Source organism: Diabrotica virgifera, chromosome 5 (assembly GCF_917563875.1).
Source record: "Diabrotica virgifera virgifera chromosome 5, PGI_DIABVI_V3a".
NCBI lineage: Eukaryota > Metazoa > Arthropoda > Insecta > Coleoptera > Chrysomelidae > Diabrotica > Diabrotica virgifera.
The window spans coordinates 222,508,098-222,580,186 of record NC_065447.1 but is presented as its reverse complement, the minus strand read 5'-3'; the positions used below and the strand labels follow the sequence as shown (position 1 = coordinate 222,580,186).

Below are 72,089 nucleotides of genomic sequence, written 5' to 3'. Positions count from 1 at the left end.
ACTTGCAAGACTCTTGCTGCAAGACCAAGACCAAGACCAAGACCGGGAGTGCAACACCAAGACCAAGACCAGGTGTATTGGTGCAAGACCAAGACCAAGACTCTCTAAGTCTCGTCTTGGTCTTGCATTTGGGCAACACTACTTATAACACGAATAACAAGACGACGGTAGCCGCAGTGGCCTCCCACTACCATCTAACCATCCAGTGGTTCGCCAGGCGTCTATCCACCCAAATTAGTCGTGTTTGATATTCCATCCGGGTAGCCTGGCTATGGAGGAAAGCGTAATAAGTGCTGTGTATAAAAGAAGGGGTCCCAATTTGTGACCCAACAGATCCACTATTTGACGCAACACGGCTTAAAATATCTGTTTTATTTATTCTTTGCAGTTGCATTAAAAAAATCCAATATTCAAGTCAGGTGAATTTAAAAAACAATTTGTGCCTTTATTAACGACGTTCTACACCTTCGTTGCGGGGTATGCCTCTCAGAGGAAAGGGGGGAAATTTATATGCAAGCGAAAGTTGGTAACAATGCATTTATAGCAGAATACTCAAATCATGTTTTAGTATTGAATACTTTATATAAATAAATTATAATAAATTACGGAAATTACGGAATTAATTATAATAAATAAATTAAAAATAAATGGTACGGTAAACAATCCTCATTTTTTAATATGTTATTCCTTACAAAAAAACCTTTAATTTAAGCACAAATAATTAAAAATCGTAAATTTGGGTCAAAAGTTATTAACTTTTTAAGAATTCCCATAAGAGCCCATGTTAAAACTTAACTTTGACCCTTAATAGTAATTAAACGGCACGCTAAAACAATTTTTAAAAAATCAAGTCTTAGTTTTTTGAAGTAAACTATAACATACTAAAATTTCATGCAAATCCTTAATTCTTTGCCGAAGGTGTAGAACGCACTCCAGCGAGCTACAAGTACTCAGACAAACCGAGTACATAGCAGCTGGATTCAACGACAAGCAGTACACTGGAGCAGCGTTCCTGGACGTAAGCAAAGCGTTCGACAGAGTATGGCATAAGGGGTTTTATGCAAAATGCGGGGTTACGGGTACAGCGGAGCGATGACGAGGCTAATCTCATCGTACTTGGGCGGCCGGAGTTTCAGGGTTCGGATAGGACAACTCCTGTCCGAGCTCGGGAACCCGGAGGCTGGAGTACCCCAGGGAGCGGTCCTGTCACCTCTGCTGTACACGATATACACCGCTGATGTACCTAGAACACCAGGTACCCTTATGAGCCTCTACGCCGACGACACAGCGATAGCGGCCAAACATAGAAACGTAGATATAGCAGGTGACCAACCTGCAAACAGCGCTATAAGAAATAGAGGAATGGAGTATAAAATGGAAGATAGCCATCAACTCGGAAAAGACACAAGCGGTTCTATACAAGAAAGGAAGACAACAGCCAGAGGAACAGCTGACGGTACAGAACAGCCCCATCGAGTGGAAAAACGAAGCTAAATACCTAGGAGTCATCATGGACAAAGGAATAACCTTCCAAAAACATGTAGAAGCCACAGTCCAGAAGGCCAACATAGCGAAAGTAACACTAAGAGGACTTACAGGCAGAAAAAGCAAATTAAGACTAAAAACAAGGTTAAGATTGATAAACAGCATTATACTACCGGTATTAACATACGCATCTCTCGCATGGGGACAAGTATGTAACACCCACAAAAAGAAGATACAAGCGGTCCACAACAGCAGCTTGAGAGAAGCCGCCAGAGTCCCAAGATACGTAGCAGAAAGATTCCTGTTCAGAGAACTCCAACAGGTGAGAGTCACCGAAATTATGACAGACAAGGCAAGGGTCAAATTCGCGGAACTGGAGCACCATCCAAGTCACATACTGCGAGAGATGCTAAGGTATGATGAGTTCCACCGATGGAAGCACAAACGTCCGAAACAGCAGATAGTGGAATAAAGTGAACAAAAATAAAAGTGATAGTAGTCAGTTCGTAGCTCGAAAACAAGTGCCGAAGACAGCGTTACACACGAAGATCCAACACCACGATCACCTTCAAGGTAAGACAATTATAGAAAATTATAGAAGAGCGCAAGCCCCCAAAAAAATATATAAAATATAAAAAAGGCGTAAGCCCCCAAAAAAATATAATAAAACCAAAAAAAAAACACATAAAAACTCGAGCAACAAGTCATTGGGTAGAGCCCAATAGGGCTCAGCACAATGACTTGGGGCCCAAGCAAGCAATTTTAGTTACCGCGGATAAGTAAGTAAGATGATAAAGGCATAGAGCGCCTCACGCTGGCCTAGTTTTTTGCATTCGATTAGGGTACCACATGGAATCTTATTACCCAGGATTCCATTTTGAAGAGCATTTGGCTACGATAGTTGTGCCCTCATCGCGCACCAGCGTGCTATGGGGGGGGGGGGAAAGGGATGGCCTAGGGCATTGGAGCGAGGTGGGGTGATCCCTGTTTATACTCGGGTCAAAACACCTCGCCCCAATGAATTGTTACACCCGAATGTACTCTTTCGAGAGGGTGGACATTCCCACAGGTCGGGTTGAATCAAATTGCTTGCTTGCTTGCAAGGTGTAGAAAGTCGTTAAGTCGATTTTTCTCCACTTTCTGAAAAGTATAGTTAGTGAGTTTTAACTCTAATAGGACGATATGCTAAAAACAAACCCAATGTAACGTAACAAATTAAACAAACGATTCCTCAGCAGTCAGTCGGATACTGACTTCTGACTTCATTTCACTCTTTCACTGCGTCCAGGATGCAGCGCCCCTCCACAATCCATGATTAAAATCCACCCTCCAACCGACCATCTAGCATCCTGCAGTGCGGCATCGGCTTATAAGGGATGCGACGGTGGATGAAATAGCTGTTGATGATGATGATTTCTTCAGTTGGTAGATGATTTTACCCCATGGGATTAAATGTGACGTTTCAGCACCTGACAAGAGGTGGCAAAGTATTCCTTTACCATTGCTTCGCCCATTGCTTCGTCCACTTCATCTCTGAAAGATCTATAGCGATACGATTCATTTATTATTTTTTTAATTGCTAATTTTAAATATTAACTTTTTTTTCTAAACGAAAATAATATGGGTCGTTTAAAATTCACATGTGTTTCGTTCCTAAAATACAAAACCAGATTGTATAAAATTAATGTCGTTTTCAGAGAAACACAAATTGCCAGATTGGCCATGCTATTTATGTCAACTTGAAAGGAGCTTTTAAAACGCTAGATTTAGTAATTTATCGCCTTTTCTAGCCATATTGTAAAACCGCATACATGATGACATATGACAATAGCTTTGTGATCTCGATCAGTATAGTCACATCGGGCACCCGGGGTAGTTCATTCACACCCTCGCAAAAATAACAAACCCTTACGAGATATAAACGAAGCACGCTTGTTTACCCAAAATAAATAAATATATTACTGTTCATTGTTTTTACACTTATTTTAATTTAAGTTAATTGATTCTGTCAACACACCAACGGAACATTGGTGACCCCGACGTGATTTGAACACGCAACCTTCTGATGAAAATACTTTTTTCTTTTGGACGGTAAAAATACGGGTTTGAAAAATGTTTTCTTTGAGATCTGCCTCTTTTCCTTCTATCTATCGGGCTCCACTCTGTTATGACGTTTATCCAACGTTTTTGTCTTCTCTTCTGAGCGTACCAGGTTAATCTCTTCTGTCGGATGCAGTATATTATACCTGATTTCGCCCATTCTGTTATTAATCTCTATGTTATTTATTCTATCTCTACTTGTTACTCTGCAGCATCTCAGGAATACCATCTCTGTTGCTCTTATTTTGTTTTTGTTTTCGGTTTCATTATTATTCTAATAAAAAATGATTTAAAGGATATCAACACAACAGAAGAAATCCCGTAAGTTATAAAGAAACCTTAATCAAAACCAATAATACTCTCACATTTTGTAGGAAATATCAAAGTCAAACACCAACGATGTCCGTCGAACAAAAGCGACAAACACGTACATCCAAATCAAGGTTAACAAAAAATGCATTCTAGATTAAATTATATGGAATAATTACATCACTTTTGCTGTGAATTCTACAAACGTAATCTTTAACTTTTGTTGGCGTTTTACGCAAAGAATACAAAATACTAACACAAAAAATAGACGAAGCATGTAAAGCAGTTGTAAACAATGGATGTTTTTGCAATTTCGCGTGAAAAACAGAAGCGGACTCGGCCGATATTTTTTAGGATTGTAATCACGACCATATAATTCACACAATTATTCAAATCTATTACTTTAATTTTTTCTTTTATTGCTAATATTATACTTTTTATAAAAATCTACTGATTTCCTTAGTTTTTGCAACTTTAATGCAGTAATGTGAGTTAAAATATACGACTCTTATCAAACTACATAAGTTTAATAATTTCTGGGGCTGATTTTTTAGTATTTACATTTTAGATAATATATCTTTGTCCACAGATCATTACCATCAGCGGTAAAATATTCGAAATAAGCAAAAAAGCTTTCTTTTCGTGACTGTGATTAATCCAGGTATCTGAAATTTTTTTCAGATAGGATAGATTTTTTTCAGATAGATAGATAATAGGCTTTTTTAAAGAAAACCTATACGTTTTCTGCACAGCCTATACAGCCTCTATATTTAATGATTAACAATTAAGTGCAAGAAATGCCATTTTTTCGATTTTTGCGCTTACCAATAAAAAGCCTGATATTTCATGTAAGAACACAAAACTGTATCTTTTAAAACAAAAACAAAAATTAAAATAATAAAATTAATTTTTTGCTTCGAAAATTATTGCAAAATAAGGTTAAATCGTTAATTTGTTATAGCTATAGTAAAAATCAACCTAGATATTTGTTATTGGGTATTGTGATCCTTCAAACTCTTAAAATTTTAGATCGACTCATCAATTAATTTAATAGTTATTTTATTTGTTTATCCCAGAGACATTCTATTTGAAATAACCTTAGGAAGTAATGAACATGTGGTAATTCTATCTATGTGGTATCGAAAAATGTTAAAAAAAAATAATTTTGTTATTTTGTAAATCATCGCAAAATCATCGCATTGCAAATTTGCAAAATTATTTTTATTTTTAACGTCTAAACATTTTAGAATAGCTTTAAGGTGATACAGTAGCGATCAACAGGTAGCCAAAACGCGTTCCAAGATTGCGGCTGTAATTTGGAATATTTTTTCGAGATATTTAGCACACGTATCCGTAATATAATAAAGAATGGCGGTACAGAGCCCAATTTAAAAAGTATAATAATATGTGGAAATTACTCTGTAATTAAATACAATATTAAAAAAACGAGCCTGTACCGCCATTAAGAAAAGCAAAAAATACACTTTCTTCAAATAAACTTTTTTATCCGATGCCTAGATTTTGTGTCATTTTGGAACTACTAATGAAATAAAAAATTTTAGTAGTCCCAAAATGACACAAAATCTAGGCATCGGATAAAAAAGTTTATTTGAAGAAAGTGTATTTTTTTGTTCTTCTTAATGGCGGTACAGGCTCGTTTTTTTAATATTATATTTAATTACAGAATAATTTCCACAGATTAATACATTTTTCAAATTGGGCTCTGTACCGCCATTCTTTATGATATTTCGAATACGCGTGCCAAATATCTCGAAAAAATATTCAAAATTACAGCCGCAATCTTGGAACGCGTTTTCGCTACCTGTTGATCGCTACTGTTTCCTCTTAAGCTATTATTCGTAGACGAAATATTTTCTCATATTTAAAAAGCTGACAGTTTTACACGACCTTAAACAGATAACAAAGATATTCTTAAACAATTAGGTAAAAAGAAGAGATAAGGGAAAAGGGACTGCTAAAAATGAGGCTGAATTGAAAATTAGTCTGACGATGTTAAGGGGGAACTAAAAATTCAATCGTTAAGAAAGGTTAACGGAGCTACAAAATAGGCAGGTATTATGATATTCACTTATACATACTTACAACCATAACTTGTCTTAGACCATATGCATCACTAACAGGGTGACCATATTCGGTCACCATGTTTATAAGTCGTTGCAACTATTTTTCTTTGGAAGCAATCAGTACCTTATCCGACTTTATTGATATTAATTTCGTTGCTTTTATTACCTTGACGTAAAAACCAACCGGTTCTTAAAGGAAAAAAACACAAGACAGGGCGAAAAAATTTATAAAAAAAATCAACAAATAAGTCCTTCTACTAGAGCCATGAAATCTGGCATAGTGAAATAATACGCTACAAGTAACCATATATTATTCTGTCGCCACTCATTTTTGTCCGTCGTGTCGTCTTCATTTAAACGTTTCTCTCTGAAATCCTGTGCGACACAATCCTTCCATCTTCTCCTCTGTTTTTCTCTATCTCTCTCTACCTCCATTTCTAAAAGCTCTTACATAGTGGTTATTTCTACATCTGACATGACCAACCTATTACATTCTTCGTTCTTGAACATTTTTGAGAATGTAGTCATCCCTACTGTTTCATCATTGAGGGCAGACCAGGGTTGGTTGTTGCAGAGGCAGGTTGTTACAGACGCTTTTATTACTTACGAATAGTCGTTGACTCCATAACAAGTCTGAAGAATTTCGCGCATGTATGTTACCTATAATATATCCAAACGACACAGCGTCAGTCCATCGTATAATCCCGTAGAGTGTGGTTATGTGTTTTCATGCCCCCGAAAAAAATGTAATGTGCCGAAGTAAGTATTAATATCTTTGGTAATACATAATGATATTAAATATTCTTGTGACGTGTAAATGCATCAGTATATTATATTATGTTTCTTTTTATTATATAGTTGCTCAATAAATATAGTTTTGTTAAAGTTTTTTCAGCATTTCTTACAAACCATGCTTTTGGGCTTGGTTGTAACAACCAGCCCCATAACGGGGTTGGTTGTTACGTTTGTCGTCAGCATATATTTTACACTTTTTGTCTAACTCAATAGTGTTTAAGTTTTATCTCAGTTCTTTAATAAGTAAAAGAAGTGTTAAACTTTTGTTTGATTTATTTAAAATACATTTTTAAAAAATAATTTTTGTTATATTATTCCTTTAGCCAAATCTTTAACAACCAACCCCGGTCTCCCCTACTCTCATTTCAACTACTTCCATCTTCTTTTCCTAAATCTCCTTTTCTAGTCATATTTCACCATCTTACACCAAGGCAGGCCTCACCACACTCTTGTATATCTTTCAATTTAGACCTTCCCCAATTTTTAAGTCAGTGTTCCATTTTCCAAAAAAAAAGTTACTGAAGAAATAATAGGATCAAGTGGCGTTGGGCAGGTCATGTAGCGAGACACAACAAAGTTGAACTGAGAAAATCACAGAATGGAGACCAATAACGACGAAGAGAAGTGTCAAGCGCTTTCTAAAGAGATGGATAAACGATATGAGACAAGTACCAGGTACATAACGGATGCTCTTTGGCATATTTGGCTCTAAAGGGACATTCATGTACAAAAATCAAATACATAGGAATATTTAAGCAAATTTTACCTCAGACCATTGTAAATCCAACACAAAATTTGACGTTTGGAAAGATCTTAAACGCTGAAAACAGATATTACCTCCTTCCATAACCGATTTACTTAGAGTTCAAGTGATAAATAAAAGTAAGTATTTGCAGAAAAATAAGAGTTTTTGTTAGTCCAACACTGGTTTGAATGAAATAAAGATCGAAAGTACCACTTGACCTTTAAAACGGCCTTGTTTTAATTATTTTATCAATGTGGATCATCTTCTCTACCGCGAAACAATCGCATGTTTGGAACGGATGAAAGGGAAGTGGCATCTTTAGTAGTTTGTTATTGTTTCCGCTAGCTACGATAAATTAGTGTTGAGTGCTTTTGTTTGTTTATCTAATTGTTTAAGCAACAATTTTGCTTCTAGCGGATCTAGATCTAGTGGAGGCGAAGTTTATTTGGAGCAAATTTGTCGGTATACACCACCTAGAAGGACAAATATATCTTTTAATTTATTAAAAGGAAGTTTACATTATAATAGGTATTCTTATTATTTGATAACAATATAAACAAATTTGTAACGTCATTTTCGACAGAAAATTAATAATGCGTGACTCCTCCTTGATTTTCTATACACTCAGTTACTCTGGGGCACTGATCGAATGAAGTGGTCTATATCATATTGCGGAATAGTCATCTATATTTTTCTTATGGCATGCAACAGGTCTTCTACGTTTGCTGGAGGACGTGATAATAGTTTCTCTAGGTATTCTATCCACGTTCTTATTTTAATCTGTTTATCCAAGATGATGTTACCGTCAGAATCAGTGAAGTGAGATTTCTTTTCTGTCTCCGTCTAAGTCCATCTGTGACTATCGTACTTTGACTGTAGAGTCAATTTCTGAGCATCTCTCTATTGCTTCTTTTTCTTTCGCTTCTCTGACTTTTCCTTCATATTGATATATTTATATTTGTCAGAGTCCTTTTTGGGCTTTTCTTCTTTCGTCCATTCGTTTTATGATCTCATCTGTAATCCATGATTTCTTATTGGTTCATTTATCTGCCTCTAAGTATTTATCCTTTACATTTTGAACTATTTCTATAATCTGTTTGATTGATTGTTCTTCGTTCGATTCGTCTTAATTTGCAGCCACTTTTGAGTTTGATTCGGAATACTCCCACCAGTGGAAGGCGGTGGATATCTAAGTCTATTCCAGGATAAGTCTTGACAAATGTAGAGCCGTTTTGGAATCTTTTGTTTACTAAAATATAATCTATTTGATTTTTAATAATTCTCTTGGGTTTGTCTTGACGGAATTTCCATGTATAAAGATTTCGTGGTGGTAATTGAAAAAATGTGTTGGTGACAACTAGTTCTGAATCTTTTGCGAATTTTTCTAGGAGGTGTCCTCTCTCGTTTCTGACTCCAATTCCATTATATGCCTATGATTATATGGGTGTGGGTAAGTCAGGTATGTCCTAGATGGAGTCGAGTAACATCGACGACCAGGGTTTTACAGATGTATTGACTTACTTCGCGGAGTATTGGTTGGACGGTCCTACCCCAAACTTTCGACCTTAACTTTAATAAATGACTTTAAATCATTTAGCTCTACATTTATCACTTCACCAGCTGTTTCACTGCTCCTTGCTATTCGACCAGGGCGCATCTGTAAAAATATTAGTACATTTGGATGTTGAGAGGTGACTCATATTTTTTTGCAGAAATTTCTTGAAAATAACTCATATAATAATATTTGAGTTATCCTCCCACTCAAAAAGGTCCGGAATATTGTTTAAAATCAAAATGTTAAAAAATTAAGAAAAAATTCGATTTTTTTCTTGATTTTTTCATTATAACTTTAAAAGTATTCATTTTCGAGAAAAGTTGCATAAACGTAAAAGTCGCGTAATTAAATTTACTATAATATAGGATTAACTTAAAATTTTAAAAATTGTCACCCTTGTTGGAAAATAGCAATAATTTCGAAAAAACCATAAAAAAACAAGTATTCGCATTTTACGTTTTTCAACAGTTTGTGCTAGGCTTAGGACCTTCATATTTCACTCTGAAAAACTATATGATATGATAAAACAATACTGTAAATTTCATTAAGATCGGTTTAATAGATTTTGAAAAATAAATTTTGCAATCCAGCTTTCGCAAAAAAAATTCATTTTTTCAAAATGTTGCAGCAGTGAAAATAAAGCAGACAGCAAGTTGAATTTTTTTGCATATAAAAAAATACTGTACCTTTTATTTTCAATTTGCAAAATTAAAATCGGTTAACCACCACGGCGTCAGGAATGTTTTTAAATAAACATTAATTTTTAGTGCTACGCGCAGAACAACGGATACGTTCGCTCTGATTGGGCATTCCAATGACCTTTGATAATGATTGATAAATTTTAATTTATAGTACATTTCGAAATAAATAAATAAATTTGTTTATTGCAAAATAAAAACACATACTCTGTCCTTTGAAATAACACTTTTTTTAGCAAAATATTTCTTTGTTCATATATTTTAACTTAGAAAATAAAAGTGTATTATTTTTAAACATATACAACTGTTTAAACAACAATTTTTCACAAACAATAATCAAATTATTTTGATTTTTGTGGAATTAAAATATGAACATACAACAAAATATAGAGTAATAGTAGGGTATAGTTAGACCCAAACCCAGACATCCAAAGTGAAAGTTATCCTCCAACACCTAATTGTTCTATATGGTCCACATAATGTTCATAAAAAAGTCACACCATTTTGAGCGTCGGGTTTGGGGGGGAGAGGGGGGAGAAATCTGCAAATTCGTAGTTTTTTGTGTTTTTCGTCAATATTTCTAAAACTAAGCGGTTTAGCATAAACAACCCCCTACACAAAATTGTTCTACATTAAAGTTGAAATAAAAAAGGCCCTATGCATAACCCTTCTAAAATGAACGGTTCCAAAGTTACGGAGGTAGTATAATATAATTGGTCCAAAAAAAGGCCTAACCCAGACATCCAAAGTAAAAGTTTTCCTTCAACACCAAATTGTTCTATATCGTCCACATATTGTTCAGTAAAAAGTTACACCATTTTGAGCGTCCGGTTTGGGGGGGGGGGGATGGGGGAGAATTCGGTAAATTAGTAGTTTTTTACGTTTTTCGTCAATATTTCTAAAACTATGCTTTAGCGTAAAGAATGTTCTATAGAAAAATATTCTACATAAAATTCAAACCAAAAAAGGTTCGATACATAATTGTTATAAAATCAACGGTTACAGAGTTACGGAGGGTGAAATGTGGAGGTTTTCGATACTTTTTATATTTACCGATTTCTCCCCGCTCTCCCCCCAAACCCGACGCTCAAAATGGTGTGACTTTTTTCTGAACATTATTTGGACCATATAGAACAATTTGGTGTTGGAGGATAACTTTCACTTTGGATGTCTGGGTTTTTGGTATAGTTATATCATAAATATTGCCCAAAAAATATCGAAAACCTCGACTTTCACCCTCCGTAACTCTGGAACCGTTGCTTTTATAACAATTATGTATAGAACATTTTTTGTTTTAAATTTCATGTAGAACATTTTTGTATATAACATTGTTTACTCTAAATCATAGTTTTAGAAATATCGACGAAAAACTTAAAAAAAAACTACTAATTTACCGGCTTCTCTCCCATTTCCCTCCCAAACCGGACGCTCAAAATTGTGTAACTTTTTACTGAACAATATGTGGACTATATAGAACATTTTGGTGTTGAAGGAAAACTTTTACGTTGGATGTTTGGGTTAGGCCTTTTTTTGGACCAGTTATACTATACTAACTACCTCCGTAACTTTGGAACCATTCATTTTAGAAAGATTATGCATAGGGCCTTTTTTATTTCAAATTTAATGTAGAACAATTTTGTATAGAGTGTTATTCATGCTAAACCGCATAATTTTAGAAATATTGGCGAAAAACTTAAAAAACTACGAATTTACCGATTTCTCCCCCTCACCCCCCAAACCCGACGCTCAAAATGGTGTGACTTTTTTGTGGACATTATGTGGACCATATTGAACAATTTGGTGTTGAAGGATAACTTTCACTTTGGATGTCTGGGTTATGCCATCTTTTGGATCAACTATACTTAGTGTGACCAACTAGCCCGAAAAATCCGGGACATGGCCCGAATTACGAAGTCGTGTCCCGGCGTCCCGGACAAGGCTTCCGGGCCATCCGAATTTTCAACGTTTTGGTAAAATGCTATTTTGAAATTTTGAATACGTTATTCACATCAAATTGAATTGGTGGGACGAAAAAAAGTCGACAATTTCTAGAGTGTAATACTAGTACCACATCAAAAACGCATGCATTTTATTTCGTGGTATTATAGTTCTACATGGTCGTCTCAAAACAAGAACGACGGCGATCAAGGCAAAACATTACTATGAACGATCATAACTTCGAAGTGGTTAAAGAATTTAAATATCTAGGAACAACAATCACAAATAACAACAAAATAGAGCGAGAAGTTGAAACAAAAATAATGACAGGAAACAGATCTTTATTTTCAATGCAACATCTAATGAAGTCAAAACTTCTTTCACGAGATACAAACATTGCTGGTGTGGGAACGTAAAATACTTCGAATGATATATGGCCCTTGCAGAGACAGCGTGACAAACGAATGGAGGCGCAGATACAATAATGAGTTAGAGTCTCTATTCGGAAAGGAAAATCTAGTCAGATATATAAAGGCCAATAGACTCAGATGGGCAGGGCATGTGATATGCAGTAACGACAATCGCCTTATAAACAATCTGTTCTGGGGAAGGCCAGATGGAAGAAGGTCTCTAGGACGGCCTAGAAAAATGTGGAAATATGCAGTCAAAGAAGATCTAGAGAAAATGGGAATGAGACAATGAAAATTAGTGGCACAGGATTGACAAACATGGAAGGTAATAGTAAACGAGGCAAAGACTCATGAAAAGTTGTAACGCCATTGATGATGATGATGATGATGATTATAGTTCTACAAAAACTAAAATGGTAGACTTTTTTCGTTTCTGTATTTTAATTATCTTCTTCTGAAAAAAAAAATGGCCCTATTTTCATTGAAAAGTCCCGGATTTCAGGTATTGTTTTTCAGCCTTGTCCCGGATTCAACTGAATTGGAGTTGGTCACACTAACTATACTATACTATAAGAAAATAATATATTAGATAAAGATTGAAAGAAATTTTGGTGGAAATCAACTTGTGTGAATCGAACACCGCTGTGCTGCGCGTAGCACCATGTTAATTTAAAAAAATTCCTGACACCGTGGTAGTTAACCGATTTTAATTTTGCAAATTGCTAATGAAAGGTACATTTGATGTCTTCTATTTGCAAAAAAATTTTAATTTGCTATCTGCTTTATTTTCAGTCCTGCAGCATTTTGAAAAAATGAATTTTTTTGCGAAAGCTGGATTGCAAAATTTATTTTGCAGAATCTATTGAACCGATCTTAACTAAATTTACAGTGTTGTTTTATTACTTATATCATAAAGGTTTTCTGGGTGAAATATGAAGGTACTAAGTGTAGCAGAAATGGTTGAAAAACTAAAATGCGAATACTTGTTTTTTATGTTTTTTTCGCAATTATTGCTATTTTGCAACAAGGGTAACAATTTTTAAAAATTTTAACTAATCTTATATTATAAGAAATTTAATTGCGCAACTTTTATTTTTGTGCAACTTTTCTCGGAAGTGAATACTTTTAAAGTTACAATAAAAAAAACCAAGAAAAAAATCGAATTTTTCCTTCATTTTTGACATTTTATTATTTAAACAATGTTCCGGACCTTTTTGAGTGGGAGGATACTTGTCGTGGGAGGATATGAGTTATTTTCAAGCAATTTCTGCAAAAAAATTAGAGTCACCTCTCAACGTCCATCTCAAAACAGATCCGCCCTGGACTATATGCAGTCCGCTTCTCTATTCCCTTGAAGGCCAATAATTGAAGGTACCCATAAAAATTGTACAGTATGGATGCTTTTTGATATGGTAGCTTGTTCTGTTTTAATTAGGATAGCAATTGGACCTGTTGCGTAAAGTTCGTTAATGATATTGATGGAACTGAGGGAAACAGAGTTATAAGAGTAGGCTTACCATAATTACGAAGAGCCAAACCGGGACGCAGAAGATGAAGAGGCTCATTTTCGTTTTGCTTTTCGTTTAGTTTGTGTAAAAAATGTGAATATATTTTTTATGAGAAAAAGAGATAAAGTACAATACAAACAACACTAAAAATTTGACCAGTTATATTATTTATTTATTTATTTTTATAAAATTATATTTGCCATAAAATTCAGTACATGACATGTTCAAGTTGAGTTTGCACGTAAACAAGCCATATTCTTCCTCCCGATCGTCAGACCACATTTTTTTCATCTGTGAAAAAATTCTCTCCAGTGGCGCTGAAGTACCGGGTAGACACATAGCAAACTCCATAATTTTTTTAATTCAGCACCTCAATACGCTACTTGTGAAAATGGGTGAATAGCTGGACCCATTTCTCGGAATAACTAGTTTCATTAGAATTTTGGAAGAAGCCTTTTACCACAGTATAAAGAGGGGCAGTAGAACCACTCTCCGAAAAATTGGAAGTAAAATCTGTAGTCGCGCATGGCGACCCCGCAATGTTCTTAGTCGCTTTTGCCCCACTCTCGCATTGCTAGTCGCATAGAAACGTACGGGTTTTAACAGGGAAAACCCGCATCCACCACTGGTGAATTATCAAGTGCGTACTGCCGGTATTACTTCTTGAGATCAAAGTGCCGACAGAGAAGTGGTTTTACTGTCCCTTTTTATACTGTTCCTTTTACCATTAACACCTCATCAAATAACTCATCAATCTTTATTTGGGTTTTCGATTGAGGTTTTTGCATTTTATTTATATTTTTTGCTGCTTTTTCGATGTCACTCCAGTTAAGCTCATTTTTTCAAGCAGAACTACTCAAAATCTTCGGCTCCGCCGAAGATCTTTTCCCACAATTCTAAATAAGAAATGCAGCGCTCAAAGAAAGCGTGAACGTCACTAATGAAGTTTTCGACATTTATCAACATTTATCGACATTTCAACATTATCATTCAATTTATTTAAGAGTTTTAAAAAAATTTGTTTTTCATCCTGTTTTGAAGATTGTTTTTTAACTTTTGTGAACTCCATACCTACATCTGTCACAGTTGAGTTAGTCTTTTCCATAGACTAAACGGTTTTGTTGAATACATTTAACTGTCCGAGCACAAACCAAAAGTAAAGTGCTCCCAGTTCTGTTGTGAAGAAATTTAGCAATGCGAGAGGGTAGTTTACTTGAGCAAGAAAATAAGATTTCAAGCATTAGTGTAGCGGCAATATCCTTTCCACAGCTGGTAATAAAGACAGCAATCTTGTATTTCCATGTTTCACTAATTTTTTGAACTCGATGACAGCTGTCTCACAAAACTCTTTTAAGTTTGTAATGCGTACTATACGGTATATATACAAAAATATTTGTATATTTTTACAATGATTGCTTGTATTTCGACAGGAAGACCATTAACTGCATGTTGAATTATTTTGTGAACGATGTGTGCGCTGGAACAAATGCCTTTTATGGTAACGCCGATAACTTCCTTGAACCTGGAATAGACGTTGTTGGTGTCTCGCCAGTTTTCTCTCCGAAATTCGTATTACAGTTATCACCACAGAAAGCTGCCATCTTGTTTTCTATTTAGTGTTTTTTTATTATCGACATTATGTGATTTGCCAAGATTTCAGACGTTTCTCCGGCGACAAATTAAAAATCGAGTAACTTGACAGACAGATATTCTGTCTCAGGTACCAAGTACCTAACAACTTTTGGTGCCTGTAAATTGAACATCATGTATGTTTGATGTATCTGTTGAAATGCCCGAAAATTTGCATTCTTTTAGCTCGTTGTGTAGTTCATCTCTTGCCATCGGTGCAAGGTGCAATCACTCCCGTGATGATCGCTTAGCACTTGGTGCGTGTAGACCCCAATTTGGGCTCAAACAGCTTCGATATTTATTTTGAGGAGCAATCAGATGTTTTAAATTTATGTATTATTGTGGACTGATATATGGAATGCAAAAGTAGCTTCTTTAGCAGCAATGGAAAGTTCATTTTCTACGGGTTCAGCATTTTTGAAAAACGATGTTATGGTAGATGAGCTTGCAATGGTACTTGCGCTGGACTTGTGTTTTGAGCACTTTGGACGATCCTTGATCAATGGCTTGGGTGTCGGTGTTGTTCAAGTTTGACCGGGACACTAATGCAAACCGGCCGGGACGCCGGGACAGGGATCTCAAACCGGGACCGTCCCGGTCAAACCGGGACGTATGGTAAGCCTATATAAGAGTATTGGATATACTTATTACTGGAATTAGTATGAATGAGAACTTGATAGATGGCATATATCGTCAGTATTTATACAGTTTAAGGATGGTAGTTTATATTCAAGTGTAATATTTGGAATAACGACAGCTGCCCCAACTCAGTCGATGTTTCAGAGGCGTCTGTGTAAACTGTGTATACGTAACAGAAGTTAGAATATGCTGTAAGTTTTTTGATTAAGGAGTATTTTTTATTAAGGAGTAGAGAGTATCGTTATTTCTAAAGACATTTGAAGATATGTCGCAGTTAGAAATGTTTATTGTCCAAGGAGGAGGGATTCTTTTGAAGTCGGAATAGTTACAAAACTAGTAGTAAACAGCTGAAATAGACTATTTAAGAGAGAACAAGAACAAGACAGGATATGTAATGTATATTGGCAAAAAAGAATATTTCAACAAATAATAGTGGAATTATGGTAAAGAACAAATCACGCAAGTACTATCATAGTAATTTTTTCACGTTAGAAATACATAAACCAAATTAACACATTAAGACAATGTTGTCTTTAATGTTTTAAACACGAAACAAGGATTTACTTTATCGAATAAACCTTTAAAAGCCATCGATAGGTACCAATTTAATAGCAAATTACTATTTAATTATAGCTTTTATTTCTGTAGCATGAAATAGCAATCAAGGCACTTTTATATAGGTATAGAGAATATTATTTATGTATTTATAAAATGATATTAATTGCGGCAATTTTTATTCAGTTATGCATTCATGTAGATCCCATATCCCGGATTCGTTTTTTACAACGTATTAAGTAATTTGATTATAAATATATGTAAAGCCACAATAATTGCACCGTCTTTAGTTCGTACGATATGACAGGACAAACCTATAGAAGTAGAAATAAAATCTAACAGAATTAATAAAACGATAATACTACTAAAAATGAGATCATTCGGTAGTTCTTTTATAATATCCTGTAACTTATCTACGAGTATCATCGACATAAAATATACAAGGATAAAAAACCCCTAAACACGGTAAAAATTAGTGGCGCATACAACATTCCAGCTACAAAAGAGGTATTCAAAAATAATATTAGACTCTTAATATAGAGTATTTTCATTTTGATGGAAAATAAAAGTATAAATTTATTTTGAAAGATTTTTTCACATTTGCTAAATTTGAAGTTAAACACGCCACAAAAGGGTACCTTTAATAAAGTTTGCAGTTTGAGGCCCCTTTGTGGCACGTTTTACTTCAGATTTAGTAAATATGTAAAAACCTTTCAGAATAAACTTATAATTTTATTTTCCATAACTTTATTTTCCGTCAAAATTAATTTTTACGCAACCTAATATTCATAACAGCTATTTTATAGAAGATGTATTATTGTCTGCGCCACTTATTTTTACCGCGTTTAGCGGTTTTTTTAATCTTGTATCAGGAGTTTTAATCTTGTAATCTTTTTCAAAGTTTTTTATAATTTAAATGTATGAACTTGAGTGTAATGTATCTCGATTATCTTACCTATATCTTACGACGCTAAACTTATGATCTAGCTATGCAACATTTTTTTGTGTCCATCGAATGGACACCATATTTTTTTCTATTCGGAATAGATTGAAAAAAATATATTGAGATGGCTGGCAAATGAACTCAGATTGCTCGGTTACAAGTTCAGCGTCGTAACCACAAGACCATCTCGGCGATAATGGTTAAGTGGATTATAATGTTGGAGCTCGATAACTTCTAAACGGTTTAACAAATTTTTAATCTCTAAACACGCGTTTGAGAGGTATTGACTAGTAGAAGTGTCTGATGCACCTAAAGTCAACTATACTCTCTGGAGGTATTATAGGATTTATTGAGCTCTAAAAACTGTTTTCCCCTAGGAAATGTGAATCACTTATGCGGCCCATAAGTAATGTACGTGTAAGTGATCACACTTATGAGGCCTAGAACTTAAAAATTTGAAATGAAGTAAAAAAACACAGACTTACTCACAATCAATCATTTAATTTACTTCGAAGACCGGTTTCGATTTCTACAATATACAGATCATCTTCAGGTCTGCGTTACAAGTGATTAAATGCTACAATTAAAGAAAGCCAGAGTTCGAACATTCATGTTTGGTTGTATCAAAATGCAAATATAAAGCCAAAATTTTGAAAGGTATGTAAATGTTAACATTTCAGAACAACAAACTGATACATATACGTATGCACACATATGAGCAAACAGGTGCTCATAAGCACGCATACGTACATAGATGTATGCGGTTTATGACTATTTGTTAAATTAACTTAAATTTTAAAAATTTAAATTTTTTTTAATTTTGATCTACTTACATGCCGTTACAAGGGATGCTTTGTAAGTTCAACAATAACATGTTTAAACGTCCAGATTATGCTAGTAGGATAGCTAGGTGAAGGACTGGGTAAGTGCACATGCTTCGTAGGTCAAAACACAGTGAATTGGAATGGATCCTGAAGGCAGATGATGTGAAACAGAGATAGACGTATTAGTTATGAGAAAGACAACGTTCGGATGGGAATGTTCGTCAATGCAGCTAAGGTGTAAATTGACTTTGTTTAAGCACTTGTACGATTGTATACCTTTACAAAGGCGCAGCATAGGTAGGAGAAAAATGTCCTGGCTGAGAAATCTCAGAGAATGGTTTGGATGCAGCTCAACTGAACTCTTTCGGGCTGTAGTGTCATAACTTAGAATAGCAATGATGATTGTCAACCTTCGTCGCAGAGATGGCATGTAAAGAAGAAGAATATCGACTTATCGTCGCAATTTTATTAAATTTAAATGACTTAATTATGTCATTTTCCGGTAATATGACCAATAATTTCTGTGGCTAGTTTCAACTAATATGACTTAGACGTTTACACTGATGATAGTCTGTGTACAATAAATATATTATACACGGCTCACTAAAATAATTAGTTACGCCCCTGTACTACTGATTACTTAAAATTCAAGTAGTATTTATGTAACCTTTCTGGAAACTCCAGGTTATTGTTGAGACTCGCATTTGAACCCCTCGCCGGGGCAGATCGTCAAAAGCTTCCTAACGAGAATCATCTCTAATCTATCGACGCTCCCGCTATTCGTAAAAAGGCCGCATTTTACCGGCTTTTTTTGCTATCGTTTTATACCGCTCAGATAATTCAATCTGCTCAGTATTATCGACGATGATTTATTTAGCGTATTAGTGAGTGCCTTACAAATGAACCAAATGGATTATGGAATTCAATCAGAGCTCTGATGTGACACGTCATCAAGGAATAAAACTGTAAGTACTCTACATGTATGTGAACATAACTTATTAGTCGTGATACTGTATGCATTTTGAACCATATACCTCTCGTAGCAAATATTCTTTGTGCCATTTATGCAGATAATACTTTAAATTACATATGAAAAATCGTTATCTACTCTTAACCAGCTTACCTATGGGAATATACTCTATAACCGTACAATAAGTATAGGTTACTATTGTTAAGGATACTTTACGTATTGCCTAAACATTTCTGTTCCATCGAGCCGTATCATATTAATTATTTATTAATTAAATCCTCAAGGTCCTTCGTATTTGCATATTTTGATAATCTCTATTCTGAGAATAACGGTTTTTCATTTATAGTGTCTTTCTGTTGCATTTGGAAATTTCCAAGCCACGCCGCCCCGGCACAAAAATAAAATATTCCTCTCTTTCTGCACTCAAATTCTCAGTATTTAACCCAGCACGTCTCTACAATAGCTGGTAGGTTGTTAAGCCCGGTCTACACGTGCAATTTCAGAAACTACTTGCTTTGTTCAAATAAAGGAGTCGTTTTGTTTGTATGAAAAAATATTTGCATATATTACATTATTTTATTTTCGTAAATATATTTTTCTGTTTATAGTATACAAAAAGTGTACTCATTTCTTGGCTGATAGTACGGGTGTTATAATTTTAACATTGTTTGTTCAACCTTTTGATTTAAATTAAATTTATAATTTTGAATCCGATTAAGCCTGGTTCACAGGTTACAAAAATTATTAAAAATAATTTTGTTTTCTTGCATAAATTGTAAGTTTTTGCTACATTTAGCTTCGCTTAAGCTCATTTTACACTTCTAGAAAACTATAGAAAATAAATAATTGTTTTTTCCTTCAATTTAATTAATTTAAATACTTGTTAAGGGTGTCTCACACTTGCTGAAAAATACCCATTTTGGAAAATTGCATATATTTTGAAATTTTATAGTTTTGCATTTCATATACTAATCTGCGCTCATACAGGGTGATACTATTAAGCCAATCTCACACTATTAAACGTGTAATATATAATATATTGTACATATTCTCTCATTTTCGCATCGATTTATAGGTTTAGACATTTGCAAATAATCTATCTAATCTCACATTCTCGCAACATGGCTGACCGATCAAAATATAACCGACAGAGGCTCACCGCAAAACTTGATATAACCAAGTTGGCTGATTCGGTTCCCACAACTCTTAATTCTCTAAACAAATATAAAATTCGTGAAATAATTTCACAACTCAAACATTCTTACGGACTTTTCCGCGATGCTCAAAATGTGCTGGAGACGATCCCCGAGGAACCTACCCCCTCTACTGATTCCTCTGTGGTTTTTGATAAATATTTGGATACAATTTCTCTATTGGAAGAAAGGTTAGAGGTCATTGAAAGTTCTAATGTGACTGCTACCCCCTCCCTCCAATTTGACCCTAATTCTTCTCTAACCTCACAGTCTATGGCTAGGCAACGAACAGTAAACCTCCCTCGTATTCAGTTAAAACCATTTAGTGGCTTAGTTACTGAATACAATTCATTCATTGAGACCTTTGATACAATAATAGGATCTGATACTACATTAAGTGATCTGGAAAAACTCATTTACCTCAAAAGTTTTCTAACTTCCGAGCCTTTGACGCTTCTCGAGCATATCCCACTCACAGGTGACAATTACAAAATAGCCCGGGATAACCTGACACAAAGGTACGCCAACTCTAAATCGCTTATCAAAACTCTCATCTCTCAAATTCTTGATGCGCCTCCTATTTCTGGAAACGCAAATCACTCACAATTAAGAAATTTTCATACGGTCATGTCAAATAATTTCAAGGCCCTATTGAACTTGAATAGGCCCCCTTCAGATCTCTTGCATTTACTTCTCATACATATCGCTACTCAGAAACTCGACGCACCTACCATTAGGGCTCTTGAGTTCCAATCCGGTGGTAGCCAAGCTACCCCTGATTTTGTCCATTTTCTAGGGGAAATCGAGACACGCGTTGTTCATCTTGAGAATATTCAATCTCAATCAAAACCAAAATCGACTACTACTTCCAGACACTCTTTACACCTAGCCTCAGACACTTCTACCAGTAACCTTTCGCCTCGCTTAGGTCCTAAGAAATGTTCCTATTGCAACGACTCTCACTCGATCTACTCTTGTCCTCAGTTCAAGCAGTTGAATTCTAAAGAACGTTTTAGTTTTGTCAAACAAAATAAATTTTGTATTAATTGTCTTGGGTCTCACATGCTCGATCAGTGTAAATCCAAATTCTCTTGCATAGTTTGTAAATCTCGTCATCACACGTTGCTCCATTTCGACAAAACGGGTCATAGTAACCCTTCCGCGGCTGTTGGCCAACACAACTCAAATAATCATAATAAAACCGCTATCTCAAATAACTCCCATACACAGGGTAATTCACAACAGGGGCCCTCACATGTTAGAGCTCCTGAAACGGAAGTTAATCTTCAAAATTCGACTCCACATTCAATGGCTCTATCTGCAGCCTCGCTTGATAATCATTTGGTGTTATTAAGCACACTCCAGGTCTATCTTGTCGCTCCTAGCGGCAAGAGGGTCTTCGCAAAGGCACTCTTAGACTCGGCCTCACAGGTTTCATTTATTAGTGCTGACCTCGTAAAGGAACTGTCACTCACCACTAGAGATGGAAAATTACGGATCAATGGAATTAACTCCACCTCATCCTCGTCTCAATCTATTGTAGATACAACAATTTTCGCTGTCGCTAACGACGTTCCTTTTGACATCTCGTGCTCTGTACTCCCAAAGATAACAAATCCGCTTCCTCAAATTTCTATTTCGGCGAGCAAACTAAACATACCCTCAGAGATACCATTAGGTGATCCGATGTTCCATGTAACATCCCCAATTGGTATCCTGCTCGGTGCAGACCTGTATAACGATATCATTCAACCTGAAATAATTCGTTTGGGAAAAGGTCTTCCCGTTCTTCAACGCACTCTACTCGGGTACACGATATCAGGGTCAGTTCCAGACTTTGCTCTTAAGTCGAAAAATACTAAAAAGGCTTTGGAATTTTATTCAAACTCTCTCGTTACTTGTTGTTCTCATAACACTCCTTCCGCCGTAAATGAGCCGGTAGTGTCCAACGAGGAACTATCCGATCATTTACAAAAATTCTGGGAGCTGGAAGAAGCCGCTCCTCAGAACACCGATCTCATTAATGATCACCCCGCTGAAATTAATTTTGTAAAACATGTTAATGTTCTCCCCAATGGACGATATGAGTCCACACTCAATCTCAAACTCCCTATCGAAGATATAGACATGGGAAATTCGTTTCTCTCGGCAAAAAGACGTTTTCTCAGTCTCGAGAAACGTTTTCAACTCAACCCTGATTTATTGGAAAAATATCAGGACATTATATCGGAATATCTCAATAACGGACAAATAATTCAAGTGCCGTTAAAAATGCTAAATGACTCAGGTAAACCTAATTACTTTCTCCCTCACTTTCCCGTTTTCAAATCCAACTCTACTACTTCCACTCGTATAGTTTTCGATCCAAACAATAAATCGTCTACGGGAATCTCCCTCAGTGACGTCATAGACAAAGGTTATGTCGTCCAACATGAACTTTTTGACATTCTCGCTAAGTTTCGTCAGTTTAAATTCGCACTAGTAGGCGACATCAAGGCTATGTTCCTACAAATCGCCATTTGTCCCACTGAAACATTTCTGTTAAATTTTCTCTTTAGGGACAATATTCAGCAGCCTTTACGGTGCTATCAATTTCAAAGATTACCCTTCGGGCTCCCAAGTAGCCCATTTATCGCTCAAAGAGTTATCAAGCACATCGCTGACAACAACAAACATACCCACGAACTTGCTACTAGTGTTCTGCAAGAATCTATCTATATGGATGACCTGATCAGCGGTGCTGACAGTCTTCATGAATTAAGTTGTCTTTTCGAACAATTAACTTCTTTGCTAGAAACCCATGGTTTCCTCCTCCACAAGTGGAACTGCAGTTCTTCAGAATTTCTGTCTCAACACAATTTAAATCCCGTCTCTGAAGTCAGTCTTAACTTCACGGGATCTGATAAAGTCTTAGGCATATTCTGGGATTCAGAACGCGACCACTTTTCGTTTAAAACTCCTATCTTCAAATTGGCTAATGTTGTTACTAAACGTACTATTCTCTCCTACATTGCTACTTTGTATGACCCGCTAGGATGGTTATCCCCTGTCCTTGTGAACGCTAAGCTCTTGATACAGGAAATATGGTCCCAGAAATTGGACTGGGATCAACCCATTGACTCACCCATCATTATGAAAAATTGGCAAAACCTCTTATCGACATTCAAAACTATAGAAGAGGTCAAGGTACCTCGATGCTTACTTTTACAAAAGAAAGTTGTTGATGTTCAATTAATTATTTTCACCGACGCATCGGAAAAAATATACAGCACTTGTGTGTATCTCAAAGCGACATACTCAGACTTTTCTGTATCGTCGCGGCTTATCGCTTCTAAAAACAAAATTTCTCCGCTAAAAAATAAACTCACCATCCCCAAATTGGAACTTTGTGGAATAGTGTTGGGAGTCACTCTGGCTCATAGACTTTTTCACATCTTCAAGAAAAATTTGAGTATATCTTCATCTCATCTCTTTGCTGACTCTACAATTGCCTTGTCTTGGATACTTTCTAAAAAACACATTTGGAACATTTTTGTACAAAACAGAATTCAAAAGGTCAATTCCTTGTTGGAAACTTTTCCTTGTGATTTCCATTTCGTCAGAAGTCACGAAAACATCGCTGACCCCGCTTCCAGAGGGATAAATGTCTTTGATAATCCCCAGACCACCGAAGACTGGTTATGCGGACCTAGCTTTATTAGAGACAATCCCATCGATTTTTCTCTTCATCAAATTCCTCATTTTCAGGATGATCTTCCTGAATTAAGGAAGTTAGTTGTCTCAAACATAGCAACAAATCACGAACTCAACGACACCTTTGAAAATCTATTCGCTAAATCTTCTTCTTTTCGTAAAATTCAAAGAATTGTCGCTTATCTTTTTAGATTCATCAGTAATATTAAAAAGAAAATAAATAACTCTCCACGAGATACGGATATATTGACGCCACCCGAAATGGAGATCGCTGATCACGCGATCATCAGGTATATCCAAAGTATCTACTTTAAAAAAGAGATTCTTGAATTGAAAAATGCTAAACTCGTGACCAATAAAGCCATTCGTAAACTCAACCCCTTCCTACAACATAATGATGGGCTGATTCGTGTGGGAGGACGTCTCCGACACGCCCCCATATCGTATAATCAAAAACACCCCATTCTACTTCCTTCTAAATGTCGAGTTGTAGAACTAATCTTGACTCAAGCTCATCATAAGTTATTACATTCAGGCGCGCAAACAGTACTTTCGTATGTCAAAATGAAGTACTGGCCAATTGACGGATTAAGACAGATTAAACGCTTAATTCGTAAGTGTGTAAACTGTTTCCGATTCATGACACCCAATTCTGTTCAACAGATGGCAGATATGCATCCCGATCGTGTACTCCCCACTAGACCCTTCCAAGTCGTCTCAGTGGACTATGGGGGGTTCTTCTTAATTAAGTCCTCACATTTGAGGAAGGCACCGCTTTACAAAGCATACGTAGCCTATTTCATTTGCATGAGCACTAAATGTGTTCATATCGAACTCGTCACAGGATTAAGCGCAGAAGCCTATATTCTTACTCTGAAAAGGTTTATTGCCAGAAGATCCACGCCCAGTATTATTTGGAGCGACAATGCCACAAATTTCCATGGGGCAAAAAATGAAATGCGCGAATTCTATGATTTTTTCTTAAATCAAAATAATTCGGAACAGATTAAGGAATTCTGTACTCAAAACTCCATAACTTTCAAGATGGGTGTTCCCCGCAACCCCCATCAATTCGGCCTCCATGAGGTAGGAATAAAGAGTGTGAAGTATCACCTCTATCGAATTATAGGAAATTCCCACTTCACCTTTGAAGTGTTTAACACAGTATTATGCCAAATCGAGGCTATTCTAAATTCGAGACCCATCACTAGGATGTCGTCTGACGCCAATGACTTCGCTTTCCTATCTCCAGCTCACTTCTTAGTTCAAAGAAGTTTAACCGCGCCCCCTGAACCAAGTGTTTCAGAGATACCTGAAAATAGGTTGAATCTTTTTCAGCGTATTAGTAAAATTCAACAGCAATTTTGGAAATTGTGGAAAAAAGACTATCTTTGCCTCCTGCAGCAAAGAAATAAATGGACCGACCCTACTGACCCTGTCAAGATCGGGGATTTGGTTCTGTTGAAGGAGGATGGTACTCCTCCACTCTTATGGCCAACTGCCAGGGTAATAGATGTATTGCCTGGTAAGGATGGTCTAGTTCGTACTGTCAAGATTCACACTACTCACGGTGATTTTCTTCGTGGTATTACGAAAATCGCTGTGATTCCCCTGGAAGATTAAAATCTATCCCTAGGGGGAAAACTTATCGTTTTCCTCCATTTTATCGTTGTTACCCCTTGTGTATATAAACTCTAATTTCTTCAAACATTTCTTATCGTTGTGCACATCTTTGCCAATCCCCTCTCTTCGAGGTGATATAGGCCATCTCTCTCGCCTGTCGCCCCCGGCAATATGTACAATAAATATATTATACACGGCTCACTAAAATAATTAGTTACGCCCCTGTACTACTGATTACTTAAAATTCAAGTAGTATTTATGTAACCTTTCTGGAAACTCCAGGTTATTGTTGAGACTCGCATTTGAACCCCTCGCCGGGGCAGATCGTCAAAAGCTTCCTAACGAGAATCATCTCTAATCTATCGACGCTCCCGCTATTCGTAAAAAGGCCGCATTTTACCGGCTTTTTTTGCTATCGTTTTATACCGCTCAGATAATTCAATCTGCTCAGTATTATCGACGATGATTTATTTAGCGTATTAGTGAGTGCCTTACAAATGAACCAAATGGATTATGGAATTCAATCAGAGCTCTGATGTGACACGTCATCAAGGAATAAAACTGTAAGTACTCTACATGTATGTGAACATAACTTATTAGTCGTGATACTGTATGCATTTTGAACCATATACCTCTCGTAGCAAATATTCTTTGTGCCATTTATGCAGATAATACTTTAAATTACATATGAAAAATCGTTATCTACTCTTAACCAGCTTACCTATGGGAATATACTCTATAACCGTACAATAAGTATAGGTTACTATTGTTAAGGATACTTTACGTATTGCCTAAACAGTCTGATACGGCCAAAAATGTTCTGTGACGTTCTTACTAAAAAAATTTGGATATTTTGTAAAAAAAATTAATAAAATTTCTATACCATTTACACTGGAAAGAGATATTGAGCAGACTGCATCTTTCAAGTATTTGGGACATGAAATTCAGTTGGGCAGAGATATATAACCAGACGTGTAAGCTTCCACGTGAACTCTGAACTGATGCCAGAAATAACTCTTAGTGAAATTAGACAAGCGATGAATAAAATGAAATCGAATAAATCACCAGGAGACGATGGAATAGTGATCGAGGCTGTTAAGAATGGCGGTGAACCTCTAATGAGAAAAATAAAATATCTCTTTAATCTATGTTTGACAAAGAAATCCATTCCATCTGGACGAAAAGTATTATTTATTATTGGATAGACAGTTCCGCCCTTGCTCAATGACGGGAAAAAACAAGCATCAAAAATACACAACATATATTTGTCAGATTGTCATTAAAATTATTAGATTGATTGTCATAATATAAAATCACATTTTTTAACAATTTGTAATTAATTTTTTAGCTGAATACAAGAAGTTTTTAATATAATATATTACAGTCCATTCTATCAGAAGTTTGTCCATAACATTTGGTACCTTCGAGCCCGAGAAGCATAAAATTGTGTCCGATCGAACCCGATGATTGAGACAATGGTCTAATAGATCCAGATGGGTATGAAGATTATTGGTTTTTGAAGAATTTATGATTCAGCCAGATTGGATCCGCTCTGCCGATTGAATTAAATGTGAGGTTTTTCCATTTATTATCTTGATTGTTCTTTGTTTATCCTTCATATTTATTTCCTTTCAACAAAGTGCCAATAAATTATTAGATTTTTGAGGATTTTGGGGTTCAATTAAAAAATTTGATTTTGCGCATTGAATAGTTGATTTATAACCTATAATTTTATTTAGCTAAAAAATAATTACTTATTAGATTGATTTGTACACCTTTGTGTGTATGCAAATATGTATTTGAGTTGATTTGGAGTATTAGTTTGTGGAATGCTATACGATTTCTGATTATTATTAGTAGATATTGCTATTATTATTGGATTTATTTAAATATAAATGATTATAGGACCATAGCCAATATTCGGCTAAGTTTGATTATTAGATAAAAGACAGATTTAGATTTGACTTTTATTAGTTGATTGATTAGCGTTGATTTTTGAGTTCGTACAATTAAATAATATTATTTGCTACGTATTTTGATTAATATAAAGCTAAAAATGCCTATGAAAGCTTCTGATTTTCGTCAATTATATCGCAAAAGAGATATAATTGAACAAAGATTAAACAATTTTATTAAATTTATAGAGTCGATGACAAATATCGCGATTAATGATTTAAGCGAAGACCATTTTTCGCAAATAGAATGGAATACTGAAAGAACTGAAAGTTTAGTTACGGAATTTGATGAAATCCAAATGTCAATTGAATTAAATTGTCAGGATCAAGATATTCAGCAAGAGTATGCGAAAAGACAACGATTAGATACTATATTTTCAAAAACTTTGTCTAAAGCAAGAACGATTTTAAAAAGAAAATGTTCCGATTCATCCAGTTCAGAGTCGAAAAGGTTAGATATAAATCATGAATATAGTGGATTAGAAGGTGTCAAATTACCTCCTATTCAGTTACCTGTCTTTCATGGAGACTATTTGACGTGGATTGAGTTTAAAGATACTTTTGAAGGGTTAATTCATAATAATAAAGTATTGGCAGATATTCAAAAATATCATTATTTACGTGCGAGTTTAAAAGGTGATGCATTGAAAATTATACAAAGTTTAGATTTTTCTGCACAAAATTACAATTCTGCATGGCAGACTCTATGCAACAGATTTGACAACTCTCGGATGTTAGTAAACAATCATTTAAAAGCTCTTTTTGAGATTGAAAATTTAAATAAAGAATCTGCATTAGGTCTTAGAAGCATGATAGATTCAGTTAAAAAGCATTTATTCGCTTTAAAATCACTTCAACTACCGACTGAACATTGGGATGCTATTATGGTGTATTTGGTAAGTGGTAAATTGGATAAATTTAGTTCTAGGGAATGGGAAAAAAGAAAAATAGATAATTCTTTGCCAAGTTTAAACGAATTTCTTGAATTCTTGAAGAATCGTGCTGATTTTTTGGAAACTATAGAGTTAAGCAATGTGACAAAACCGGATTATAAATCTAATTACCAAGATAAACGCTCTAGATCTCTGCTAACTAGTAAAAGCAGAAGTTGTAATTTTTGTAAACAAAATCATTTGATTTACCTATGTGAAGAATTTCTTAAACTTTCAGTAGCCCAAAGATGGGATAAAATAAAACAATTAAATTTATGCCGAAATTGTTTATGTACCGGACATTCCTACAAACAATGTAAATCGTTCGGTTGTAAGATATGTAAAGCCAAACACAGTTCTCTTTTACATGAAAATAAACCATCTGATATTCATGTTAAAGAAAACAGTTCAATTAATTTCAACCCGAACAATGATTCCGAGAATGAACCAAATAAAGTTAAGTTGTCAACTAATACTTCAGAAAATAATGTTAATAGAAATGAGATTGTTTTAAAAAATAATTGTTCAAATAATGATTATGTACTGTTGAGTACTGCTAAAGTTAGAGTATATGATAGATACGGAAATACTCATATAGCACGAGTAATCCTAGATTCAGGGAGCCAATCATGTTTTATTACAGAGGATTTTCTAAGTAAACTCGATTTAGACACAAATAGAGCAAATATTTGTGTTTCAGGAATTAATAATTCCGTTTCATCTTTAAATAAAAAATGTCAATTAAAAATTGGTTCTATATTAAACAATTTTAAGTCAAATTTACATTGCATAGTGGTGCAACAGATTACTGAGAATTTGCCAACTTATACTTTTAATGTCTCAAATTTCTCAATACCCCCTAATATAACTTTGGCAGATGATTCATTTAATGTAAGCAGTAAGGTAGATATGTTACTTGATGCTAGTTTGTTTTGGGATATAATGTTAGATGGTCGCATAGATCTTGGAAAGAATTTACCCTCCCTCCAAAATACTGTTTTTGGTTATATTGTGGTTGGTAAAGTTCCATATCCAACAAAAAATCATATTAGATGTCAATTTTCACAAATATTTAGTAGTGATGATTTACAATTAGAGAAATTTTGGTCTGTTGAAGAGCCAAAGTCTCATATTTCTTATTCAAAGGATGATGTTTATGTTGAAAATCATTTTAAAAATTCATTTTCTCGATCAGAAACTGGTCAATTTATTGTTAAAATTCCCTGGAAGGAACATCCTTCTGTCCTAGGCGATTCTAAACAATTAGCTGTTAAAAGATTATTGTATTTAGAGGATAGATTTAAGAAATGTCCCGAACTTAAAAATGGTTATTTAAATTTCATGAAAGAATATTTAGATTTAGATCACATGTCAATTGATTATAATTTAGATGCGGAAGGCACGACAGAACCTAATTATTTTTTACCACATCATGGTGTTATCAAAAATGAAAGCCTGACAACCAAACTCCGTGTTGTTTTTAATGGTTCTGCCCCATCGACTAATGGGAAGTCATTGAATGATATCCAATATTCAGGACCAGCAATTCAAAATAATATTTTGAGTATTTTGATTAGATTTAGACAACATGCAGTTGTTGTTGTTTCCGACATCAGCAAAATGTATAGGATGATACTTGTTCATCCCGATGACAGAAGAATGCAAAAAATTGTCTGGAGGAATAGTCCTTCTCAGCCAATTTCAATTTATAATTTAAAAACCGTAACATATGGCACTACCAGTGCGCCATATCTAGCCATTAGGTGTATCCAGCAATTGTCATTTGATAATAAAATCAAGTTTCCTGAAGCAAGTGAAATTATTCTGAGAGATTTTTATGTTGACGATCTCATTACTGGATTTTCAAGTGAGGCTGAAGCTATTAAAAGATGTGATGAAGTGGTCAAAATATTGAAGTCAGCTTGATTTAATTTAAGGAAATGGTCTTCAAACAGCCAATTGGTATTAGATCACTTTAAAGATTATTCCGATCCTTTAAAAGTACTTAATTTAGGAGATCACGAGTGTATTAAAACTCTTGGTATTCAATGGTGTAGTAAGTTAGATATTTTCAGTTTTCATGTTGAAAACCCTGATCTTTTATCAAAAATAACGAAGCGCACAATGCTTTCTGCAATCGCAAAAATTTATGATCCCTTAGGTTTAGCCAGTTGTTGTATAATCCTAGTAAAAATTATGATTCAATCTCTTTGGTCGTTAAAACTTGATTGGGATTCCGAAGTCCCCTCTGATTTGTGTGATAAATGGAAAAAGTTCCAGTCTAAGTTATGTCACTTAAATGATTTAAGAATTCCACGGTGCGTTCTGAGTAATAAACCTAAAATAATAGAATTACATGGATTTAGTGATGCTTCACAATACGCATATTGTGCAACAATTTATACTCGATGCATTGATTCACAAGGTTCTATAAATGTTCATTTGTTATGTGCTAAGACTAAGGTCGCCCCAGTCAAAATATTGACTATTCCTCGATTAGAATTGTGTGGTAGCTTATTATTGGTCCAACTTATGAAATCTGTTTCAGATTCTGTTACTTTTCAGTACACTCCATATTATTGGTGTGATTCACAAATTGTTTTGCATTGGCTCAATAATGACCCAGCAAACCTTCAAGTTTTTGTTGGAAACCGTGTTGCAGAAATTCAAAGATGTACTACAATTGAAAATTGGAATTATGTTAGCTCGTCTGAGAATCCTGCAGATATTGGTAGTAGAGGAATTTTGCCAGACCAATTAGCTCACTGTAAGCTCTGGTTTAATGGCCCTCAATTTTTATCAACAGATTTTGATAAAACTAAGTTCTATGATTTACTTGATATATCAAACCTTCCTGAAATGAGAAAGAAATCTAAGGCATTAGTTTCTATAAAAAATGATTTTAATTCACTTTTTTATAAATACTCGAATCTGAACAAATTAATTAGAATTATGGCTTATTGTAGAAGATTTGTTAATAATTCAAAGTCAAAGTCTAATAGTAGAAGGTATGGCCCGATTTCAGCAATCGAATTTACTGATTCAGAGGTTTTTCTTGTTAGATTAGCTCAGACAGAAAGTTTTGTTGAAGAAATTTCATTATTAAATAACGGTAAAGACCTTTCGTCAAAGAGTAGATTATTACCTTTAACGCCTTTTCTAGATGAAACTGGATTATTGAGAGTAGGAGGACGTCTTAGAAAATCTTCTAGGAATTATGATGGGAAACATCCCTTACTATTAGATAAGATTCATGTTTTAAGCAAACTAATATTGAGACATGAGCATGTGCAACTTCAACATGCAGGTCCACAACTCTTGTTAGCGACAGTTCGTCAAAAATTTTGGATAATTGCGGGAATGTCCCTAGCTAAAACAGTTGTAAGGAATTGCATTAGATGCTATCGGTTTAAACCCAAACCTGGTTCTACGATTATGGCTGATTTGCCAGAACATCGTGTTAATATATCACAACCTTTTTTCATAACTGGATTAGATTACGCAGGGCCAGTTACATTAAAGGATAGAAAAGGTCGCGGATGTAAAACGTATAAAGCGTACATATGTTTATTTATTTGCTTCGCCACGAAAGCAGTACATTTAGAATTAATTAGTTCTTTGACATCTGAAGCTTTCATGGCAGGCCTTAGAAGATTTGTTTTTAGACGCGGTAAACCCGGGCATCTGTATTCAGATAACGGTACAAGTTTTGTAGGTGCCAGAAATGAACTAAAAATTTTGTATGATTTCATTAGAAAATCAGAGGATGAAATTGTCACCTCTTGCGCAGCTCAGAATATTATATGGCATTTCATTCCTCCTAGTACTCCAAATTTCGGGGGATTATGGGAAAGTAATATAAAAGGGGTAAAATATCATTTATCTCGTATTATTGGTCAAACCCTTCTAACTTATGAAGAATTCTGTACATTTTTAATTCAGATTGAAGGCACTTTGAATTCACGTCCTTTATATGCTCTATCATCTGATCCTAACGATTACACTCCTTTAACTCCCTCACATTTTTTAATCGGAAGACCGATGACCGCTGTCCCTGATCATACGTTTCAAGGAGAGATAAAAATAAACCAATTGTCCAGATTCCAACTGATTCAGAAATTGTTGCAAGACTTTTGGAAGCAATGGTCAAAGATTTACCTGAATGATCTCCAACAACGTCATAAATGGAGAAGTAGTACTTCCACCATTCAAGTCGGATCTTTAGTGCTCTTAAAATCTGACAATTTGCCCACTTGTCAGTGGCAGTTAGGAAGAATAGTGTCTGTTCACCCTGGTGATGATGGTGAAATTCGAGTGGTAACTGTTAAAACCGCTCATGGACTTTATAAACGAGGAATAACTAAAATTTGTCCATTACCATTAGCTGAGACTTGTTTCTAGTGTTCCTCATTAACTTAGGTGATTTGTGTTTGAACGGTCTTGGAGCTGTTCAAGGCGGGGAGTATGGACGAAAAGTATTATTTATTATTGGATAGACAGTTCCGCCCTTGCTCAATGACGGGAAAAAACAAGCATCAAAAATACACAACATATATTTGTCAGATTGTCATTAAAATTATTAGATTGATTGTCATAATATAAAATCACATTTTTTAACAATTTGTAATTAATTTTTTAGCTGAATACAAGAAGTTTTTAATATAATATATTACAGTCCATTCTATCAGAAGTTTGTCCATAACACCATCTGAATGAAATAGAGCCAAAACAATTCTTCTGCACAAAAAAGAAGAAAAAACTGATCTGAAAAATTACCGACCAATCAGTCTGTTAAACCATCTTTATAAACTTTTCACGAGAGTAATCACCACAAGATTAGACAAGAAATTAGACCTATATCAAAGTAGAGAACAAGCTGGATTCAGAGCCAACTTTTGAGCCAACGACCACCTCCAAACAATAAAACAACTCATAAAGATAATCGAAAAATCCATAGAATATAACAAGCCCTTAGTTTTAGCATTCGTAGATTTCCACAAAGCATTCGACTCAGTAGAACTCGACAGTGTTACAGAAGCACTAGTACAGCTACAGCATACAACTTAGTACAGCATGTCATAAAATAAGTTTAAAAATGAATATAACAAAAACAAAATACATGACGAACTTAGTACCAAGTAAACACCTTGAAATACAAAATGAAAAAATAGAACTGGTAGACAAATATATATATTTGGGTCACGAAATTAAGATGGGTAAGGACAATCAAACAACCGAAGTATTCAGAAGAATAATACAAGGATGGGCAGCATACGGAGCTCTTAGGAACATTTTTAATAGTGACATTCCAACTAACATGAAGAAAAAAGTTTTCGACCAATGCGTGCTACCCATTGATTACCTATGGTGCAGAAACATTATCGCTCACAAAGAAAAACGCACAAAAACTAAGAGTAGCGCAGAGAAGAATGGAGCGATCAATGATAGGGGCCACTCTGCGAGACAGGATTAGAAACGAAGATCTACGAGCTAAGACCAAAGTCATAGACGTCGTTGAAAGAAGCTGTAACTTAAAGTGGAAATGGGCTGGACACGTTGCCAGAATGAAGGACACGTTGCCAGAATGAAGGACAGAAGATGGACTCGCAAAATAGTTGAATGGAGACCAAGAACTGATAAACGTAGCAGAGGAAGACCACCAACACGATGGCAAGACGACTTACCAAAGACAACAAAAAACTGGATGCAGAAAGCACAAGATAGAACACTCTGGAGACAAACAGGGGGGGCCTATGTCCAGCAGTGGATTGAGAGAGGCTGATGATGAACCTTCCAAGTCGCATAGGATTAGCCTGTGCAGCGTTTGGTAAATTGAACTATGTATTTAAATCGGACCTAAATTTAAACCCATCTGAAAAGGAAAACCTTTGACCAGTGTGTGTTGCCTGTACTCACTTATGGAGCGGAAACATTCACAAATGAACACTCACAACATAGGTAGTGAACAAGATTTATATTGAGAAATTCTTAATCTGTTTTTTATTTTAGGTAGTAGAAGTATAAAAAATTTAACTTTTGTATCAATATTTTACCTAAGAACTGGGCTAGAGTACCATAGGAAAAATATGTATTAAAAGAAAATAACTAAAAAAAGACATTTTCATTCAAAATAATACAGTTTTCTCACAATAAAACACTGAAAACTTTTGTTTTCTATACTTCCACAAAATTTATTATTCACAAAAAATAACTTCGAGATAGAACTAAACATCATTAAAATAGCAGTAAACAACAGCTATAACGAACAAACAGTTAACAAAATTTTAAATCAAAAACTCCATAAGAAAGCCCTGAAATTAGTGTATCCACCACCACAGAAAGAACCCAGTACCTTCTGCTCTCTCACATATACTGGCAAGATAACAACAAAAATAGCCAGATACATAAAAAAGAAAGGAATAATACCAGCTTTCAGAACTAACAACAACTTAAGCAAATATATTAAGAACAATAAAAGCCGAAAGAGAAAGCAACTACAGAGTGGTGTGTACAAACTAACTTGTGGTGACTGTCCGAAAACGTACATCGGTCAAACTGGCAGAACTTTTGACAAACGGATAGCAGAACACAAAAGGGCTTTCAACAATAGAAAAACAGACACATCCAAAATAAAGGCCTTAAGTTATCTTTTTTAGAATCTATGGAAATTAATAAACTGAAAAATACAGATATAATTCTGAATGACCAACTCGAGACAAACAGCTCCCCACTCCTCAACCTCTTCAGTTAGAGACTTAAAAAGGCAAACACATTGTAAATTATATCACTTGAGAAAGGCACTCTGCCGAAACAGCTGTAGTCACATAGTTGTAAATAATAAATTTTGTGGAAGTATAGAAAACAAAAGTTTTCAGTGTTTTATTGTGAGATAAAATGAACTTCCATCAAGTAACGGTCGAATCCATCAATTAATACAGTTTTCCTCCAAAAATTTTGATATGACATATTGGTGTTATATGGTCGCTTTTTGAATTAATACTTTTTAATACGTTCCACTGGAAATTAGCGCACATTCTTTTCACAATACAAGTTCGAATGATACTGTTTACACCGGAAGCTTTGATTTTTAATTGTGAGATATAGTTTAACTATATCTACTGAAATATTTTTGAGATTGCGATACTTATTACAGTTTTCTGAGGAAAATGAAGATGAAAAATGCATTTTGTTGGTGAGATAAACACAAAAATGAAATTTTTTTGAGTTAATACAGTTTCTCAAAACCAGGATTAAGACATTTTTTTTTAATTATCTTTTTGATTGATAATAATAGGATTTTGCTTCATCTTTCTCTATTTGCATTTCATTTTCAATGCTCTAGGCGCGTATTATCTTGTATGCTGTAATTTACAACAATTTTATGCAAAATAGATACGCAACAATGCCGAATCTATTCTATATATAATTTATGAATATCTTTTTTTCCGAGAAAAATCGTATTTTATCATCTTGGGAAAATCCGGGTCTCAAACTAGTTTTGATCATTGCAGGTAACCACAAACGTTTGTAAACTTTACAAAATACTCGTCTGTATGATTTCAGGACTAATTACTACAGAAATTATTTATTAGCGGTCTGGTTTAATCTTCGTCATAAAAAACGTGACTAGATATTAGTAGTCAGATTAGAGATGGGTCTTTGGAAATAGATCAATGAAATTTGATGAATCAATGAATCGTTCATAGATGATGGATGATTAGGTAGTTAAACTAATAAATAAAATTAAATTAATAAGAGAAAATACTAAAGAAGAACTAGAATTAATTTAAGGGAAATTGAGAAAATCTCACAACGAAAGACAATCCATAGCGTATAAAGATTTTGAGAATTCACAGGAAATATAAAAAAGGATTTTTTTCTTTGGGTTAACATCTACTTCTCAATTTTCTAATATCGGTATTCCTAATATGTAAATCACAGTATTATTTTAAGAAAATAAAGTAACATCCTAAACTATTTTCAAATAATGTTAAATACACACTAAATTACTCCCAGTTTTGAAAGTATTTTGTGTGGATCTTAAAGCGCAATAAAAAATCTGAAAAAATTTAGAAAGGGAGTTCTGTTAACCTCCAATCACTTTGTACACATTTTTCAACGACTAGATTCTTCGGTAGAAGTAGATGAAAAATTATTCACCCTTTTTAAGAACTTATTGAAGTATCCAGTGATTACTAAAGATTATAACGGAATATAAAAGATTGTGAGATACTCGTCGTCTTGGCTAATATTTATGGATTTACATTAAAATTAATCTAAAAAAATTACAAATAATACCTATTGATTTATTTTATACGCATTAGGATTTCAAAAAACATTATTTAAAAAACTTAGAAGTTATTTTTCGTCTTTCCGTTTGGAGTAAAGTTTAGCCTGTCCGGCCCTGAATTAAAGAGCAGGAAGTAAATACAGCTATGTATGTTCAATATCCTTACCATTGACTCGTTTTGCAGCAGCTTTGAGTCAGCGCGATTGAGCTTAGTGAGAAACGTTCAAGAACTGTTCCTATTCTCTTTTGTAAATACCTCCGAGATTCAAATACATATTCCGGTGGACGATTTGATGTGACAAAAAGACATTGAAAAAAAAAATGTTGTCAAAATTAAGCACGTTTTCCTCAAAATTGCTTTTTTCAAAGGCGGTGGACATTGTAACTCAAAATTAATCTACTTGATCGATTCACCTGAATGTGAATATTTGCATATATTTTCTCTAGACATTTCACGAGGTAACGCTGTCGAGATTTTTTTGGTTTCAGGCTTATTTTTTGTTTAACAATAATAAATATATTGATTTTCGCCCTTTTTTACAAACAATTTCGATATTTTGACTTCTGAGTGATACCAAGAACTCAAAAATCGTTAAAACTAAAAAACTCGACAGCCTTACCTCGACAAACTCATAGCAAATAAAATCTTTTAGAATTTTTTTTTTTCACGTGAGCAAATGATGAGTTTTGATGTCCACCGCAAAATCCATTTTTTTTTGGTGTCTGTAAAAATTTGCCACCGTTGTCTTATGTTTCAATATTTTGCTTTTATTTTTTTTTAATATTCTTTGAATTAGACTGAACGTGAACGTGTTTATTTAATTTAAAAATAAATCATTCTACCATAGTTTTAAAAAAAATTCACAAACATTTGCTTAAAATGTTGATTTCAAATCATACCGCCAAAAATTTCAAATATGCTAAATTATTCTGGACTGAAAATAAACACTCTGAATAGTCGAAAATTTTTGTACATATAGGTAAAGAACATCTCAAGATTTCAAGCAGACTGAAAAATTGAAAGCCGCCAACTACGAGAATATAGGGAATTTTTCAAATTTTTCATTTTCTCGTAAATAGTCGCTGCAAGTACATTGGAGTAGCTCCTAGCTCCACGGCGCGTTGAGAAAAAAGTGCATCTGCGAGTTCAAAATCACAACACGCTCCAAAAATTGGTTGTTCTCTTTTTCTTATCATCCGATTTTTATCTTTTCTTTTAAATTGATGTCTCAGACGACCAGGATTTCAAATATATTTTCAGACACCTATTTTAATTGCAAAACGGAATATTTGCAATAAACAACTTTATTCCGTTTCATAATCGCATTTTCTGTCTATCCAGTGTTCCTTTCTGAATTAAAAATTGAAGGGCTTAATGTAAAACAATGACAAGCCACACATGAGTTCAAAAAGAGTTGGTTAAAGTATTCTTTGTTAAAGTAGTAGTATAACAAGCCACTAACAAATTATCTCAGCCCTTCGTTAATAGATGGCCCGATAAATCTATGGTCACACTATTGCATAGGCCTGGTTTGTTCTAGTATCTACTCGACATAATGACAAGCCACATCAAAATGGCGAACATGGGCAGAAGCGTTTCGGATTATTATTGTGTTCTGACGATTCTAGAAAGAAAAATAGCAAAGTTTACTTGACATTCGATGACAGTGACCGTGACCCTGACTATGTCCTATGTACAATCTAGAAGTGACACAAGTAGTGAAAATCGAGCGATATGTATTTTTTCCTAAATGTGGCTTGTCACATTATTACCATTCAAGATTAATGTAGTGGCTTATGACGTGGCTTGTTTTATTATTGCATTTAGTTGTAGGATAATGAACAAAGTCCGCCAATAAAAACCAAACACACCCGCCAAAAATTCCAACAAGTTGATGGAGACAAAAAAATAAACACTTTTTAACACCTATAGGGTTGAAACCACCCCGAACTCAGACAATAATAGAAAATTCTGAATCTACATAATATCTAAAATTTGGGTATTTATTATTAATGGAATAATGTAACAAGCCACATTTTTTTTTAAATAATAATAAGTAATTTGATTATATTTTGAATACAATTATATTTGATTGAATACAACAAGTAATTTGATTCATATTGTTGTCAACTATAGTCCCATAGGGCATGATGCATCGAAATATCTAAACTAAAACAATAAAAGTTGTTACTGGATTTTTTAATATTATTTTTAACATTCAAAGTCAAATATCTCACTTTTACCTTTTTGAGGCTTGTCATTGTTTCACATTAAGCCTTTCAATTACAGATTAAAATTAATTTATTTGAGCAGTTTTATAATAATTAGTATTTTTTTAATTTGAAAATATACTTTTATTTGACAAATTGTAAAATTTTAAAAAATTCCCTAAATTATTGCAGTTGACTAATTTCAATTTTTCAAAGTGCGTTTGACAGCTTGACCCTTTTTTTATAGGTAAATTTTTTGACTATTTAGAGTGCTTATTTTGGGCTCACAATTATTTTGCAAATTAGCAATTTTTTTGGAGTTTGGATTGCAAAATTAATATGCAAAAACAATTAAACCGATCCTAACGAAATTTAGCAAACGTAGGAATTTAGGATTTCTATGGTAATATTGAAATTATATATAATCAAATTCCAAAATATGATATTAAAATTGTAATAGGTGATTTGAATGCCAAAGTGGGGAATGAAGAGATGTACCGAAAAACTACTGGAGGTAAAAGTAAACATGACGAAAGTAACGAGAATGGGAAGATGCTGGTAGGCTTTGCGCAAGAGAACAACTTGAGAATTATGAGTACTTACTTCGACCACAAGAAAATCCACAAAGAAACATGGATCGCTCCAGACGGCAGAACACGCAATCAAATCTACCACGTCCTAGTGGAGAGTAAGCACGCGAAATTAATAACAGATATTAGAACTTACCGAGGAGCAGACGCAGATTCCGATCACATACTAATGATTACGAAATTAAGAGAAACTATCCCAAAGGTCAGAGAACAGAGAATAATAAATAAAAAATATGACGTTGCTAAACTAAAGAAAAAAGAAACCGCCGAAAACTTCCAGACAGACGTGACAGCAAAACTACTTCAGAGCGAAGAGCAAGGTGACATTGAAATGGAGTGGGGAATAATAGAAGACGCAATGAAGGAAGCAGCTCAAAAGCGGTTTGGTCAAGTTAAAAAGGGGAGCGACAAAGAATGGTTTGAAACCGATTGCAAGAAAAGTCTTAACACACGGAATGAGGCAAGACTAAAATATATGGATAAACCAAGTGAAGAAAACAGGAATGAATATGAAGCGGCGAGAAGAAACGCGAAGAAAGTGTGTAGGAGTAAGAAAAGGGAGCATATGGATAAAAAGCTTCAAGAGATTGAAGAGCATTATATTAATAAAAATGTAAGAAACTTCTACCAGGAGGCGAAAAGGAGCATTGACCAATGTGTAAGAAAACAGAACTACTACAAGAGCAAGGAAGGGCACCTAATAGGAGATAAGCAGGGGAAGCTAAGTAGATGGGAGGAGCATTTTAGAGAGCTACTTAAGGAAGAACCTGATGGGAGTGATGAGGAGCAAGAGGAAATGGTAGAGGAAGTCAGAGGCCCGGCGGAAACAGTAGAGACTCCAACCGTGGAAGAAATAAGAGAAATCATACATAGTATGAAAAACAACAAAAGTGCAGGCAGCAATGGTATTACTCCAGAATTAATCAAGCATGGGGGAGAAGCACTTATAACGCGAATATGTAGCCTGTTGACGAAAATCTGGGAGCGAGAGGAAATGCCGGAAGTATGGAGAGAGGCCATAGTATGTCCCATTCATAAGAAGTGAGATAGAGCAGTGTGTGAAAACTATAGGGGTATCACTCTCCTAGACGTAACATATAAGGTACTCGCCAGAGTCGTAAGAAGCAGACTGGAAAGGCACTTAAACGAGCAGGTGGGTGAATACCAGGGAAATTGATTCAAAGCAGTACATACGAGCAACAGTTAAAGTTAAACCTCCTCTTTATAGATTTCAAACAAGCTTACGATTCTGTGATAAGAAGCCGTTTGTACCAGGCCCTAAGAGTACTTGGAATTCCGGAAAAGATTATCAGACTCGTAAAAATGACCTTAGTGAAGACCGACAACAGAGTAAGGATAGAAGGAAGCCTATCAGGAAAATTTGAAGTTAAAAGGGGATTAAAGCAGGGAGATCCGCTGTCCACGGTACTTTTCAATTTCTTGTTGGAGGCAATATTGAGAGAGAGTGGAATACGAACGAAAGGTATGATCTTTGACAACAGAAACCAGGTTCTGGCCTTTGCGGACGATATAGTGCTAATGGCAAGAACGGAAAGGGAACTGCTGAGGATTTTCAAACTCTTTGAAGTAAAGGCTAAGCAGTATGGACTGAGAATTAATGAGCAAAAAACAAAGTATATGGAAATGGGACAGACCTCAAATGAAGACACACAACTGAAAACTACCACAAACAATGAGAATAAAGAGTATTGCTTCAAAAAGGTGACGGAGTTTGAGTATCTAGGAGTAACGCTAACAAGTAAAGGGGAAGAAAGCCAGGAAATCGAAAAAAGAATCTCGAGAGGAAGAAAGACAGTCGGAGCCATACACAAACTACTAAGAGCCAAAAACATCTCCAGAGAGGCAAAATTAAGACTTTATCGAACAGTGATCCAGCCCACAGTTCTTTACGGGAGCGAAACATGGGTCATGAACAAAAACCAAGAAAATATGCTGAACATCTGGGAGCGGAGTGTCCTAAGGAAGATATTCGGGGGAGTAAAAAACGATGAAGACATTTGGAGGAGACGAACAAATGCAGAGATCAGAGAGCTGTACCGGAAACCAGAAATAAGCCAGATGGTCAGAACAAAGAGACTAAGTTGGTTAGGTCATCTTGCGAGAATGGCTGACGGAAGGTGGGCAAAGGACTCACTTCTGAGAGGGGAAGGAAAGAGGAGAAGAGGACGACCCAGGAAAAAGTGGCTAGAAGCATGTAAGGAAGACCTGCAAACAATCGGGATATCAAATTGGAGAACTGCGGCCATGGACAGGAGAAAATGGAGAAAAACCGTGGAGAAATTCCAAGCCATGGGCCTTTAAGGCCTGTTGAGCTATATTATATATATAAATTGATATCTGGCAAAAATTTTGTGCTTAAGTAAATGCATTTTCAAAGTGCATCTCGAAGAGATGGAAAATGAAAAATTTAGAACTCAGGAAATATTGACGGAGTTCAATTTTTATACCTGCGGGTTTTGGAGGTCACTGCACACGAATTTCATGACGACGATGGTCTCCGAGGAACCTGGTGCCCAGGGTGGAACTCGTCGCCTGGGACAATTGAATAATTCACGGAACAATCGAATAATTCACGAAATGAAGATTGGATCGAAAAACTAAAAAAAATCTATCCAATGACACTAACACGACCCCCCACTCCAACCCCTGGAGGTAAGGTAAACTTTAAAATCTTAAATGGAAACCCCCATTTGTTATTGCAGTTTGTATTGTTTACGTAAAAATAAGCAACTTTTATTCGAGATATTTTTTCGAATTGTGGATAGATGGCGCTATACTTAATCGGAAAAAACTATTTATCTTGATACCATAGGTAAATTATAGAAACGGTCTAATATCCCGAGAAATACACTTCCAAATAAAAACCAAAAAATACGTGTTTAATATTTTTTAAGAACCTATCGAATAACATCAAATCAAACATGACCCTCCACTCCACCCTCTGGAGGTGGGGTGGGGGGTAACTTTAAAATCAAATAGGAATCCCCATGTTTTATTGTAGGTTTGGATTCCTCATGAAAAAATAAGTAACATTTATTCGAAACATTCTTTAGAATTGTTGATAGTTGGCGTTAATAAATAGTATTTTTCAGATTATAGCTTCATCTATACATAATTTGAAAAATGTCTCGAATAAAAGTTACCTATTTTTACGTAAGAAATTTAATCTGAAATAAAAAAGGGGGATCCTATTTAAGATTTTTAAAGTTACCCCCCACCCCACCTCCAGGGGGTGGAGTGGAGGGTCCTGTTTGATGTTACTCGATAGGCTCTTGAAAAATACTCAACACTTATTTTTTGGTTTTTATTTGGAAGTGTATTTCTCGGGATATTAGACCGTTTCTATAATTTACTTATGGTATCACGATAAATCGTTTTTTTGCGATTATAGCCTCATCTATCCACAATTCGAAAAATGTCTCAAATAAAAGTTGCTTATTTTTACGTAAGCAATCCAAAGCTGCAATAACAAATGGGGGTTTCCATTTAAGATTTTAAAGTTACCTCCACCCCACCTCCAGGGGGTGGAGTGAGGGGTCGTGTTTAGTGTCATTCGATAGATTTTTGAAAAATATTGAACACGTATTTTTCAGTTTTTCGATCCAATCTTTATTTCGCGAATTATTCAGTCGTCCCAGGCGACGAGTTCCACCCTGAGCACCAGGTACCTCGCTGACCATCGTCATCATAAAATTCGTGTTCAGTGACTTCCAAAACCCCCAGGTATAAAAATTGAACTCATTTCCGTCAGTATTTCCTCAGTTCTAAATTTTTCATTTTCCATCTCTTCGAGATGCACTTTGAAAATGTATTTTCTTACGCAAAAAAATTTTTGCCGGATGTCAATTTAGTTCACAAAATTGCCTGACACTCTCTCGAATCGAATGCAAAAAGTTGCATGACGATTCAACTTACTGCACAAAATTCCTAGGTTGCTTCGTTGCCTCCGTCTACCTATATTCATCAATCAGCGCTTCTAGTGCTAAGAGATGAATGTGAAGGATTGAAAATTAGCAGAAACTTATAATATATTGTTATATTTCTATTTGATATGAAAATTAAATTTTGATAATTATAAACAAAATTCAATTTAATATAAAATATTTTCAATTTTCTCAACCACGGGCATATAAATTTAGAACAACCTGTATACAACAAATTGTTATATTTAATTTTAAGAAGTGATTAAACGAAACTCGGGACAATGCGCTTAGAACAAACAAAGTGAATGGCGCGTACGATTATCGTTGTTCGCGGAAGGTTCGATCATTAGCCTATGCTAAATAAAACTCAAGTGAAATCGATAATAGGTCATTATCGTTGTTCGCGGAAGGTTCGATCATTAGCTTATGCTAAATAAGACTCAGTTTAAGTAGATAATAGATCATTAAATTTTGTAATTAGTAGAAAGTAATTTTAGAATGGGAATTAACTATTTTTCTTTTGAAATCCATTAAGCATATTTAGAAAGATTAAAAAAATGGATTTTGAGGAATACTGCGAATGAGAGTTGGTGGTGGAAGTTTGATTTGTGAATCTGGAAGGGATATTTAGAAAGTAGGGGAATGAATGACAAATAGAGATCAGAATGTTTTGAGCTGTCGAGAAGTGAAGTCCACTAGTAGACGGTAGTGTACGGAGAGTGAGAAAGCCGGTGTAGTTCCGTGAGTGTGGAGTATCTATCGTGGAACGAGAGGTAGGCCAGGTTGAGAGTAAAAGAACCTCCTTGAGCCAAGAGTTCCCGGTAGCTGATTGCAGTTTCGAAAAAGGTAGAACACAGCATCATGACAGAAGCAGGAAACGAGAGCTATACGAGCTAGTTTCAGAGGAGAACATTACTGGAAGCCAGGACGAGGTTTTGATTGCAGCCAAGGATAGCAGGAAACGGGTTTTGTGTGAAGACATTCTCAGTTCACCAAAAAAAGGTCAGTCTCATTTGTTTGGACATGAATGTATGGGTTTTTCGTATTAAATACCACATTTAAAATTGAAGAAACATAATCAATAATATCAGAAAAGCTTCATCAAACTTAAATAGAATTGTTGCTAATAAATCATAATAGTTAAATGTTAATAAAAACTTTCAATTGGAAACCAAAAGGAAATAAGATTCCCATGTGTAAATGTTATGTTTAAGAATAATAAGATATAGCAAATATTAAGCAGTGATTGCCATTTAAATAAAATAAACAATATTTTGATTACAATTGTAACCCATATGTGTAATTATTTTACTCTTTTCTTTCCTATCCCGATTAGGAACCATTGAGAAATACTTAGAAGCCACGTAAGTAAGTAATTAATTTTATAAAAAGCCTTGAGATTGAAAACATATTGATATGTGATCTGGTAAATTAATTAGATTATTATTAATGCATTGATTAAATTAAATGACATATAAAAATATTATCTCATATCAATAATCAAGATCACATCAACTGTCGTCCAACGTGGAAAGCATTGTAAAGTATTTCTAGTGGCAAATTTGAAGGATAGAAAGAGTAAAGCCGGTATTTGAAAATTTATATGCCTGTGGTAAAAAGTGAGATACTTACATTTGATAACATAAAATTTTAGATCTCTTTAGGTACAAATTTTACATAACTGATTTAATAATTTATTTTACGATATTTACATTTGATATATTTATTGACAATTTATAATATTTGGGTGAGAAAAAGTCGTCTTGGTAACATACTAGTAAAATTTCATATTTGGCGGGGACAGTACTTCTTGAAAACAAATGTCTGTGACAAGAAGCCAAAGCAAAGACAACAAAAAACAAAAAGAACATTCAGACCAAGAAGATATTTTAGACACGACAATCATGGCATCAGAACAGCAAGAATTATCAGGAATAGATAAACTATTACAACTGATGCAACTCCAGTCACAAAAACTGGATGACAATCAAAGAGAAACAAAACAAGCAATGGATAAAAATCAGGAAGAAACATCAAAGAAAATGGATGAAACACAGCAAAAAATGGATGACAATCAAAAGGAAACAAAACAAGCAATAGAAGAGAACAATAAGAAAATAGAGGAACGCATAGAAAAGTATGAAAAGGAAATAAAAGGATGTTTGACAACAATGAAAAACGAGATAGAACAGCAAGAAATGAAAATTAAAGATCACATGCAAGAACAAGAAATTAGAATGAAGGACCACAAGAAAGATTGCGGAAATCAATATTCAACAAAATGTAGGAGAAAGAAGAGAAATGGTTATACATAGCACAGATGACGTGAAGATAAGGTTTGGCGGGGATGTAAGAAGATTACACCCAGTGCCGTTCATAAATAGCCTGAAAAAGAAAATACAACACATCGGAAATTTCGAAACAGCAAAAGAAACTATCAGAAACCATCTAAAATATGAAGCAAGCCTATGGTTCGATTGCAAAGAAGAAGAATTTGACAGTTGGCAACAATTTGAACAAAAATTTTTGAATTATTTCTGGGGAAAAGTCCAACAATTGGAAATTAACAAGGAATTGCAAAATGGGAAATACAATGATAGGATGGGTATATCAGAAAGGACATATGCATTACAAATTTACTATAACGCAAAACATTTACAATATAATTACTCATCGGAACAATTAGTCGAACTGATTGCAAGACATTTCGAAGAAACGCTGGAAGACCATATCACATTGCAAAACTACAAAGACATAGATAGTTTATGCCAATTCCTACAAATAAGAGAATCACGTTTAAGGGAAAGAAAATCAAGAAGGTCGCGAGAAGATTACAGGCCCCGAGAAACACAGGATTACAGATATAGAAATCAAAATAGGAGGGACTATACAAGACGAGATTTTAATCCCAGAAGGGAAAACGAAAATAGAGACAACGGAAGAGGAAATTATGAACAAAGAAATAGGCAATGGAATGAGGACAGAAATCGAGAATACCAGAATAGAAACATCACACGCTCAAATCAAGAAAACAGAAATAATGGTAGACAAAATGAACAGGGATATCGAGAAAACCGAAACAGATCCGACAGACCAAGAGAAAATAGAAGAGAAGTAAATAATACCCAGACAGATGAATATGACGGAGAGAGACATTATGACGAAAATATAAACAACGATGAGCAACCGGCGTTTTTTCACGACGGCGCTCACTAAAAATCAAAAATCAAACAGGAATCTTTTGTAACCCCAAGGAGTTTATTAAATTGGCAAGGAACAACGAAAAGAAAAATGGAGTTAATTTAAAATTTGTGGATGGATTTATCAACGAGAAACCAATTAAAATTATGATAGACACTGGATCTGAAATAACATTGGTCAACAGAAAACTAATAGAAGAAGTTAACTTAACAAATTTAATTTACAAAATACCTAGGGTAAATTTAGTGGGCGCAAACAAACGGACATTGGCAACAATAAATGAAGGCATACGAGTAACGGTACGACTGGGTAAGAAGATGTATGCACTACAATGTGTAATAATGCCAAACATGTCACATGACATGATAGTAGGAGTTGACGAATTGGCAGAAAAACATGTAGTGATAGATTTTAAAAATAATACGATGAATCTAACAGAAGAAAAAGAAGAAGAACAGGACAAGGAACAGGAGAAACAAAATACGGACGAATCAGGTAAAGAACAAACAGTGGAAATGAATTTGGCAACGAAGCAAGGACAAAGAAGAAAAGGGAGAAAAAGTCAGAAAAAGACAAAAGAAAATGAAACCTGTGGCTCCTCAAAAGAAGAGTTGAGCCCAGAAGAAGAAAAATTGAGAGTATCAAAAGCAAAAGAAAACTGGGATTCCTCAAAAGAAGAGATGAGCTCAGGAGAAGAAGAAATAAAGCTAACAAATGAAAGCGAAAAAGATATAATCGAAACAGTGGCATTTGAAGAGGAGGCATATGAAAACGAGGATGCAGAATGCACGGTAAAAGTATGTGAAAAATCTGAGGAAAAAGACAGAAGATTGATATGGGAAAAAGGGAAAGACAACATAATAGCCGACACTCTAACACAGGATGAGGACACTGAAAATAAGGAAACAATTACTCTACAGGTGGGACTAATTAGAGTAATACAAGAAGAAGGGGTATAAGACGTAGATTAAAGTAAGGAAATATACAGGGAGTTGATTTTGCCTCGAGAAAATTTATTTAAAAAATGCAGATAAATTTTATCGAATACAAGGCGGGGATTTGTTATATTTCTATTTGATATGAAAATTAAATTTTGATAATTATAAACAAAATTCAATTTAATATAAAATATTTTCAATTTTCTCAACCACGGGCATATAAATTTAGAACAACCTGTATACAACAAATTGTTATATTTAATTTTAAGAATTGATTAAACGAAACTCGGGACAATGCGCTTAGAACAAACAAAGTGAATGGCGCGTACCATTATCGTTGTTCGCGGAAGGTTCGATCATTAGCCTATGCTAAATAAAACTCAAGTGAAATCGATAATAGGTCATTATCGTTGTTCGCGGAAGGTTCGATCATTAGCTTATGCTAAATAAGACTCAGTTTAAGTAGATAATAGATCATTAAATTTTGTAATTAGTAGAAAGTAATTTTAGAATGGGAATTAACTATTTTTCTTTTGAAATCCATTAAGCATATTTAGAAAGATTAAAAAAATGGATTTTGAGGAATACTGCGAATGAGAGTTGGTGGTGGAAGTTTGATTTGTGTATCTGGAAGGGATATTTAGAAAGTAGGGGAATGAATGACAAATAGAGATCAGAATGTTTTGAGCTGTCGAGAAGTGAAGTCCACTAGTAGACGGTAGTGTACGGAGAGTGAGAAAGCCGGTGTAGTTCCGTGAGTGTGGAGTATCTATCGTGGAACGAGAGATAGGCCAGGTTGAGAGTAAAAGAACCTCCTTGAGCCAAGAGTTCCCGGTAGCTGATTGCAGTTTCGAAAAAGGTAGAACACAGCATCACGACAGAAGCAGGAAACGAGAGCTATACGAGCTAGTTTCAGAGGAGAACATTACTGGAAGCCAGGACGAGGTTTTGATTGCAGCCAAGGATAGCAGGAAACGGGTTTTGTGTGAAGACATTCTCAGTTCACCAAAAAAAGGTCAGTCTCATTTGTTTGGACATGAATGTATGGGTTTTTCGTATTAAATACCACATTTAAAATTGAAGAAACATAATCAATAATATCAGAAAAGCTTCATCAAACTTAAATAGAATTGTTGCTAATAAATCATAATAGTTAAATGTTAATAAAAACTTTCAATTGGAAACCAAAAGGAAATAAGATTCCCATGTGTAAATGTTATGTTTAAGAATAATAAGATATAGCAAATATTAAGCAGTGATTGGCATTTAAATAAAATAAACAATATTTTGATTACAATTGTAACCCATATGTGTAATTATTTTACTCTTTTCTTTCCTATCCCGATTAGGAACCATTGAGAAATACTTAGAAGCCACGTAAGTAAGTAATTAATTTTATAAAAAGCCCTGAGATTGAAAACATATTGATATGTGATCTGGTAAATTAATTAGATTATTATTAATGCATTGATTAAATTAAATGACATATAAAAATATTATCTCATATCAATAATCAAGATCACATCAATATATGTACTCAAAATTCTACTAGGAAGAAAATAATCGGAAAAATTTTATTGAGGTTTTGTGAGGATTTATTAATATCCTCATACATTCCTCCTTGGAATTCATAGGTATTAGAATATATTTTAATTAAATATCACTGAAATTGTTGATTTATTATTTGTTGTGTTCTAATATTCCCCATAAAAAATCGTGACTGGTAAGAGCAATTAATAGTTGATGATCCGTACGCATTCAATTTCCACTTAATCTTTGATTAGTCATTATTTGCTCATGAAAAAGACAAGGTCGTTTCCTTCAGTGCAATATTGTTAAAGCGTTTAAAAAATTCTGCCAGAGTCAGTGGTGGATCTACGGGGATGGAAAAAGGGGAAATTCCCTCCCCCTAACAAGGTCCAAAATTATAGAAAAAAATTATTGAAGCATAAAAATATACAGGGTGTTTCATTAGTAATTGTCCATATAGTAACTGGAGAAACCTTAGCGCAAAAAAAGAAGATTTAACCTAAAACTCTTAAATAAAATGTGGTTCCTTACTGAGTTACAGGGTGTTTTATCTAAAAATTTAAAAACTATTTTTGCTCAGCATTTTAAACTATTCGACGTATCCGTTTCATACTTGGCAGTAAGTAGTAAGTGCGACTACTATACACCCTACTAAATTATGATAAACAAACGTTTCTGGCTACTACCAGAGGCGTACGACAGGGGATAGTGAATGGTTGACCCTTCTCAAATTCTACGCCACTTGAGGAATTACTATTTTAGTGCCATTTTTAAATTCTCCAATACTTTCTACGTAAATAATATACTCCTCATTGGTAACGATAAAGTCATTAGTTTTCGAGATATTTGAAGTTAAATATGAAACGGCACAGTTATTTTGATTAATTTATGATATGATTCATATGATTAAAATGTAAAAATTATTTGTAGCCAGTCGTTTCTAGCTACTACCAGAGGCGTACGATAGGGGGTAGTGGCTGGTTGACCGTTACCAAATTCTACGACACTGACGAAATTGCTATTTCAGTATAATTTTTTGATTGTTCAATACTTTTTATGTAAATAATTTACTCTTCATTCGTAACGATAAAATGATTAGTTTTCGAGATATTTGAAATTAAAAATGAAGCGACACAATATATTAATCAAAATAACCGTGTCTAATAATAATAAGTGTATATTATTTTAATAGGAAGTATTGAAGAATAGAAAAACTGAACTAAAATAGAAATTCCGCCAATCTAGTAGAATTTGGAATGGGTCAACCAAAAGTCAAAGTTCCCCCCTTGTACGCCTCTGGTAATAGACAGAAACGTTTGTTTAACATAATTTAGTAGTCTATACAATACCTATACTTCCTGCCAAGTATGAAAAGGATACGTCGAATAGTTTTAAAATGCTGAGCAAAAATAATTTTTAAATTTTTAGATAAAACACCCTGTAAGTAACTCAGTAAGGAACCACATTTTATGTGTTTTAGGTTAAATCTTCGTATTTTGTGCTAAGGGTTCTCCAGTTACTTTATGGACAATTATTATTGAAACACCCTGTATTAGCTGATATGAAACTTCAATCACAGAGAGACAAATTCAACAAAATAAACACGCTAGTTAAAAAAATTAAAGGAACGTAAGGCATATTATAAGTTATTATAGGTACGGGGTTGAAGGCACTTATGGAATAAAATTATTTCTGTCCATGTTTTAAAAAAATTTAAAAAACGCTGAGACTCGTCGATTTTGATATACAGGGTGTCCCGAAAAATTGGTCATAAATTATACCACACATTCTGGGGTCAAAAATAGTTCGATTGAACCTAACTTACCTTAGTACAGATGTGCTCAAAAAAGAAGTTACAGCCCTTTGAAGTTACAAAATGAAAATCGATTTTTTTCAACATATCGAAAACTATTAGATATTTTTTATTGAAAATGGACATGTATCATTCTTACGGCAGGAACATCTTAAAACAAAATTATAGTGAAGTTTGTCTGCCCCATAAAAATTTTATGGGGGTTTTGTTCCCTTAAACCCCACAAACTTTTGTTTACGTTCCAAGTAATTCATTGTTGTGGTACCATTTTTATGGGGTGCACAAATTTCACTTATTTTTTTTAAGATGTTGCTGCCATAAAAATGACACATGTCCATTTTCAATCAAAAATCTCTAAAAGTTTTCGATATATGAAAAAAAATCGATTTTCATTTTGTAACTTCAAAGGGCTGTAACTTTTTTTTTGTGCACCATTGTATATAAGTAAGTGAAGTTCAATCAACCTATTTTTGACCCCAGAATCTGTGGTATAATTTATAACCAGTCTTTTCGGGACACCCTGTATAAATGTACGATTTTTAAGCCCAAATTTGAATGTACAGAGCGATTCACGCAAGCCTAGCATAGTCCATAAGCTTTATTTTTTAATGGAACACCCTATATATTTTTATATTTTTAAAAGCTGCTTAACAACTTTATTTCAACGAACCATATCATGTATGGTTTATTATGAATAATACAGGGTGAAATTTTGAAATAATAGTATATAGAAACCACCTATGGAATAAAATTGTTTGTCCTTATTTTAGAAAATAAAAAAAAGAACGCTAGAATACGTCAACTTTTAAATTCAAATGTGCACTACATAAACATAAAATTAAATATACAGAGTGATTCACACAAGTCTAGCATAGTCCATGATCTTTAATTGTAATAAAATACCCTGTATATTTTTATGTTGTTAGAATCGGCTAAACAATCTCATACCAAAAAAGTGTATTATGTAGGGCCTATTATGAATAATACACGGTGAAATTTTAAAATTATGTATAAGTAATTTTCGTCAAGATATTAAATACCTACATACAATTTTATCTTATTAAGATAATTATTAAAAACTTATCATACTTCAAATAAGAGTATCATTTTTTTAGCTCTAATTAGCTTAACAAAGACAACATCCATTTTCTAAACTAAGTATAAATATACCTATTGGGTTTTGTATCTACTGTCTTGACGACATTTATAAATAATTTCAAAATTTCACCTTCCAATAATCATAATGGATCCAACACTTTTTTGAGTTGAGGTTGTGAAGTAGCTTCTAATAAAATAAATGTATACAGGGTGGTCCATTAAAACTAAAGATCATGGACTATGCTGTACTTGCGTGAATCACTCTTTATATTTAAATTTATGTTTGTATAGCGCCCATGTAAATTTAAAAGTTGACGTGTTCCAGTATTTTTTGTAATTTTCTAAAATAAGGACACAAACAATTTTATTCCATAAGTGGTTTCCACACTTTATAATTTCAAAATTTCACCCTGTATTATTCATAATACACACGACCTGATATAGTTCGTTGAAACCAAGTTGTTAAGCAGCTTTTAAAATTTTAAAAATATACAGGGTGATCCATTAAAAATAAAGCTGATCGACTCTGCTAAGCATGCATCAATCACCCTGTACAATTAAATTTATAAATAAAAAGTGCACATTTTTATTTAAAAATCGACGGGACTCAGCGTTTTTTATAATTTTTTGTTTCAAGGACAGAAATAATTTTATTCCATAAGTGCCTTCCACACTTATGTCTTTTATTTAGATTGGGTTTATCTTTTTTATGTCTTCTGATTGGTTTTCATTGAAAGTTCCCCTCTACGGCAAATTTCCCTCCCAAGGCAAATGTATAGATCCGCCACTGGCCAGAGTGCAAATATTTACAAGATGAATGAATGAATCAGTTTAGCAGCAGAAATATTGGTTTTAACAGAAATAGAAAAAAATATTTAAATGGCCATTGGTAATAAGAAGCTGTTCCAAAAATAAAAAGTAAACATTTACAATGTTTTTACGTCTTAACTTATTTTTTTTATTAATGTGCGCATATAATATTCCCCTACTTATCTAATTCTATATTTAAAAATATTTACGTAGAAGTTAATTATTACAATTATTATTTAAAAACTTTAGTAGGTGTAACATTTACTTTTTCAATTTTACATTTATGCTTAATTGTATTTACAAAATTATTTTAGAAAGAGAAACTAATTTATCATAAAAAAAAACAAAAAAATTGGGCTCAACCGGGATTTGAACCCGGGACCTCTCGCACCCAAAGCGAGAATCATACCCCTAGACCATTGAGCCGCCATGAACAACTTTAAAATTACAGCTGTATTAAACTGTGTAGTTATGTACTCAATTTTATAATTGGGTTAAATTAAAATTAAATTATTTTCGGGTCTTTAGTGCTTATTTAATGATGATAATGAGGCGTACATAATATAGTTAAAAATATTATGTTTATTTGGAATTAAGCCGCAATTGATTGTAATGAAAATTACATTTTAGAATTATTATTTTTCTTGTTTGCTGTTTCGATTTACACTCCGGAAATAGTTATCAAAGGGTTAGGTATTTTAAAAAATAGTGATGTGTTTTTATAAACAAAAAGTTGTTTGTTCAACCAACTACCCAAATAAATCAGGAAAATAATCAGTTATGGTACTTTTCTAGACATGGGCGCCCATATAATATATAGGTACGAATGGGTGGAGGATACCAGGGGCGACGTGGCCCCCCTAGCTTTTTGGGTGCTTTAAACTATAAATGGTTATTGAAAGCGTATAAAATACCTATAATGTGCAACATCTGCCCACCCCCTAAAAATTTTTATATGGGCGCCCGTGTATTTAGACCATAGGCGTAACCAGGGGGGGTTGGGGGTTATAACCCCTCCCCCATTTGGATGTAGGTACGTTGACCTCTATACGCTTAACACCATTACTATTCCATACCCCCAGAGACTATCAAATAGTTGTCCTCCCCCCCTCAGGACCTCAGGGGGACCCCATATAATGAAGTAATCAAAGTAGATACAATAGTCGTTACTAGACTTACTCAGACAGGTATTTTAGTTAGGTGGTACCAAAAATAATAAAAAGTATTTGGTGGAACCTGACTCAAAAAGATTGAGAACCTCTGCCCTAGTTGGTTAATAGCTCCTTTCAATATTGTTCTGAAGCTTTATATTATAGATATTCTATTATTCTCTCCGAGGTGGAAGTCTAAACGTCAATGAAATCCATTTTTTAAGTTAAATTGTGGCTTATTTCCCAGTTAGAATAAGATCCTTTCTTTCAGAGTTGTCCATCATTATAGATATCTAAAAAATGCATATAAAGATACTACATATTATGTTTCTTTTAGAACTACATATTCGGATATGCAACAATATTATTATTACATCTTAAATTAGGTAATCAATTTACTTTTATATACCTATGTACGTACCTTCAAACTATCCCTTACAAATAACAAATCCAAAATCCATCTATGAAAATGAACTAATGCCATGCACGCTATCTTATCTTGCCAAACACTGTTAAATCACAAATATAGTGAATAATGGTTACTGCGCAAATCTTTCACTCAAAAAAATTTAGTTCGTAATATTGATTAACAGTGGTTACTGAATAGTATTTCGTTGTCACAACAATTTAATTTGTTGTTTCAACGAACTTTTAGACATTGACGAATGTATTTGGTTATTGTCACAATGATTGAATAATAATTGTGAGAATAACTAGAGTACATTAATCAATAACACTCAATTTATTCAGCCAATAACTTAGTTTCGTATATTTAATAAATACTGTTAATTCTGGCAGCAACTCACGTTCTTGATTTCGTAGATGACAAGCAATTACCTTGGTTTATTGTGACAACGTACATATTTCATTAAACCAATGTACAAATGTTGTTAATATAGAGTAATATATGATTATTGAATAGATGTAAATTGATTGTTGTGACAACGAATGCATTAATCAATCTACTACTGCATTTAATTCCCACAATCAATGCGTTTATTGTGACAATAATCGTAGTTGTTGAGACAACAAATGTTTTGCTTGACTATTTGAAAGTTAACGGCTTTTCCTTATCGTGATACCTCTAGCTTCTCTGTGTTACCGAAGTGCCGAATAATAATTGCATTTCGTTTTCAAGTGTAGTCCGTCGTAGAAGGAAGTTTTTGTGTGTCTATTATCGTGAAATTTCGGTCGAATTCTTTTTAAATGTATTAATTTTTTTCCAATCCTGAGAAAACTAATTATTATTTTTGAAAATTTAAAAGCAAAATAAAATATTTCAGTATTATCGAGGGTCTGAAGTCCCTGAGAACCTCTATAATGATTATTTTAATAAGTCACAGGGGTGAAAAAGAGAAAATTTAGTATAATTTTTAATTTAAATTAGGCATACCATTCAACAGACACTTTTTGTTTATTTTAAGGGACTTTCTGCCCTCGGTAATAATGTAATATTTTATTCCGCGTTTAAATTTTTCAAAAATACTTACTAGTTTTCTCAGAATTCCAAAAAAATGAATGCACTTAAAAAGAATTCGATCGAAATTTTGCACCTGCGCTCTCAAAAAGGATTAAAGTGTTATACATATTTGGAATCACTATTTCAAACGCTTTTAAATAAGCTGTCACATGACGTACTTTCCCATTAAAAAAATCAAAGTTACGCCGCGCCTCTCACCGTCACCTGAAGAGGGATCGTGTAAAGTTCGAAACATTGATGTTATAATATAGTTTGATTATTTTAAAAATCGACCTGTCCGAGCGTTTTGCTTATGTGCTAAAAATAAATAAGTTAATAAGGGGGTGGGGGAGTGTAACACTTATTCCAGTACACTGTATAAGTGAAATCATATGAACAATCACACAGTGTAAAGTCCTTTAGGTTAAGGACAAAAAAGGGGGATTTAAAAAATTATTATTAATCAATTAATATCATACATTGGGCTATTGCATTCAGTAATTATTAATATAAAATACGTTCATAGTAGGAATGAACGGAATTAATTGTAACAATAAACGGAAATAATTGTAGAAATAAACGAAATACGTTAGGAGAAATAACACTGTTATTGACACAACGAATAGTCTTCGTCGGTCAATTAACGACGTTGTTGTTTCAATAAATAGTGTTCGTTGACTCAGTGAACAGAGTTCGTAATATCAATAAATAGTGTTCGTTGACTCAGTGAACCGAGTTCGTAATACCAATAAAGTGATACAGTCGAACCCGCTTATTGGAATACCTGTTAAAGGAATATCCCGCTTTAAGGAATAGAAATTTGAGGTCCCGAAACGTTTATACCAGGCACCAATGATCGGTTATTAGAATAACCCCGTTATAGGAATACTTTTGCTTGGCACGAAGGCTATTCCAATAAGCGGGTTCGACTGTATTATGGTATACATAATGAATGTTCATCCATTCAATAAACGTAATACATTGGCTCAACGAATGAAAATAATGAATTGATGAACATCGTTTTGTTGTCCCAATAAAACCAAGAATTGGACAAATTTTAAGGATTGCGTTTGTTGTCTGAATTAACATTTTTATTGATATTACGTACCTTTTTCGTTGAGTGTTTGTGGAAGAAAATTCTCTTTGCAAGTAGCATTTCGGCATTAATGATAAAGTTTTTATTTAATAACCACAGCACAGTTACTACAGAGGGTATTTCTGAAGAATTATTTCTTGTGGTTTAAAATATTTTTATTTGATTGCAAGAAAATTTCTTGTTCACAAATATAAATATGGATTAACTTAATATATATTTCTTATACTGCAAAATATGTGTAGTTTTCAATTTAAGAAACAAAAACTTTAGGATAAGAAAATTAAAATGTAACCATTAATGCATTTCTTAGTATTGAAGAAATTATCTCTAAGAAATTATTGAGTTGTGTTTAAAAAACTAGTTTCTTTATATGCGAAGCGGTATGTCTAAGTTAATATGATATGGACTTTTAAGAAAGATAGCTCACAGAAATCAGTGTTTTAGGAGAAAAGAAATTGTTCTCTCGGTGTACGTGTTTTTTAAGCATGTGTCTGGCAAAGTATTTCAGAATGGACTAAAAAATATGAAAGTTGATTTTTGGTGTCAGTTTGGCATCACAAATTATATGCAACAAAGCTAAAACTCCTTGGGATCTAGGGAGGAGAAATAGGTTCTCCCCGGGATCTTTTTTGAGTAAACCGCTTATGTACGGCATCATCTAAATCCCTGTTTAAGGCCAGTTTTATCGTATTACGGTTTGTGAATCCGTCAGAAAAATTAATTACAGTTATACAGTTTCACCTCTCTCTAACCGTTTGTTAATATCTTGTTTATTTTTTATAGAAAAAACAATACGCTTACGTTTGGGCATTTTTAATTGAGTTTTTACACGAAAAGTCGGGAGTTCGGATAAGCGGTCGTTCGGTTGATCGACGTTCGGATAATCGACGCTCTACTGTACTTCCAAGAAGCTGAATCACACACAATGACCCAGGAAATTTCGATAATCAGAAGCCAATTACAGGACTTAACAATGCCAAAACAAATGAGGCAATCAGAGTTGCTAAATCAAGTACGGAAGTGGAATACACATTTCGACAAGAAACATTCGGATGCGGTAGAGTTCATAGAGAGAATAGACGAGTTAAGCCTAGCCTACGAGATCGATAAGCAATTGTGGCACCATCGACACCATGCATTGTTATGGTACCGAAAAAACAACAGAAATTGGAATTCATGGACGGACTTCAGAACTGAACCAAAAAAGTACGTAAATATAATGAAAAAAACATTGATTCAAAAACGGGGAGCATTAATTTTCGTCCAAAGATCAGTATCATTGGTCCAATGTAAGTAGATACATTAAATAATGCTCAAAAACATTAATTATTATGAATTAGTACGTTCATCCAATGTACTTTCTAGTTAAGAATCAATGTATCGGTACATTGAATCAATGAATCGGTACATTGAATCAATGTATCGGTACATTAATTCTTAACTAGAAAGTACATTGAATGAACGTACTAATTCATAGAAGTTAATGTTTTTGAGCATTAGTTAATGTATCTACTTACATTGGACCAATGATACTGATCTTTGGACGAAAATTAATGCTCTCCGTTTTTGAATCAATGTTTTTTTCATTAAATTTACGCACTTTTCTGGTTTAGTGAATGTCATCTTCATGTATATTAGTATATTTGTATATAACATACAAATAGTTAATAAGTAAACAAAATGACGACTTAATATCTACATAAATATTACAGATATAGGTTGAAGCAACGATTTTTTGCCGATTCTCAAACTAATATTAAATATCTATAAGTTTAAAGAAAAACAACATATATTTCTAATTAATACAAACAACTTTTTATAATGTAATTTGGAAAAAACTGAATAACTAAATATAACAGAAATTGTTTCTTCTTATAAAATATATAAAAATACATACAGTGAGCACGTAAAGGTTGGAATAAATTAATTTTCTCGAGAATGAACGATTTTTGAAAAAAATCCCGAAACAGGTCAATTTTTATTTTTAAATTACGAGTTTTTGGCATATATATCATACTAGTGACGTTACCCATCTGGGCGTGATGACGTCATCGATGATTTTTTTAAATGAGAAAAGGGGTCGTCTGATAGCTCATTTGAAAGGTAATTCAATTCTCTATGCAGTAGTATAAACATTAACATAAATATTTATACAGGGCGTCCAAAAAAAATTTTTTTGAAATAAATTTATTGACATAAAAAGAAGAATGTATGTAATTTTTTAATTCAAAATACATTTTACTGCTCTCAAAAAACAGAAAAAAATGTTTATTTGAAAAATAATCATCGCTACTCGCTTAAATTTAGTGTTTAAACTGTCAAGAGGCAGGTGGGTGGCTGCATTAATATGTAATTTAAGCAAAAACAATATTTATTTGTTAAATAAACATTTTTTTTCTGTTTTCTGAGAGCAGTAAAATGTATTTGGAATTAAATAAGTTACATACATTCTTCTTTTTATGTCAATAAATTTAATTCACCAAAAATTTTTTTGGGCATCCTGTATAAATAATTATGATAATGTTTATATTACTGAATAGAGAATTGAATTACCTTTCAAATGAACTATCGCACGACCCCTATTCTTATTTAACAAAATCATCGATGACGTCATCACGCCCAGATGGGTGACGTCACTAGTATGATATATGTGCCAAAAGGTCGTAATTTAAAAATAAAAATTGACCTGTTTCGGGATTTTTTTCCAAAATCGTCCATTCTCGAGAAAATGAATTTATTCCAACCTTTACGTGCTCACTGTATGTATATATTTATATTATATAAAAATGTATACCTGATATCGTGAAAATAAATACATATCTCTGGGATTAATTATATCACAACCCTTACAAAAAACAAATGGTTGAATGGCATTTTTCTTTGATTTCAAAAATCTAATATGATCTTCGACTTCTTGCTGGGTCTTCCCGATGTAAGAATGATTACTGGAAATCTCTGATATATTTAAATCTAATTTATAATTTAAATCTGATATATATCTAAAATATGGTATATTTTATTATATATTTGGTTGTCGATTAAGATCTTTTTTTTAACCATTTTATTAGTTTGTACAAAATACCGATGTAGAACCCAAAGAAGAACTGCATGTTAGCCATCTATAATTTATATTAATAATTATTATAAAAAAATAAATCTAAATCGTGAAGATAGTTGTATTTTTGGGTAAATCTTAGTTTAACTTAGAAAATGATAACCCATATGTTCGCACATCGTTTGCTTATGAAAAGCCTCATGTCGATGACAAGGGGCTTTTCATAAATAAAAGCACTATTGGCAACATACTGTTTCAGAAGAAAGTAAAATTGAGAAAAACAAAAAAAGGAAATGTTTACTTTGTCTTCCTACCATGAATTTACTTGCGAAAGATTTAAAAAAGGAGTGGTTGTTGTACCTGATTTTATAGGTGGATTTTTTAGAAAAACCTTCAAATTATTATCTAATCCACTGTCTATTGCTGAGCCATCTTCCCTTTCCTCGTTAGCAAGGAAAACGCATGAATCAAAGGTCCCAATTCATCAAGAAAAAATTAATGACCTGAAGAAACTTTTGCAATACGTCCCTCAAGAAAACAAGTGGTTTTACAATGAGCTTGCCCTATGGCCTACAGTTGCAACCAAAAAATGAGCAAAAATGTATAAAATGGCAATTAATTTTAGCTAATTGTATTGTCTTAGAACTATTTTAATAAAGTAATATTAATTATAAATAAACACGGTGTAAATTCATCAACCAATCAAAACTTTCCCCGTAAAACAACACTTTTGTTTATGAAAGGCCTTTTGTCAGTTATTTTCAATAATAAAAAAATACAGTATTGATTTTAAAAAGTGATGTCTAACATGATTTATTTTGAGTTTTAAGGTTCTTAAAATGATTCGAAAAATCAGAAAAGTATAAAATCGTTTTTTATAAAACTCAACAGTTTTTTCTTGTTTCCCAAAATTTACATTTTGTGACAAAAGACCTTTCATAAATAAGCAATTCATTTGTCGAATTAGCTTTTCAAAAAATTTACAAAGAACAAAAATTAATTAATTCTAGATATGTAGGATTGAATAATGAAATAGGTACTTACATTCCGTAATGTCTTCATGGGTAGGTGATCTTTTCAAATAAAAATTTATTTGTGTTATCCTTGATATGACTTTCACACTGAAGAAAGGAGATAATTCTTTCGAAATTGCTGTCCCTCCTAGCAGACAGTCACCCTGCAGACTCTGAGGAGCGGTGTTTGGCACTAGTGATTTGGTTGATTTTTCTAAGGTATGTATTTACATATAGTGTAGGAAACAGAGGTTGAACCTTGCAAAATGGACACAAGTCCGGTTTTATTTTTTTTCTGGCATATCAAGGGGTGCTTATTATAAGACTAACTTTTTCTGAAAAAATTTCGCCCCGGAACCCCCCTTTTCACCCCTTTAAAGGGGGTAATTTATGGTTTTTGCAGAACGTAGCCCTTCCTGTACCTTTTACAAAAAATTTCTTTTACAGAAATATGAAGAGGACTATATTTTCTACGATTTATTTCCAACAGCATCTCTCTATCATCCACCGTTTAGCAAGGGTGACGCCCCAAAGTTGACAAGTTTTTAAAAAAGATGTTTTTAAAAAAAAATATATTTTTCCCTAACTGTAACGGAAATTAAAAAGAAATGCTGCGGAGATTATTCACAAATAATTGACTCATTTTTTGGTATAGGTTTCACTTAAGGGTAATTGCCCTTTTTTTAATTACAGGGTGTTACATTTTAAAAAACCCCTTTTTATACCATCTGAACCGTTTATGCTAGAGTAAAAAGACTTTCAGCGATTACCCATGTACTGGTGTTATTTACAAATTTGTATAATGCACCCCCATTTTTTCCCCGGAACCACCCAAAAGAAAAGAACAATTAATAAATAAAGTGATTTTCTTGGAATCCTTCACACACAATGCCCTTCATTAATATGCTTCATATATCATTTTGTGCAAGTTATTATTACCCATGCATGGACACTAAAAGCGATTTCCTAGTGCAACCCCTGTAGCCAAAAACAATAAATAAAATGGGGGGTTGAAATTTTTTTTTTGTTTTTTGCTTTTTGATCCATATGGGCATATGCTTCATCAATAGTGCTTTTCCAAAATATATATGGCTATTGCAACATCCCTGCGCAAACCACCCCTATCCTTGAAAATATACTGCAGAAACTACCCCTATACCTTATCCAGCATGTTTTTACGATTTTCTCATTACCTATTCATTTTTTTTAAAGAAAACTTAAACAAGGTTAAAGACCACTATTTACTCTAAAAATTAGGTCCTATTCATTTTTTTCGTATACGCAACCGTTACGGCACAGTGGCGCCGTAAACCTCATATATGCTTTGACGGGCTCAAGTTTTTGTTTATTTTTTCGTCATCTCTTTGTTTTATTGATAAAGTACTTATGTAAAATAAAACAACACAGTGTAACCTACAAATCATGACCTATGCACATTTTACATTCTTTGTTCCCCAAAGCTACAGTGGTGGCCCAAAATAATTTTTTTTATATTTTCGCCACCTACACGCATTTTATTGCGTTAATGCTACCTTAATAGCACAATATTCACCCCTAAGTGGTCGCTAAGCAGTGACGGATCTAGGGAGGGGTGATGGGGGCGATCACCCCCACCCCTCTCAAACCAAGTGATATTATATTTGAAGATTATAAAAATATTCATTTATTTTTATAGAAATACTTATATTATATTAATATTATTTTTATAAGAATGACTTTTTATGCTTTAGCGACAGTGGCGGATCCAGCATCGTTAAGAGGGCCAATTGGTTAAATTTCTATAAAAATAAATAAATATTTTTATAATCTTTGAATATAATATCAGTTGGTTTGGGAGGGGGGAGGTGATCACCCCCATCACCCCTCCCTGGCTCCGCCACTGCGTAGCGACCACCTAAGGGTAAATATTGTGCTGTTAAGGTAGCATTAATGCAATAAAATACATGTAGGTGGCGAAAATATGCAAAAATTTATTTTGGGCCACCACTGTGGCTTTGGGGAGCAAAGAATGTAAAATGTGCATAAGTCATAATTTGTAGGTTACACTGTGTTGTTTTATTTTGCATAAGTACTTTATCAATAAAACGAACAGATAACGAAAAAAAAAAACAAAAACTGGAGCCCGCCAAAGCATATATTAGGTTTACGGCGCCACTGTGCCGTAACGGTTGCTTATACGAAAAAATGAATAGGACATAATTTTTAGAGTAAATGGTGGTCTTTAACCTTGTACAAGTTTTGTTTAAAAAGAATACATAGGTAATGAGAAAATCGTAAAAACATGCTCGCCAAGGGATAGGGGTAGTTTCTGCAGTATATTTTCAAGGATAGGGGTGGTTTTCGCAAAGATGTTGCAATAACCATATATATTTTTGAAAAGCACTGTTGATGAAGCATATGCCCATATGGATCAAAAAGCAAAAAACAAAAAAAAAATTTTAACCCCCCATTTTATTTATTTTCTTTTGCTACAGGGGTTGCACTAGGAAATTGCTTTTGGTGTTCATACATGGGTAATAATAACGTCCACAAAATGATATAGGAAGCATATTAATAAAGGGCATTGTGTGTGAAGGATTCCAAGAAAATCAATTTATTTATTAATTCTTCTTTTTTTTGGGTGGTTCCGGGGAAAAAATGGGGGTGCATTATACAAATTTGTAAATAGCACCAGTACATGGGTAATCGCTGAAAGTCTTTTTACTCTAGCATAAACGGTTCAGATGGTATAAAAAGAGGTTTTTTAAAATGTAACACCCTGTAATTAAAAAAAGGGCAATTACCCTTAAGTAAAACCTATACCAAAAAATGAGTCAATTATTTGTGAATATTTGCCGCAGGATTTCTTCTTAATTTCCGTTACAGTTAGGGAAAAATATATATTTTTTAAAAACTTCTTTTTTAAAAACTTGTCAACTTTAGGGCGCCACCCCCGCTAAACGGTGGATGATAGAGAGATGGTGTTGGAAATAAATCGTAAAAAATATAGTTCTCTTCATATTTCTGTAAAAGAAATTTTTTGTAAAAGTTACAGTAAGGGCTACGTTCCGCAAAAACCACAAATTACCCCCTTTAAAGGGGTGAAAAGGGAGGTTCCGGGGCGAAATTTTTTCAGAAAAAGTTAGTCTTATAATAAGCACCCCTTGATATACCAGAAAAAAAATAGAACCGGACTTGTGTCCATTTTGCAAGGTTCAACCTTTGTTTCCTACACTAATATATTTTTAACTATTTATAAATTATTTTGTTGGATTTCTATAAAAATAAGTTGTACTTCTATTTCCACTTTTGCAGATTGATATGGAACTTGGAGTGGCATTTGGAAATGGAAATGGACTTATTGATGGATGGGACAGCAATAATTTCGAAAAAATTATCTCCTTTCTTCGGTGTGAAAGTCATATCAAGAATAAAACAAATAAATTTTTAATTGAAAAGATTACCCATGAAGACATTACGGAATGTAAGTACCTACCTATTTCATTATTCAATCCTGCATATTTAGTGTTAATTAATTTTTGTTCTCTGTAAATTTTTCAAAAGCTAATTCGATACATAGGTAAAAGAAAATATGAACCATTTGAAAATATTTCTAAATGGTATAATCTTATAAAAGATTAGTAAACTAAATCTTTAGGTGATTAAACCGTAAATAATTGAAAAATATTAACTCTTGCAGTCGGTAGTATCTATCAAAGTAAAAATAAACATCTCAACATCTAGCAATTTTTTTTCAGGATAAATTAAAATATTTCTATAAAGTGATACTCAAAAATACAACTATGTTCACTATTTAGATTTATTTTTTTTATAATAATTATTCATATAAATTGTAGATGGCTAACATGCAGTTATTCTTTGGGTTCTACATCGATATTTTGTACGAACTAATAAAATATACTATCAGAGATTTCCAGTAATCATTCTTACATCGGGAAGACCCAGCAAGAAGTCGAAGATCATATTAGATTTTTGAAATCAAAGAAAAATGCCATTCAACCATTTGTTTTTTGTATGGGTGGTGATAATTAATCCCAAGAGATGTTGTATTTATGAAGATGTTGTTGTAGATGTATTTATTTTCACGATATCAGGTATACATTTTTTATATAATATTCATATATTTTTATATATTTTATAAGAAGAATCAATTTCTGTTATATTTAGTTATTCAGTTTTTTCCAAATTACATTATAAAAAGTTGTTTGTGTTAATTAAAAATATATGTTTTTTTTCTTTAAACTTATAGATATTACTTAACATTAGTTTGAGAATCGGCAAAAAATCGTTGCTTCAACCTATATTTGTAATAATTCTGTAGATATTAAGTCGTCATTTTGTTTACTTATTAACTATTTGTATGTTATATACAAATATACACGAAGATGACATTCACTGAACCAAAAAAGTACGTAAATATAATGAAAAAAACATTGATTCAAAAACGGGGAGCATTAATTTTCGTCCAATGATCAGTACCGTTGGTAAAATGTAAGTAGATACATTAATTAATGCTCAAAAACATTAATTTTTATGAATTAGTACGTTCATTCAATATACTTTCGAGTTAAGAATTAATGTACCGATACATTGATTCAATGCACCGATCCATTGATTCAATGTACCGATACATTGATTCAATGTACCGACACATTGAATACGAAAGTACATTGAATGAACGTACTAATTTATAAAAATTAATGTTTTTGAGCATTAGTTAATGTATCTACTTAAATTGGACCAATGATAGGGGAGGAGGGGGCTAGTTGTAACAATTTTCATAAAATCAAGTATATCTTGACAGCTATTTTCCCAATTATCACTAATTAAACACTCAACGCTAGTTTAACTCTTTCTGAATTACATCGAACTGAAAAAAAGTTAAAAAGACTGGTATTTTTTAATCAACTAGCATTTTACGAAAAACATTGCAGTGTTACAACTTACCTTACGCTTGGGGCTAGTTGTAACACCTATTGGAACAGGTTGTAACAGTACGATAATTTAAATTTTTTGGTATATTTTGAAGAAAATAAGAACGTTGCTCCTTTTCAAAGATGTTGCTTGATTTAATAGCGTGGCTTCCGGTGTTCTTAAATATAAATGTTAATTTCAACGCATAACATTTTGAACCCAATCTGGACCAACTCTATAATTTTGATACCAATAAGAAAGAAGTTGCTTAGCACTGAGTTTCATGGCACATTGGTAAGAGAGTTTTCGCATCTTCATGGGAATTAATCCAAAATATATTTCAGCTCACTTCAGAATATACGAAGCCATATTACAACATGTTACAACAAGCCCCAACGTTTTGTTACAACATACCCCGTAGCACAATTTTGTATATTTATTAAAATAACTGTAAAAATATCTTCCTAATCGTAAAAATGTTAAGCAACATCAAAGAATAACTAAATTTAGAAAAGAAATGAACACCAAAAGTTTCATTTCCATTTAAAACAATAGCGATAGCCAAAATTTTATGAGTGTCTAATTTTATATTAACTCATCCAATTGAAGCTCGTGCACAAAACTACTATTTGCAACTACGGGAGGATGACTGGCTAGACGGTGTCATTTGCAGGGCGATAAGAGAATGAGATTGAGCCAGCTAAATTAGTTAAAAACGGTCAAATAACCTATGAAAAAGCCGTGTTACTACTTACCCCTGTTACAACAAGCCCCTTGTTCCCCTACTGATCTTTGGACGAAAATTAATGCTCCCCGTTTTTGAATCAATGTTTTTTTCATTATATTTACGTACTTTTTTGGTTCAGTGTGTGATATACTTCTACAGTTCCTTCAGTCTGTTTTCTATATCCTTTTTTTTTCTTTTCAGTATTCCGTACTAAAAGAAAACTGAAATATCTTGGTCATAAAACCATAAAATAAATAAGAATAAAAATACCTTATAAGTAATTATGACTAGGAACCCGGTTCTCGTAATGTTGTGTCTATACGTAAAAACAAACCCATCTTTTTTAATAGCAGAAAAAAGTTTAAAATATAAGACAGGTAATTTCCTTTTCTACACAAAGATTCAATTAGTTACTTTGATCAACGGCAAATTATGTCATGAAAGAAAAAAACCATATTATTATCTCATTCCGATCCGACCCTGATTTGTAGACGCCACATAACCTGCAATTAAATGCAGTAATTTTCCCGTGTTCAATTCAATCCATATTGTTAATATTTCAAATAACTGCTATTAAATTCCTACATCCTGTTATACTTTTCTTAGGCTATTTAATTTAACGCTAATTAGCACTCATATCGAACGACCTTGACAATTCAAGGCATCTTCTTTATTTATATGATCTATTCAGATGAATTCCGTCTCTTATCTCCGTATCTCCGCATATTGTTAATAATTTTTCTGGTAAATTATGTTACTTTTAGTAAATAATATTAATTATTCTTGTTCTGAAGCTATTTTGTTATGGTCTCTTAATGTAATTTACTATTTTTCTTTGGAATTTGGAATAAGGCAATAGTACATTGTTTACCGGGTAGGAAAAGCTTAACATTCCTGGACGACTGTGAAGATTGCTAAGTCGAGGCGCAAGCCGAGACTTAGCAACACAGAGTCCAGGAATGTGGCTTTTCCTACGAGGTAAACATACTATTTTTCCGCAAATCGTTTAAAATTCGACAGATATTGATTGATTTAAAAAAAACGCGATAATTTTATTCCCAAATAAATGGTGCTTTGAAATTCCTAATAAAATTACTTGGGTTACTATGGAAACGTATTGAGAATTAATATTCTATCATTTATGTAGAACACTAACAACTGTACGGAAATATCATTTCCTTACAGTAAGGAAATGACATTTCCTTACAGTAAGGAAGTCCTGACTTTTTCTTCAAGAAATTTTGACAGGAATGTCAAAATTTCCTGGCGATTTGCGGAAAATAAGTTTATTTCACGTTTCGTTTTCCACTTTAAAAATCGTTCTCAAAATCATCATCATCATCGATGCTTTTCAATCCGGATGGAATGTTTGCCGCTCTTACTTAGAGCTCTCTGCTAGAGCTTAGAGTTCTCTCTCTAGATCACCCTGCCTCCCTGCATTCTTCTTGTGTATTTTCAAAGCTTGTATGACTTGGCTTTCGTTTCAATTTTCTTTCACTCATTTAAATATGTGCATAGTTCCCTGTAGGGATGGGAAAAACCTACCGGTTATAACCTAAAACCGGTTTTTTACTCCGCAATAATCGGTTTTTCCGGTTGTTTTCTTGTCCCGGTTATAACCGGGTCCAAGGTGAGAAGAGTCCAAGATGGCGGACAGTGAAGTTGCTGTTGTTAATGAAAGTGACGAAAAATCCGAAAAACATATGTGTAAAAGTTGTAAAAGAGCTATAAAAGCTGCTGTTACGTGTAATGAGTGTAAAGCTACATACCATAGCTATTGTGTTGTGAGAATAAAAGGCTTTAGGGTTATAAATTACAACTTGGCGCTTTGTCCTAAATGCAACGATAATAACAATGCTAATATCACCCTAGAGGACCGGTACAAGTTACTAGAGGACTCCAATGCCTTTTTGTCCATTTTGTTGTTGGAAGTGCAAGAAAAAAACGACCTCTTAAGAGATAAAATAGTGTTTTTGGAAGAAAAATTGGAAAATGTGCGTAAAAGTGAGGTTAAGAATCCCAAAAGTTCCCGCCACACTGAATCTGAGAGTAATGAAAAAATAGGAAGTTTGAGTGTTCACCAACATTGTAAAAAGAAAACCCAACATTTAATGTCAACATCAGGTGATGAAAACTTAAGGACTGCTAAGCCCGAAAATACTGAGAAAAAGAAGAATAGAGAACATAACCATGAAATTTCAAAAAGTCAAAATATTACCAATGAAATGAATTTACAGATTCATAATCAAAACAACAGTCATGTTATGAACGAAAACATGAGTGATAACCACATTATAACAAGCAGTCAGGTGAGTAAAGCTGTTAGTAATGCAATAGCAGGCACAATTTTACCTAAGATCATTGAGCCACCCAAAAATAAACAACAAACTAATAGTACTTTTACCAAATTAGTTACTAAAGGATCTGCCAGTAGCACTGGAATTTTGTTTAAAGGCGTTCCTGGGAAAAAATGGCTATTCATAGGCCGAATTGATGCCAATGCCACTGAACAAATAATTTTTGACTATATTAAACAAAATGCACAAATATCCAATGTAAACCAATTAGTTGTCAAAGAATTACCATCCAAAGCAAGCTCCAAGAGCTTCAAGATAGGAATCTGTGAAACATTGTATAATACAATTAATATTAGTGATTTTTGGCCAGAAAATGTAATTTTTAGACCATTCAATTTTCGAGAACATCATAGAACACAAACGAAACCTGCAAATTTTCAGAATACACCAAGAAATGCAATAAATATTTAAAATTTTATTACCAAAATGTAAGGGGTATTAAAACAAAACTACATACCCTTATGTGCAATGTACTTGTTGAAAACTTTGATATTGTCTTGCTGACAGAAACATTTTTAGAAAAAAGTATATTGACTAGCGAGTTGGGTCTTGATGGGTATCAAATTTTTAGATGTGATAGATCTGAGAAAACCAGTAGACGTGTAACACAAGGTGGGGTGCTTATTGCAGTTAAAAACACATTGTCTTGTCGTATACTTAATACTACAGTTGACACTATTGAACATTTGTTTGTGTTGATAAGTATTGGTTGTCATAAAATACTTATCGGAAATGCCTACATACCTGGTGATTCAAATGTAGAAACTTATGAGACATATTGTTTATCTGTCATGAATGTTGTTGAGCAAATGGAAATTACTGACATTCTATTATGGGGTGATTTTAATTTACCTAAGATAAAGTGGATAAGTTGTGAAAATAGTTCGATCCCTTGTGGAATAATAACTAAACAAGCTAATTTTATATCTGATTGTGCTGCTTACCTTGGATTATATCAAAATATAGACATTCCAAACAGGTATAACAACTATTTGGATCTACTTTTCTCCAACCATAAGGATGTACATGTTGTCATAAGTGATAAACCTGTTTTAAAATTGGATGACCCGCACCCAGCTTTTGAGTTAGATTTTGTTCTATCTGATGCTTCAATACCATTGCTTAGTGATTATTATTATTAAAACTTCAAATGTGCTGATTTTAGACAAATAAATTATCATCTGCCTTGTGTGGATTGGAGTTTCATTTCTGAGGAAGCAGATGTCGATATTGTTGTATCTCAATTTTATGACATAGTATTCTATATTATTGATACCTTTACACCTAGATCTAGATACAAATCCCCAAAATTCTCAAGATGGATGAATAACGAATTAAAACATCTTATTATTGAAAAGAAAAAAGCTCATATAACATACAAAAGCACAAGTTCCTATGAAGATTACTTAAAATTCTCTTACATAAGATCTCAATGTAGAGAATTATCAAAAACATCATATAAGAACTATCTAAAAAATTTAGAGTCCCAACTATGTAACAAAAAAGAATTTTGGCGGTTTGTAAATTCAAAAAAGGGTTCTCTGGAGTATCCACAGTGTATGTTCTTTTCTGAAAGAGAGACAACTGATCCCCAGGAAATAACTGAGTTGTTTTCTGAACATTTTGCATTTGTTTTCTCGGAATATGAAGATACACACATGTCTTTTAGATATAAAATTTTTTTCAGATATTGGTGGTATGGAACTTTCTGTGTTGGATGTTTTTGATAGAATAATCAAATTGAAACCATCACTAAGTAAGGGTCCGGATGATCTGCCAGTATTGTTTTTAGAGAACTGTAAATATGTCCTTTCAGAAGTTTTGTGTAAAATCTTTAACCTATCCTTGAAAACTGGAAAATTTCCAGCTGTTTGGAAACAATCTTTTGTTACACCCGTTTATAAGGATGGAGATAAGTCAAATATTAAAAATTATAGAGCTATATCTAAGACTTCACTTATTCCAAAGGTTTTCGAAGCAATGGTGGCAGATAAATTAAATCCACTTTTTAGAGATATTATTATTGTTGAACAGCACGGTTTCACCAAAGGTAGGTCAACAGTTTCTAATCTTTTAAGTTATGAGCATATCTTGTTAGGTGCCTTGGAGAATGGGTACCAGGTTGATGTAACTTATACCGATTTCTCTAAGGCATTCGACAAAATTGATCAGAATATCTTACTTGGAAAAATGTCTGCCTTGGGCATTCATGGATCAATGTTTGATTGGTTTCAAAGTAACCTTAAAGAAAGAAAACAAGTTGTGAAAATGAAGAACTTTATCTCATCTGAAATCATTGTTACTTCTGGAATTCCACAGGGTGGTCACTTATCAAGTTTATTATTCAATGTATTTATTAATGATATCAAGAATGTTTTTAATAAGTATTTATTCAAGGCCTTCGCAGATGATGTCAAAATACTGAACATCATCAAGTCTCCAAATGATTGTCTAGACTTACAAAGAGAACTAAATATCTTCTCAAATTGGTGTAATATTATTAATCTAACATTAAATATAAATAAATGTAAAATCATTACATTTAGCAGAATAAAAAAACCTATTCTTTTCAATTACACTCTGAATTCGGTAGGCCTTGAAAGATGTTACCTAATAAAAGATCTTGGTGTATGGTTTGATAGTGAATTAAATTTCTCAAACCATATTGATCTGATTACAAATAAAGCAATGAGGTTGTCAGGGTTTGTTTTTAGAACATTAAAATGTTTTGACAATATATTTGTTTTAAAGGAAGTTTACTGTTCCTTAGTGCGATCAATTCTAGAATATGCAGCACCTATATGGCATCCATATTACACTGTGCACAAAGAAAAACTTGAACGAGTTCAGAGAAAGTTTTTGAGACGAATAGGTCACAAACTAAAAATACCTTATGAAGAGATAAATGTTAATGACATCATGAGGCTTTTGAATTTAACCCCTTTGGAAACCAGAAGGAACTATTTAGATATTTGTACAATATATAAAATCATAAATAATATTATTGATGACCCAGATCTCCTGGCAGCTGTTGGCCTGCGTGTTCCATCTATTAATTCCAGAAATAGCCAACTACTTAACATTGAGTTTCATAGAACCAATTATGGCATTAACTCGCCTATTTGTCGAATGAGCAAATTAACAAATGAAATGTTACAAAGTGTGATTTGGATTTATTTAATGATGGTTTTAATAAATTTAGTGGTAAAATAAAAAAGTTTCTATCAAATTAATGTTAAAATTATTATGGTAAAATGTGTCTTATTTATTAAATATGTAATCTGATTTCAAATTTGTTACCTCCAAACT

General features: G+C 33.6%; 1 protein-coding gene and 1 non-coding gene across 2 annotated transcripts; one reads left to right on the top strand and one right to left on the bottom strand.

The window, feature by feature from the left end:
- The first annotated feature begins 27,752 nt into the window (after nt 1-27,752).
- On the top strand, nt 27,753-66,648 carry LOC114331424 (uncharacterized). The gene is made up of 2 exons (XM_050652175.1): nt 27,753-29,144; nt 66,625-66,648. The coding sequence occupies exons 1-2, from the start codon at nt 27,753-27,755 to the stop codon at nt 66,646-66,648; spliced, it is 1,416 nt and encodes a 471-aa protein (XP_050508132.1).
- On the bottom strand, nt 53,363-53,434 carry Trnap-ugg (transfer RNA proline (anticodon UGG)). Its single transcript has one exon. It is a non-coding gene; the product is annotated as a tRNA-Pro (tRNA).
- Nucleotides 66,649-72,089: the final 5,441 nt, after the last annotated feature.

Bases quoted from the DNA above. Each gene is read 5' to 3' on its own strand.
- LOC114331424 (XM_050652175.1), top strand. From the start codon at position 27,753: ATGCCTATGAAAGCTTCTGATTTTCGTCAATTATATCGCAAAAGAGAT. The intron at 29,145-66,624 runs GTTAGAGTATAT...TTTTCTTTTCAG, and splicing joins TACTGTTGAGTACTGCTAAA to TATTCCGTACTAAAAGAAAA.